This window comes from Neofelis nebulosa, chromosome 5, assembly GCF_028018385.1.
Source record: "Neofelis nebulosa isolate mNeoNeb1 chromosome 5, mNeoNeb1.pri, whole genome shotgun sequence".
Lineage (NCBI taxonomy): Eukaryota > Metazoa > Chordata > Mammalia > Carnivora > Felidae > Neofelis > Neofelis nebulosa.
The window spans coordinates 95,246,920-95,319,008 of record NC_080786.1 but is presented as its reverse complement, the minus strand read 5'-3'; the positions used below and the strand labels follow the sequence as shown (position 1 = coordinate 95,319,008).

General features: G+C 38.7%; 1 long non-coding RNA gene across 1 annotated transcript; it reads left to right on the top strand.

The window, feature by feature from the left end:
* The first annotated feature begins 39,779 nt into the window (after positions 1–39,779).
* LOC131512514 (uncharacterized) lies at positions 39,780–65,668 on the top strand. The gene is made up of 3 exons (XR_009262162.1): positions 39,780–39,933; positions 44,218–44,321; positions 65,521–65,668. It is a non-coding gene; the product is annotated as an uncharacterized LOC131512514 (long non-coding RNA).
* Positions 65,669–72,089: the final 6,421 nt, after the last annotated feature.

Sequence of the window (72,089 nt, the reverse complement as noted above, 5' to 3'; positions counted from 1 at the left end):
GTTACGCAGTGAAATTTATTCTAGGGAGAAGCTGGGACATGGTGTTTTTGGCTACTTACTCTGCACTGAGCCTAAGCACAAAGCCATAAGGGGTGCTACCACACTCATTTAAAATCTGCTCTGTTTGCTATAATCCTGTGAGACTCATGAATGCAAGCCCTACTGGCTTACAGAGCTGGATGACTTGAGGTCCCATCCCTCAGGTAATAGACTTAAAAGTTGGGGTCCCAGACATGTGGTCTGAACCTTTTGCTCCTCAGGAATAAGGTTCTAAATTATTTGACACTGTGCCAGTGGTGGGGTTTATGACAAAAGTAGGTCTCAGAGGGAATTTCTCTCCGAGGAAATTGCTTCATGTGTAGCTCTATATACTTAGCATCCTGTTACCATCTTGGCCTGGAGTCTCCCTTGGGTGGGTAAGTGTCAACTGTATCTTACCTAATGCCTTCCAAAGTTCTTCAACAGGATTAAGCACCAGTGATCCACAGTGTAATTACAGTAGTTTGAAAATGTGTCCTCCGTTGGCCAAATTTCTCTCCCTGTTTTACCATTTCCCTGTTGGCTTTCTCTCCCTCTTCAAACTACACTGCTTCCACTTCTGTTCTTATTTCAGGTTATACTTTCAAACAAACCCAAATCAAGACACCAGCTCTTATCTGACCACATAATCAAAGACTCTATTTGTGTTGGTAACTAGGACTAGACTCTGTCCACAGTATTTCTCTCCCAGTTTGCACTTTCTGCATCTCTTGCCTGGGCTATTCCAAAGGCCTCCTGTGCATGTCTCCATTTCTAATCCTGCCTACCTCAATTCCATCCTCTACATAAAAGGATTTTATTCTTCTACTATTTTTTAAAATTCATTTATTTATTTAGAGCACAAGAGTGAGAATGAGAGCCAGACAGAGCAAGAGTGAGGAGCACAGAGAGGGAGAGAGAGAATCCCAAGCAGTCTCCAAGCTGTCAGCATACAGCCCAATGTGAGGCTCCATCTCACAAAGCCTAAGATCATAACCTGAGCAGAAATCAAGAGTCAGATGCTTAACTGACTGTGCAACCCAGGCATCCAGAAAGAGTGAGATCCTTAAAATGCAGATCTTTCTGTGTCACCTCCTTGACTGACATCTTTCAGTGTCTCCCATCACTTACAAGGCAAGCTCAAGCTTCTGGTCATGGAACATGAGATCTACCGTGATCAGGTACCACCTACGTTTTTAGCCTCATCTCTCCTACCTCTCAGGTTATATTCCTCTAAGACTAATTGAACTGTGTTCTCACTCTGTCACCCAGTCCTATCTATCTAGATAAAGTGCTCATCTCTGTTCTATTTTACCTAGAAAACTTCCTTTCTTCTTCTTAATCTCAGCCTACCACCCTTCACATCTCAGCTTAGTATGTTCTCATCCAAAAAATATCTCTTAACCTTCTAACACAAGGCAAATGTCCACATGCTTTCATATTATTACCTACCTCTATTTATTTCCACAGACTATAATTTTATATTTATGCCTAGATTATTGCAATCGCCTCCATATAAATCTCCATGCCTTGATTATCTCCCTTTGAATCCAAATGACACATTTCTACTGATGCTAATTTTCTAAAAGAAAGTTAATAGAAAGCCCCAGCCAAACTGCCTATCTAAGCCCATCTCTAATCAGTCCATTCTCATCTTCTGTTCAAGTCAGAACAAATTAAATTACTTTCTTCACTCAATGCCATGGTGCAATGACTTTTTATGCTTCTAGGCCTTTGTACATGTTTCTGACTGTAGTGGTTATACCCACCTAATAAGCCATCAAGTTTTATCTCAAACATCACTACTCTATGGTACTTTCTCGAATATCTCCCCTCCCCACCTGTTAGTAATTCCTTCTACTGGATTCTCTTAGAACTTGGCAAATATTCCCTTCATAATACCACATGGCCTTGTAATTATTTGTAAGTGCCTTTAAGGGCTGTTCTTTCTCATCCTGGCTCAGTATCTGATATTTGGTAAATGTTCAAGACAGAATGGTTGAGAATGAATAAGTGAGTGGGTAAATTAATGGAATGGATAACTTATTTTTAACAAACATGACCACAGAAAAATAATTTTTCCCACAATGTGATTGAGTCTGAGAAGCATTCAAAATTTGGAAGTAAACTCGAAATCAAAAAACAGAAAAGAAGAAGCTGATGCCAGAAACAAAGAAATACAGAAAGAAACACAGAGCTGGGGAGAAAGGCATGTAAAACAGAGAAGGGGAGAGAGCAGGGAACAGAAAGAATACCACATGTAACACTGTCACCTACCTTTACTATCTTTACTTTCTAGATCTGAGGAGTCAGCTTCCTACAGTGATGTCATAATTTAGTCCCACACACCAGATCCTCATACTCAGCTTCAGCGCAGGATGCACATTATTGCAATTACTCAAGCACAGGAGAGTAAGCCTCATTTCCCCTTGGAAGTGTTTTTGTAACATCACACCTTCCCTACTGCAACAAAGGATTTAAACCACCAGTCATGAGATGCTGCACGTTGTGTTAAAGTACAGAAAGAGAAACGGGCAAAGGCATTAATGGAATTAAGACTCCAGGGTCGCAGGTGGAAGGAGTATTATTCAAAACAAAAATAATTATTTAATGGACCACAGTCCCTGCTGGTCACTGCAGTGGCCAGATGGATGGAAATGCATTATAGTCCCTCTTTTGGGTGGGGCTTGTTTAACAGAGATGTTCATGCTCTGAACATCTGTCTGCTATAAGCAAAAATATGTTCTGATTCCATTCGGTCTGAGAAGAGCTCTAACAGAGCTAGAAATTCAGTAAGACAAACCAATGATTTAGGCTTTGTAGCAAGGGGCATTGGGTTTAGGAACAGATCACTTAGGGGACAGACATAACGTAGAGATTTAACTCAAACACAGACTCTTGGATCAGATCTGAAGCCAAATGGCAGACAGCTGAGAGACTCTCTAGTATGCTAATAACTGGACAACAGTGAAATGGTCCTGTTACTCATTCTCACTCTATACCCCCAACTTTTCACTTCACTCTTCTTTCAATGAGAAATCCAAAGTATTTCACCACAGTTAAGCACTGGAGGTAACTACCACCTCTCTGGCAAGTTCTGAGGTTCTCTTCTCTCACAGATTTTTCTGTTAAACTTAGGTCAACAGATGAGAGTCTTGGAAGACATAAGAAAATCTAGCAACTTTCATTAATCAAATTAGTAAGGACAACACTTCTCCATTCCCTCAAGTGACATGTTTTTGCTCCCACCTGATCTCCCTCCTCCTGCTGTCTTTCTATCCTCCTATCTTAAGGACAACAATTTCCTCAGAGCCAAACACATCATACCTTGGTAGCAGCCTGAACAAGGATGTTTTATAAAAGGCAACGTCTGAATATGACAAATGACATTAGCCCCATGTTTGGCAAGGTCATGGCCAAAGCCAATCTGATATTTACAGTATGCTTTATAAAACCACAAATACATTTCTAAATCCCATGGGATGCTATGTCACATGGAACATATGCAATTAATCTCCTACTGTGACTTTTCTCACCTTTCTCTTCAGGTAAGCCTCTCCCAGGTGTGTTTAAATAGCCACTGCTGAAGCTACCACCTATTAGCAATAGTGACCTGTGTGTGTTGCAGGGTTTGGGACCAGTATAATATCCGACTTGAAAGCAGTAGTGATATCAAGTAGTGAGTCTTGCACAAAGGCTCAAATTTAACAGGTCAAGTAGCAAAATATTTCCCCACTGGAATAAAACAGTCAGTGCTTGGAAGAGATGCTGGCTTTGGGGAACCAACTGCTGTCAGTTTTAAGCATGATAAAAATTTCCCTTAATTTAGCTCTAACATGACCATTTATTTCAAGACATGAATAAACTGAAGTTGAAGAAGTAGAAATTTCAAAACTGGAGACTGTGGATTTTAATCTCTACAATTACTTGAATCGAAACAGTGCTCACAAAATGATTTAAACAGCTAACTCAAGTTTATTGAAAAATATTAACAGCTAGATCTCATTCAGTTTATATCCGTATTTTATGTCGATGATTCCAAGTCTTACCCTTCCTCAGTGGCTAGGGCCCAAGCAAAGGCCCAGAGCCAGACACTTGAATGTTCCAAGTCTCCATGTCCAGCATCATGAAGACCACGTGGTGAGGGTTGACTGACATATCCCAACATCACAATGGCACTGAAAACTCTTAACCTTGGTCAGCTAGGCAAGTGCAGTTGTAAATCTCAGCCCCGGAACTTGTTTAACGCTCCCCAACTTCAATGTACATTAAGTTTGACATTTGTTGTTGATACCTCTCCATAAACATGTTCAGGGTTAAGCTCCCTTTTCATATGCTGGCTTTAAGTCACTTTTTGCCCAATACTCAAGAAAGCATTTCAATGAGTTAGAGCATCCTTATCCAAAATATTATTGAATGTAATGAGTATAAAATTTAACCATTTCCATGTTAGTATTTCATTATGAATAACAAGATACTTACAACAAAATTCCTAACTCACAATCAGACTTTAGAGTGTCAAGACCCTGTGGTTAATGCATGAGTTACCATGATAATCACGGTACATGCCTCCTATGCCAGACCCAGTGCTAAAGACCTTATTATATTTAATACTCATCATGAACAGGAACTATTAGATTACCTGACCAAGGTCACACGACTACTAAAGTTTTGCATCCAGAGCTTGAATCCAGTTTTGTCCTACCCCAATAACAATGCTGAACCACCGTCCTCATTTAAAATAACTCCCAGCCTCATTCTTTATCTCAAAACTTGGAGCATTCCCCAAGGGCAAGAGTATCAAGATCCTGCAAAAATGACTGCAACCTATCTCTGCAGCCTTATAATTTGAGACCCTTGTTTGTTTGTTTTTAAGGGTTTTTTTTTTAACGTTTATTTATTATTGAGAGACAGAGAGAGACAGAGCATGAGCAGGGGAGGGACAGAGAGGGGAGGAGACAGATTGTGAAGCAGGCTCCAGGCTCCGAGCCGTCAGCACAGAGCCTGATGCTGGGCTCAAACTCACAAACCGCGAGAATCGACCCCAGTCGAAGTTGGATGCTTAACCGCCTGAGCCACCCAGGAGCCCCTAATTTGAGACCCTTGTAATTTGAGACCCAGGTCACATCAACCCTCCCTAAATGGGTCTTTTCTGAAAATTCCCCAGATGTGACTGCTCTTCACTAGTGCAATGGTTATCAACCAGAGCAAGTCTGATCCTCAGGTAATACTTAGCAATCTTTAGAGACATTTTGGGTTGTCACAATTATGAGGATGCTACTGGCATCTACTGGGATATGGATGTTGCCAAGAGTACCAAAATGCACAAGAAGCCACCCACAATAAAGAATTATCTGTTTCAGATGTCAACAGTGAAAGATCGAGAAACTCTGGTGTGTATGATAATAGCTTTTGAAAACTCCTTATGAAATTTAACACTTTCTTCCTTGCATTACATAGTATGTTAAATATTCCCAGAGGTCAAAGACTAGGTCTTACACAATTTTGTATTCTACATCCCTTTCCTCACAACTTAATAGGTTACAAGCCATGGGGGAAGGGACTAAATGTTTAATGATCACTCTAACACTTGAATCTATAGGGCAAATCCTGAAATGTTTATTGAAATGTTTATGTGGAACAATGACGATTATAGAATTCCATAAATTTTGGAGGTGGAGAATACAGTAGAGAAATAACAATTTCCTTTTGAAGCTATGGATAATAAGAACCAGAGAAGTCAGGTGAATTGGTTAAGATCACAGAGCAAGTAGGACTTCTTGGTTATCAGACTGGATTATATCTTAAGTAAAAGCCATTTAAGGAGAAAAACATCAAAAATAAAAAGCATCTCTTAAAAACGTAAAAATTTATCTTTTCCCCAGGAGAGTAATGTCCTTCTCATGACATGTGTTAAGTGCATGAATTGTTTGTTTGTTTGTTTTTAATCATACATGCTATGCATCAGTGCTTCCTCTAATCATACTGACAGTGGCGATCAATGCCTTTTACGAAGATTTGTGGAAACCGCAAAGAGTCAAACATTGCTACTATGGAGATAAATGTCCTTGAAGGCTCTCAGCCTTAGCTCACCACTAAATGCCTCCTTGGAGGATGTTTTATTTTATCCCCATGTTATTACTGGAACAGGGCAATGGTTCAGTACTGACTCAGAGAAGTATCTATGGTGCTATGTCAGGACCTCAGTGCCTGACTCATGAAAGACAGCTCTATCCTGGACTTTTTCTTATCTCTTGGCCCAGTCCTGACAATTCATCAAATTCATTCATGAGATCTCTTAAGTGACACAAGGGAAGTCTTTAATTATTAAGCGCACATACACAAACTGAAATTTGATGCAGATTGTGATCACTGTAGAAATTCAGGTCTATGCCTTCGTCTGACCCAGTTCATCACTAGTTCACAACAGCTAACAAAATCACTTTTAAAAGTATTAAATCCTCACAATGTCATATGGATATGTGCACCAGCAAAAGAGACCAAAGGGCTTAAAGTGGTTCACTTGAAAAGGGATTGGCTGCTGTGGTGTCCTCAATAGCTTGTGCTCAGCTGAGAGAAACCAAGCAGAAGAGAATGCCACACTCATCAAGATTAAGGTAAGGTGCACTCTGTGCCAATGAATGCACATAGTCACAAATAATGGAGCAAGAAGAAACCTGCTTTTTTGCCACTATTATCCTGATCCTCCATATCTCTCATCATATAGTGTACCAGGGACCTCCTGAGTTTCATGAAGAGGCAGCCTTCTGTTTATTCCTCATTTATGAACAAAAAAAAGAGGACGTATTATATTATCTTGCTCAAGGGAGAACATTTCCTCTTCACCAAGTGACTAGTGATCTATGTGTCAGAGCACTGTATTGCACACCTGTTTTCACACCTTGTACTCATCAGAGAATCTTCTATTTAACCTCCTCCTCTCTCCCTCAAAATAAAATCCTCACATAAATATTAATGATTGTTCGACCCATGAGCAGAAAGGTATGACTATCTCTGCATTTCATAATGATTTTACTTCTCTCTTCCAAAAGCCACAATTAAATCCCAGAGGGAAAATTTCCTTTTGTGGATAAGGCAAATAGTGGTCTTTTCTTAATATATGCACAGATTCATAATGATATTACTATTATAAATAGCGACGATAATGAATAAATTTGCTACTACAAAATAAGTAGGTAGTCCAGATTTTATAATCCTATTAAATATCTCCGTATTTTATATGTTGCATATTATTTTTTCTTTATGAGATAACCTGAGTCACATGTGCACTTTTATGGCTTCCTAGAGATACAAGAAAATGGAGCTATAACTTTTCATTTTCTATCATGTGTGATGTGTATAAGAATATCACAAGTATTTAAATATTTTTGCTTTAGCCTTTGATCTGAAGAGTTGAAATTATGTTCCATATTTTTTTAAAAATCCATATTCCTCCACAGACATTAAGATAAAAAGAAATTAGCCACCAAAATCATGCACCAAAATAAAATTCTCCACAAACAGTATGCTTGTTTCATTAATACCTTTTGTCATTCATCCCTCCAAATAGAGGAGTCGAACAGCAAGTAATGTTACAAGACTGCAGAGCTAATATTGATATCATAATCTAAGGACAAGCAGTCAACTTTTTGAGAGTATTCAAAAGATGTGGGTGGACATCTCACTTTGGTAGAATTTCCCAAAAAACCTTTAATACTCTACAAACCTCCCTTACCAAAGCAGGAGACTATCAGAAAAGAGATGAAGACAAGAAGAAAACACTTTAACAAAACAGCATAAAGATGAAAATAATATGGTAAAGGAACACAACTGCATTGACACTTGACATTAAAATAAAATTTTAAAAAAAGGTATTTGCTGTGTCTCAAAGGCACTGAAGAATTCATCCCACTGTCTAATTGATTTTGTGACCGAACACGTAAGTTTGCCAACTATCAAGTTGTTTTATTATTGCATATATCGTCATATAGCATAAAGGAAGAGTGAATACATTTTTTAGCAGCCTCAATTTGATGAAAACTCATATTCTTAGTTATTCTAAAACTTGCTAAGTCAACAGAGAGTCAGGTAGGTTTTGGCCTTTTGCCACACATGATGAACAGTTCTTGGTGTTTTCTATGGCATGACGATGTGAACTATACCAGGGTAGCACTTAAAGGGAGCATGAAAATAACTGGCAGTTAGGGGATGCTCAAGGATAGAAAATCCTAAGCTCCTCAAGTGCTTCCACAGTCACATCTAAACTTCCTAGTTGGTGCTGTGAAAAGTTTATTCCAATGAATTTCAAAATTTACTGTTCATCAGAACCATCTGGTGGGCTTATTAAAACACAGATTGGTGGGCCCAACTACAAGAGTTTCTGACTTGTTAAGTCTAGAGTGGCCTGATAAGGTGCATTTCTTTTTTTTTTTTTTTTTTTTTTTTTTTTTTTTTTTTTAAATTTTTTTTTAACGTTTATTTATTTTTGAGACAGAGAGAGACAGAGCATGAACGAGGGGAGGGTCAGAGAGAGAGGGAGACACAGAATCGGAAACAGGCTCCAGGCTCTGAGTGGTCAGCACAGAGCCTGACGCGGGGCTTGAACTCACAGACCGCGAGATCATGACCTGAGCCGAAGTCGGAGGCTTAACCGACTGAGCCACCCAGGTGCCCCGATAAGGTGCATTTCTAAGGAGTTCTCAGGCGATGTCCATGGTTCTGGTTCAAATATTAAAGTTTGCAAATTACTACTTTATTCAGTTATGTACGGATTTCCAGGATAATTGCATCCTGGGTTCTATAATTAAACCCTATCTCTACATTTAAAGAAGTAATACCCCTAAAACCTGGGATTGAAAGTCAAATGTAATGAGTTAACTTCTCTCTGCTTGAGATCATTCATATTTATAAAACTATTTCAATTCATTGGTATGGATACCATCCACTGGATATGGTCTACTCTACAGCTATGAACTTCTGTTGAAGAATATTTAATTCCACTGACAAATTTAAAAAGTATGGGATATAGCCTCATTCTTTATGATGTCAGTTTCTTTTATATGTTAAAGAAATATTATGACCAGTGTGTAGAAAGAACAGATTATAGATTTGACATCATTTGCTATTTAATTTTAACAGTTTCACAAAGTCTATCTTCCATGATTATTTCATCCAAAAATTCATTCATTAAACATAAACTTATAAAATGCCTACTATGTACATGATACTGTCAGGCCCTTTGAGAGATATTTTTTAAAAAAAAGAGGAAGTAGTAGTACAAATCTCTAACAGAGAAAAATCTCTCTCTCTCTCTCTCTCTCACACACACACACACACACACACACACACACACACAAACACACACCAGCTTATAATGAGGAGAAAGATAAAACTATACAAGACAACTTGAAATCATAAAATAGAGGTATAATTAGAAGTGTTGTAGGGTAGTTTACCCTTTTTAGGAAAGCTTTGACTTTTTCATTTCACACAATAGTAAAATGGTCTACGTATCACCAATTGATTAGATACGTAACTCGTGAATTCTCTCTTTTCCTCTTGAGTGTTATCTCTTCAGCCTTCCTTTCTAATAAAATGAACCTAATTCCTTTGGCAGTGCACTCAACCAATGAATAATTAGATTTAGGTGGCAGACACTTTGCTAGGCAATAAGGACCAAAAATTGATCACATCATATGGCATCTCCTTAAAGTTACTTACAGTCTACTGGGAAAAATGGACAAAGACATTCAAACTATGGGGGGGGGGGGGGAGAGAAGTACCAACACCACAGAAGGGCCTTTAAGTCAGACATGGAAAGGTTGTCTGGATGCCCTAATGTCTGAGAAAAATCTTGAATTAAAAGTAGAAGCGACCAGAGATCATAGTTAGAGTTTTCTAGAAGATGGAACAACATGCCGAATGGCCTCAAATCATGGTAGAATATATTATGTTTATTAAGAAAATTTAAACTGTTCAGGAATGATTGGAGAAAAAAAGGGTATGAAAAAATAATGAAAATAATTAGCCCACCAGGAAGTCAGGCCCAAAAAGAGGGACTTTTCAAGTGATCATTAGGTTTCATACTAAGGCAACTGGAATGCACTGAAGTATTTTAAGAAAAGAATGGCAGGATTAGTTTTGTCTCAGCAGAAACAATCTGCCATTTCCTAAATTGGAACCATCATTTTAATTCTCTGAATATACCATACCTTCTTTGGGTGCCTACATGAAGCAAGCAAACTAAAAGCGATGAGAATAATTGAAAACTTAAACTAGTTATCCACATGATATGTTTTTACACAGTCAAATGTACAGATGTTCAATGGCCAGTCTTCAACTAATTGTATTTTTTTCCATTTCTCTTGAGGTGTTTTTGAAGCATAGCCTCCAATAAAGAATCCCAGGACAGGATACATTAGTCCAGCCAAGGCCTGGGTCATGTTGATTATTTCAAAAGGACAGTTCTCATTCATTTCTCACAATCACACATTTACTTTGTATCAGTCCAAAGGGGGGATATAAGCTGACTGGTGATCTCCTCATTATCCATTATAGCCCCTTATGGAATTTTCTACCCAAACTTCACAAAACTCTTACAGTCTGATACTTGATTTCCTCTGCAGGCCTATGTTCTTTGTTCTTTCGGCACATTATTCTACTAGTTTCTGACCACTACAGTATCTATCATTTGAGATTTTCACCCTTTGCTTCAGGATATAGCTCCTCCATGCCTTACTGTTCTGTTTTTTATATTCTCTTCATTTTCCGGCTGTTTTGCATCCTTCATTTTCTGTCTCTTATTTTTGCCAAATAAAATTCAATAAATAGATTTTCTTAATGTTTTGGGCTTTCTAATAAAAACGTGATAAAGGTATTTTGAGTACAAACCTTAAAAGTAAAGGAAAAAAGGAACCAAAATTGTCTGAACTTTAATGCCTTTTCCCTTTTTTGAAGAAAATTTAAAAATGAATACCTGGAATGTTCTATAATATCTTTGAAAGAGGCAATTTAATAAAAAATCAGAGTGCTTCTAGTTAATTTAATTCCCTCCAGACCCACATTCCTTCCAAATTGCACACTTCAAAACTACAGAGCCAAAGAACTTTAGATGCCCTCTGAGAATGCCTGAAGAGAAGGAGGGAAAGGTCCATGAGAGAAAATGAAAGTAAAAGCTAATTTATGGAGAGAAAAGGGAAAATGGTGAAAAGTTTCAATTAATCTGCAACTGATTTAACACTTAAGAACTTCTAAGAAAAAAAGCAATATTAGCATTCAATTATTTGTTTAGAAGCTATTGAAGGGAGCATATTGTATAGCTTATCAACCCTTTAGCCCACATGAAGGATGGACTGAAACTTGATACAAAGTGATTAGCTTGAAAAAATAAAGTATAATATACCATAGTGATACTCTAATTCCAAGTTTAAAGATGTAGAAGGAGAGGCACCTGAAAGTCTCAGTTGGTTAAATCTCCAGCTCTTGATTTTGGCTCAGGTCATGATCTGAGGGTTCATGGGTTCAAGCACCAAGTTGATGAACACTTGGGATTCTCTCTCTCCCTTTATCTCTGCCCCTTCCCCTCTACTCAAAACAAACAAACAAACAAACAAACAAACAAACAAACAAACAAACAATTTTAAAAACACACATATGGAGGTTCCTGGGTGGCTCAGTCAGTTGAGCATCTGACTCAGGTCATGATATCCTGGTTTGTGAGTTGAAGCCCCGCATTGGGCTCTGTGCTGACAACAACAGAACCTGGAGCCTGTCTTGGATTCTGTGTTTCCCTCTCTCTCTGCCTTACCCTGCTCATGCGCTCTTGCTCTCGCTCTCACTCTCTCAAAAACATTAAAATTTTTTTCTAAAAAAAAAAAAAAAAAAGATGTAGGAATAAAAATACGTAAGAGAGAAACAATTATGGATTGTAAGCTGAACAAAATTTTAGGTACTTGCATTGCCCAAAGTCATTGACAACTGGGTTTTGAAATGACTGAAGGGTCTAGAGTGACCCACTGCTTACCTCCAAAATAGGAGACCTTCCAGATCTTTGATGCTAAACAAAAGGGCATTTTCCATTCTGTACAGACACTGTAGTATTTAAACAAGTCTAACCTGGGTGTGGTTTCACAAAAACAACCAGAGTAATTAGAGAAATTACTTGTCAAAGTTATATTCTGTAAAACTGCCAGAGTAACTGTCATAGCAAACGATGAAGTGGATCCCTGTTAGGATGACATTACCCCTTATAAGTAAATGGGACATTATTCTAACAATAGTTGCTGTTGTCAGTTTTGGTTTTGATTGGGAAATCTTGTTCTGTGTATGTGAATGTGAAGGTGTTAAAGCCTTCTCTGCCTCCCTCTGATATTTTGTTTTTCACATATACTCAAGACTGAGCAAGGAGGAAAGAGGATAAATCTATCTCTGCAAATTTGTGTTAGTGTTGAGGGAAAGAATATGTATGTGTGTGTGCACCCCACAAACGCATTCACACACATAAATACATTCTCTGCCTGCTACAGTCTGCAGCTCCCCACTGCACTCATGACCTACCAGATGTAGGTACTGTGCAGTTCTGTGTACCTCAGAAAATCCATTTTCTGGCTTTGCTCTAGCTCCATCTCGTATCTCCATTTTTAAGACATCACTGTGGCTTTAAAATTTTGTGGAACACTTTTTCCTCTCCTGCTATATTAGGTTCACTGTTCTTCTATCCATCTTTGCTCTTAGTAGCAGTCTCCAGCCATATAAAGAGCCAGGCTTTGTTTTAAATGCTTTTCATATGCAATATTGTTTACCATAATTAAGTGATACAGATAGTATTTCCACTTTTCAGATGAGGAAGCAGAAGCTGAGGTACATAAAGTAGCTGCCCAAGTCCCATAACTAGATAGTAGTTAAGCCAGGACTTGAATTTAGGTCCCTGCCTCTAGAATCCCCATTTTCAACACCGTGCTAATAAACTTCCACTTTGCCTCAAGGGACAGAGAGGCTGCTAGCATCAGCACTGTGGCATCTTAGTGTTAATCCCTCTTATCACTGTTCAGAATTAAACTAAACCCAAACCCACATTCCCCTGTTGTTGACATGAAACAGCCACTATCTTTTTTTTTTTTTCTTTTCTGGCCTATCAATGGATATTTTATACTATCAAGTATTCACCATGCAAATTAGTAGAGAAGCAGAAGTCATGCTATTAGACCCTAGGGTTATCGTTCTGGAAAAAAAATGAGAAAAATATGCAAAGGAACATGAAATGCATTCTTTCTTCATATGCCTTTATGTAAGGACTTGGATGAATTTTAGACACGTATATTAAGATTTTAGGATTGAACACTTAGCTCAAGTTCTATTAAAACTTAAACCAAAAGGCTTCAACTTCACAAGATGAGGGCTAAAGAAAGTTAAAAGGACGTTTTGCTGAAGGCTGGTAGAAAGAACAATTCTAACTACAGCTGCTGGTGGTTCTTTTCAGGCTGACCTTCTTTTACCTCCTAGGGCATACATTAGCATGTCCAGAAAGTTGCATTAGCTCGGGTGCTCCCATCCCCATACAATATCTGAAAAATTTTCAAACTGTAGAATGCTTATCAAAAGGTGCACAGAGCTACCCCTGCTGCTATCAATTAAAATGTAATCAATGCAAACTACAAGGACAGCTTCTCCCCAAACTGAAAACGACATACTAAAGTCCTGTCTTCCAAATATCTCCATCACTCCTGATGACACTGACATCGTGCTCTTTCTTTGGGGTTTTCCACTTCATCCTTTTCCCATTTAATGCCAATCCACGACAGTCTCTAAGTTTCACCTCTCCCAACCTATGGCACACATCACAATGTGCTCCAATGGATAGGCCATGAGCTTTGGAGTCTGGTTCAAATGCCAGCCTCAGGTGGGCATTAAACCTCTCAGATTTTCAGTTTCCCAGTTATAAAATGGGCATCACAATAAAATCTCTGCAGGTTATCTTGAAGATTATAAATTCAATAATACATGAAATATATTGATTGCTTTATCTGGTGTGTCATAAGCTCTTAAATGGTAGCAAGCATTATTATCATAAGTGAAGTCCACCCGAGAGGAAATATTCAATTAATTCCAATCTTGCCATTATTAGAATGACTGGAAACACCTTCCATACAAAAGGCCTAGGCATGTACAATTCACTTTGGGTTCTTCTGTCTCTAATACTGGCTATCCTCTAGCCAAGTAATCTATTCTGTATACCACTACATATCATTTTAATCCAAGACTTACTACTTACAAACCCTGAGTGACTCAAGAACATCTGAGAACTTCCTCTGGCCTTTCAAATTAAATGTAAATTTCTGTTCTTCCTTAAATACTTATACCAAACCATTTTGTAATCTTTCCTGGACAATATATTGTAGGAAAGCCACGTTAACCCTACCATCCTGGGCATACTTTACCTATTGCACCTACAAGTTTGGGAGTTTTTCATTCTGCTTCACCCCACCCAGGAAAAAAAAAAAAAAGAACTCTGTTGTTTTACTGTCAGCTCATTTTTCTCCCCTTTCACAAGACCATGTTTCCTTTCCATGAAGGCTTCCAAACGAACACCATTCAATGCTGAGTTCTTCAATCTACATGCATTCAAAGTATTTGCTTTCAGTTTGCATTTTACTGGCATGTTGTACATTGCTTTGCTTGGGAAAATTTATTCAATATTTGCTTGTCCTTTATGCTAATAAGTTCTTTGAAGCAGGTAACAGACATTTTATATGCCATCTTTCCCAAAGTTAGTAAAGGTACCAGAATACCAGAATGAATATTCATAGACTATATTATTTAATAGCGTGACCAATATCAGAGCAAGAAAGTGCATGTGTGACTGTGTTTTCTTTCATCTAGGCATCATGCTATTCCTGTTTCCACCCCCTACTGGACAAGTCTGGAATTGAAGGGATTCTGATACCCTCTCTACTGCTCTTGCATAAATAAACCCTGGCACTGACTGCTTAGAACAGACAACTCATTCACTGGTGTTCAGAACCAACATCATAGTAGAGTTCCACTTTTTTCCCCTCTTTCATTCCTTTCTTTCTAAAAATGTTGCTATGGAAACTGCACTGTGTTTTCATTCTCTGTTTTCGTCACGCTTTTGCTCAAAGGCCAGGGAGAGAGAAAGACATTGATCAGAAATGCAATGAGACAGACTCTGGAGATGGCCATGGGGTAGTATGTATTCTCAGGACACTGGATCACAACTACTCTTTCAGCAAAGACAGGTCGATTTGACCATCCTTTAGGGGGATTTAATTAAAAACCAGTCTAGGCCAGCCTTTATGCAGTGTGGTGACAACATGGATCACCAGCATCCAATAGTGGCATGTCAAAGAAGGTAGGAATTACTCAGAAATAGCCCCACACATATTAAAGGTTTCTGCTGTTTGCTGCTGTCGAGCAAGAAATTCATTTGGTGCTCATCCTTTTAGCCAGGGAGATTTACTGACCATGGGTTGAATTCACTTTTCATGTTATGAGGTCAATGGGGGCCAGGAACGTTGCCCCCCCACCCCCGTCTGTAGTTTTCTCTGTGGCAGAGATTTACAGTGTCATCAACAGATTAAAGAAAGCACCAGAACTGAGGAAATTATAAACTGTACTTTCAAGGTACTCTCACTCTAGTTGCAGCAATGACAGCTGCTAATATTTCTGCTGTGAGATCCTTTTTCCACAGGATTTCACAGCTTTAGAGACACCATTTTATTTTTCTACATATTTTCATTTTCTCATATATTAGGGAAAGTAAAAGAGCTGTTGGTGCCTCAAGGTAAGCTACAAAGCTCCCTGTGAACACGTGACACAAGTCAGCGGTGGGTTTCTAGTTCCCAAATTGGAAAGTCCTCCTGTCCATTTGCCAGGCAATGTTTCCCAGGAGCGAACTGTGAGAGTTTTCAAGGGATCTGGAAACTGGGGGAACATGTTCTAAGAATATAGAACTTGATGACCATATGCAATTATCTCTCATCTACATTGTCCAGATCTTACCAGCTCACTTTGATTCTTAGCACCTGCCAGTTTGCATTGACCTCTATCTTCAATTCTTTCCTTTCTTCCACTTCCTCTACCACTTGTTTGAATTGAATCCCTCTATTCAATTAAGGTCTAAAGGTTTCAGATCCTGCAATCACACACTGTCCATTGCACCTCACTCTTTCCATATCCTACATGTGTAGACTTATACAAGTTATTAAACTTCTATAGGCTTTGATTTTCTCATTGATACAAGGGAATAGTATACTACTATATTTTTGTGAGGACTAAAAATGTATGTTCAAACACTGGCAGGGGCACCTAGGTGGTTCAGTCAGGTGAGTGTCTGACTCTAGATTTTGGCTCAGGTCATGATCCCAGGGTCATGGGCTTGAGCTCCACACGGGGTCTGCACTGAGCATGAAGCCTGCTTAGGATTCTTTCTCACTCTCCCTCTGCCCCTCTCCCCAGCTTTCTCTCTCTACAAAATAAAAAAATTAAAACAAAAACTGGAAACGTGTCACAAATTCAGTAAAGATTAACTTTTACTGAAATCATTTAGATCAATATATATCGCATTGGTCTCTCATCTCTTATTCCTTTCCTCTCTTTAGTCTGTGATCACATTGGTAAACATAATTTGTTCAAATTTCACTTACTATGCAAAATTTATTTAATATCACCAATATCTTGGCATACTAGTGCAAATGCCAGAGAAGTTGTAATTGTTCAGATTTACTCCAAGATTTTGTCCACTAGTCACCCAACTTCTTACCCTATTCCCTCTCACAGGTATACAGTATACTGCAGCCCCGTCCACATCTTGATAAAACTTTCAAGGGGGGCTGAAAAGTAAAAGAGTCAGTGACAGACCAAAAGTCAGGGGTGGAGCTTTTCATCTGGGAATCATCTGTGTAGGGCTGGTTGTGGAATTCCTGAGTTGACATTCCTGGAAGGCATAGATTTCCAAACGCTAAATTTTTCACAATGGCTGAAATACTATTTCTCAACTTACCTATGGTGGATCATTAAATATATAATTTTGAAGTGGCAGAGTGGGCAGGTAGTTTAGGGAAGGGGCAAGGAATAGAAAAGGACAGAAATTCAAGTTCTGATGATCTAAGTTCTTAATTGTGGTATGTTGTATCTCCAACACTTATAACACCTCCTCAAACATCTACCACTTAATCATTTGTAGTCTCACCCAATATGGAGTGTATTAACGTGTATGGTATATGAAGCATTATTGGTGTATGCAAGGGTTCCTGAATGATAATACAATGATTCAATTACAAATTTTCCCATTTAAAAATATAATGGACCATGCACTGTATCATAAGATGGGAACACAACAGAAAACAAGGAAGATGTGATACCTGCAGCATGGAATTTTTAGTGTACTAGAGGCACATGTAAGTAAGTAATAAACAAGCACAATGAGTGGTATGAAGGGTACAAGGTGTCATGGAGCACGAAGAAGAGGAATAAATTATGGTCTAGAGACGGGGGACATTTCCTGGTTAAAGTTATATCTAATTTAAGACCTAAATAATGAAGACTAATTGGGAGGTAAAGAGGAGAAGAGTTAGAAAAATAAGATGGGAATAATTTTGCAAGCAAAGAAACAGTACATACAAAATCATAGTAGCAAGATATACCAATGCATGAGGAAATGAAAGAAACTCAAGATGGCTTAAGTTATGGGGGTCAAGAGACATTATCTGAGGGTTTACTGGGTTTAGATCCTCTACAGACTTATATAGGTCATAGTAAGGATATAGAGATTTGGCCTGACAATTAGTGCTTTTAAGGACAGAAATAACCTGATCAAAATTTGAAAATATAGTAATCCAGGCAGAGAATAATGGTTGCTTGAATTAAGGCTACTATGGTTAGGATGGACTGAAGTGGATAGATGTAGGACATATTGAAGAGGTAAAGTTAACCAGACATGATGGTAGACTAGACTCCAAGTCACTATGCTTATGTTTCTCTGTAACCCTCACAGTGCCTGCCATGGTATTTTAAGTGCAGAAGGGACCTTATAAATATTTGTTGAATGAATGAATAAATGAAGCCTCTAAACTTCTCTCCCTAGAAGAAATATGAATTACATTCATGTTTCATTTATAAGGAATGTGATGAATGCTGAAAGCAAAAGCAAAGCCCTTTCAGCATCAGTCTTATTGAAGGAGCTAGTAAGTAGGAATTTCAGAACACTGCTGTGTGAGCCCCAGGGGAGCAGGACTGTGGTTGGAGGCCAAGAACTCAGGACTTCCATCAAGAAGAGAACTGTGCTAATACCAAGCAGTTGAGGAGGTAAAAGGGCAGCAGGAAATCTAATTCTAGAGGTTTTTTGTGTGTGTTTTTTTTTAACATAATGCAGACTCCTGGAAACAAGGCTGGCTTCTGAAATGCTACAACTGCTCATATCAGAAGATGGAATATGTCACGTAAATCCACATGTTGGTACAAAAATGTTGATTTGGGCTTTAAAGAAGGTGAGGGGATGGCTAGTTAACCCATGGTATTCTGAAAGGTTAACATTCTATCTTGACAGGCATAAGCATGTAATCAGCAGAATATTTCATCCCACTCTATACCCTCTTTCCTTCTTCCCACTTTTCTAGGTCACTCCCTCTCTAGCTCCTTCCTCTCCCCTTCTTCATTTTTTCCCCTCTCAATCTCTACTTCTCAGCTTCACTTCCCTCTTCCCCGACTCCTAACCTGGTGTCACTGTTAGAGTCAGGGAACAAGCCAGGGATCAATTTAAAACCTATCTAAATTGAGGTGGGGTTGAGATAAAGCATATTTGCCTTCAGTCCAAACCTCCTACTAACAATTTACACAATACACACACTCACAAAACCAACAGTAATTGGTAGCTGAACACAGAATATTTGATGGCTCTTCACCAATGTTCAATAATGAGAAAGGGTTAGAAAATGATACTACTTCTAGACATACCACGATGCACCCATCAAAATGCTATTTGTAAAGGGATTTAAAAAGATGGGAAATGCTTTTGTTATCATGTTAACATGGAAGAAAGTCAGAAAACAAAATTATATTTCAACATGATTTCAGCTAGGTAAAATATGCATTTAAATACTAGAAAGTCATACACTGATGTGTTAGCAGTGATTAACTTTGTACTAAGCTTTCATTTTCCTTATCATAAAGTTCTACATTTCCAATTTGTCTGAAATGAGTATGTGCTAATTCCATTTGGGGGAAAAGATTTCAAAAGAAAGGTACAAACAAGACATCATGTGGTGTGTATGTGTGTTAAGGGAAAGCATTTTATTTTTTTTTCATGTTTATTTTTTAGAAAGAGAGAGAGACAGAGCATGAGTAGGGGAGGAGCAGAGAGAGAGACACACACACATAATCTGAAGCATGTTCCAGGCTCTGAGCCATCAGCACAAAGGCCGATACAGGGCTTGAACTCACATACCCTGAAATTATGACCTGAGCTGAAGTTGGTTGCTTAACCAACTAAGTCACCCAGGCGCCCCAAGGTAAAGTATTTTAAGTGAGTTTGCTGAACTTGGTAATAAGATGTGGCTTTAAACAAGTTAAGAAATTTTTAGGTATTGAACAGAAGGTACACTGAAAAGAGTTAAACGCCCACTGGTTGGACCTAATGGTGACTTACATCAAAGGTGGTATGTTAAGCCCAGAATATGGAGTCTTGGAATCATGAGGCCAAATGATCACTGCTAAGAAAATTCTCCAGCCGTGTTTTTAATCTAGTTGATTCTATAATCCAATTCTATACTCAAATTTTGACTTTCTTAGATATTTGCAAATAATAGATCCAAAGGGAATAATATTCAAAATACATAAAGAACTTACACAACTCAACACCAAAAAAACAATCTGATTAAATAATGGGCAAAAGATATTTTACCAGAGAAGACATACAGATGGCCAACAGACACATAAGATGCTCAACATCACTAATCAACAGGGCAGTGCAGATCAATACCGCAATGAGGTATTACCTTACGCCTGTCAGAATGGCTAAAATCCAAAAGTTAGGAAAAGTGTTGAAGAAGATGTGGAGAAAAAGGAATCTTTGTGCACTCTTGGTGGGAACGCAAATTGATAGAGCTTCTGTGAAAAACCGTGTGGTGATTCCTCAAAACATTAAAAATGGAAATACTATAGTATTTCTATGATCCAATAATCACACTGAGTATTCGTCCAAAGAAATGGAAACACTAATTTGAAAAGATATATGCACTCCTATGATTACTGCAACATTACTTACAATAGCAAGATATGGAAGCTACCCAAGGGTCCATAAATAGGTGAATGAATGAAGCAGATGTGGTATGTATACACATATCTGTACACACACAATTGTGCAACTGTAAAAATGATGAGGTTTTGCTATTTTTAACAACACAGATGTACCTAGAGGGTATAATGCTAAGGGAAATAAGTGAGACTAAGACAAATACTGTATGATTTCACTCAAATGTAGAATCAAAAAAATTTTTAATTAAAAAAAAACACCAAACAAACGAATAAAGAAAATAAACTGAGGGTTTATGAGGGGTGGAAAGGAGGGGAAAGTGGGTGATGGGCATTGAGGAGGGCACCTGTAGGGATGAGGACTGGGTGTTATATGGAAACCAATTTGACAATAAATTTCATATATAAAAAAAGAAAAAGCACAATCTGACCTATAAATACAGAGAACATACTGATGGTTGTCAGAGAGAAGAGAGGTGGAGGGATGGGCAAAATGGGTACAGGGGAATAGGGGACACAGGCTTCCAGTTACAGAATGAATAAGTCACAGGAATAAATGTAGCCAATGGAGAATATGGCCAATGATACTATAATACTATAACAGTGTTAGATGGGGACATATGGTAGCTACACTTGTGGTGGATATAGCATAACTTATAGAGAAGTTGAAATACTGTGTTATACACACATTCATGTAACATTATATGTCAACTATATTCAAATAATATTTTTTATTTTAGAGAGAGCTAGAGAGTGAAGAAGGGGCAAAGGTAAAGAGAAAGAGAAAGAGAAAGAGAAAGAGAGAGAGAGAGAGAGAGAGAGAGAGAGAGAGAGAGAGAGAGAGAGAAAATATCAACCAGCCTCCATGCTCAGTGCAGAGGCCGACCCAGAGTTTGATCCCTCTACCCTGGGATCATGACCTGAGCTGAAATCAAGAGTTAGATGTTCAACCAACTGAGCCACCCAGGCACCCCAAATACTTTTTTTATTTTACTTCTTAGATCTTTTATAGGAAGTTAGAAAACTAATGGGAAAGTTTGGTGTCGGCTTATTTATGTATTTTTATTTATATATTTATCTCTACTCTGTTCATTTGTTTCATCTGTAAATAGCTCTGGCTCTGTCTAGGTTTTGTTGTTTTGTTTTAAATCTTTGGACTGTACCTAGTTGTGGTGTTGGTGTGCATATGCATGCCCCATTGTTTGTAATGATGAGTGTGTCCTTACCTCTCAGTCCAAACAAATTGAGGGATACAGTTTAACATACATTTTGAAATTAGACACACTTGAAGTCCCTGGTCTGCCAACCATCAAATATAAAACTTTTGGAAAATTAAGTAATTTCACTAAACTAAGATGTGGACAATGGTATTACTTATTTCATAAGGCTGTTGGGAATACCATGAAATCATATATGTAACAATCCAGCTGACATTAAAAGATTGCTTAATAAACACTCATGCTTATTTTGATTATCCGGGTACCTGCAGTGGACATTGGCCAAGATATGGTCAATGGTGGAAAACAGTAAATAACTCATGGTCATTGCTGTTTACTTCTTGATGACAAGAACAGGGGTATGCTTTAACTCTCTTTTCCTCAGGATTCCACGTATTGAGGAAACCTATAGACTTAAGTAAGCTCCATTGTTCCCCAGCATGCCTGAAGCCATCAACAGACAAGACTTGTAACATTAGACATGCTCTCTCCAATATGTGAAAAATTGAGATAGGTTATTGGCTCATGACAGCTGGGGTTCTGTTCTTCATAATGATCTCAACTGATTAAATGGAAAAAAAGAAAAGGTGAATCTTGTTAAAGTGTGGCTGCCATCTTCATGGGATTCTGACCTGATTGAATAATTACAGTGTAATGAGGAACATCTCTGCCACCTAAAATCTGTAAGAGGAAAATGGTTCTCCAAAGTTAAATGTCCTCTTCAGACCCAAGAATGGAGGCAAAGATCTTTCCAAATGATGCTAATAGTGTCACTCACTCTAGCGTATTAGTGCATTAATGTTCAATTTTTTCTGAGGGTAAAGTGGACAAGGTTTACATGAAAAGAAATGTTCCTGGAAATGCAATCTCAGGCACATTGATACTTGGCTAGAAATGATTTAGGGAGAGAAAAGCTTTCCTGTCATCTTTCGAATCATGCCATACATGAAATCACCCTCTCTCATCTAAAAGGCCAACTTAGATCATCCCAGACATCATGTAGAAAGGCAAGAAAGGATCATCAGCAGTGAAGTCTTAGAAAGTCTTCCAGCATGGAAGTAATTCGTGCTACAACACAGCTCTGCTCATCTGGACAAGCACAGAGAATGGATGGCAGCTGTATGGCAGATTGAGTATAGACAGGGTCAGAGGAAGGAAATGGTAGAGTGACATATTAAAACTCAACTTCAATAATGTCACATCTCCATGAAATGTTGAGAAGCCGCAGCAGCAACATACAGAATGGTTTGGTTTAAATCAATCCCAGAGAGAATGTGTCTTTTTCTATAAGCACAGCCTGCAACCCAAGCAAAGAGGGCAACAGTAACCGTGAAGATTGTCCATATAGGAGCTACAGTCACAAAGCAAAGAGAGGCCTACCCATGTATCATATGATAACAAAATAACAAGCCTATCTTTCTTGGCTGAGTTGCACAAAGAAGTACACACACACACACACACACACACACACCCAATAAACACATTTTTAAATACAAAGGGCTACAGAATAAACTTGGCAATCCTTTTTTACTTCTTAGGTCCCAGTGCATTTATAATCATGATCCTTTAAAACAGAGTTCACATTCCTCTCTCAGTTCATGGCATTTTTAAGGCTTTTCAACATTTCCTTTTTGTGTTTAATCCAGTGTACTATCCTAAGCAGCATCCGTGAACCTGCTCAAAGACATCCCAGTGGCATAGCCTGGGTATTCCAGGGATGAGTGAATCTGAAGGATGAGTATATCTTTTAGTGCCTGCTGTCTAGCAAAATGTCATGCCACTCAGTAACAGACAGATCTGGAGAATAAAATTGCCCTGAGTTAAGAATCTGTGAACTGATCTACTGGAGTTTTAACAAGCCAACAAATTCCTCCCACCAGAAAAACAAATAGTGTTCAAAGGTATCCTTAGAATTAATTTGCTGCATAAAAACTAAATCGAAGTAGATTTTTCCAGCATAATAAATATACCTTGTATATTTCAATAGTATTAAAAGTCCATAGTTTTTCCTGGGAAGTAAACGAAACTTATAGTTTCAAGCTTCCTATTTCATGATCTCATCATTAACATTACTGAGAGAAGGGTGGAAAGAAGTAGAGAAAAGCACAAAAATGAGAATGGTTTTATGAAGACAATACAATCTCATGTTCCCACCTATGTACACTGTAACACTTAATGGGATATCGTAACAAGTTTTCCCAAAGTCCAATGAAAGCAAATGCTGCAATGTCTTACTCACAGAATTAACTTGGCAAGAGTAGTGATAAGAGAAGTGGAGGCAGGAAGGCCTGAAGGGAAGAGCAGAGTTCCAGCTACTGAGGGTCAAGAGACATGGGTAGAGTAAGTGTTCAGTGACTATTTGAAATGCCTCCTCACCATCTGACCGTTCTTGGGGACAAATGCAGAGAATCAGTGACAGATAAAGGATGGGGTAGAGGTAAAGAAGTATAAAGATAAGCAAAATTCAAAATAAATAGAAGAGATAGAATTAAATGAAAATTCATAGAAACTATTTGAACGTTAAAAAAATATGGATGCCAAACCTTGGGTGAGCTTTTGGGCAGATCTATTATTCTAGCTTCCTTCGATATGGCCACAATACAACATCATAGAAATGGTGAAGTCAGCACCTATACACAGTCCTAGGTAAGCTGGGTTGTTTGGCACAACATGAAGGATAACAAAATCTAACGACCATCAAAATATCAATACCAAGTTCATCTTTCATTCATGAAATACTACCCAAGCACCCATCATGTTCCAGTTATTAATTCAGGCTCTAATGACATGGTAGTGAATAAGACAAGGAAGTCTCTGCCTCATGAAATACATCCCATTTAAAAACACAAATAATGCAAGTACTGTGTTAGGAAGTGATAACCACAAAGAAGGGGAAAAAAAAGTAGTAGGGTGAGACTACAGTGTGAGAGGGTGCTATGCTAGACAGGATGGCCACAAGACTTCTCTATGGAGGTCACTTTTGAACACAACTGAATGAAAGGAAGAATCAACCAGATGTAAGTGTTTAGTGGGGGAGCACTGCAGGCAGAGGAACAGCAAGGGCAAAAGTACTGATGCGGCTGCACACTTGGCATAGTCCCAAACCATCAAGGAGTCAAGGAGTCTGCAGAGCAGCGTGAGAGGGAGATGAGTGGTAGGAAGTTCACTCTGAGAGACAGCCAAGGGCAAGATCACGGAGGTTCTTCTTGGCCCTTCCAGGACATTTGATTCTTTTTTTTTTTTTTAAGTTTTAGTTTTTTTGTTTGTTTGTTTGTTTTTCTGACAGAGAGACAGAGCAAGCCTGAGCAGGGGAGGGGCAGAGAGAGATGGAAACACAGAATCCGAAGCAGGCTCCAGGCTCTGAGCTGTCAGCACAGAGCCTGACGCGGGGCTCGAACTCATGAACCGCGAGATCACGACCTGATCCAAAGTAAGACAATTAACCGACTGAGTCACCCAGGCCCCCCAATTCCACGACATTTGATTCTATTACAGATGTCACAGAAAGCAAGGAGAAGATCGAAGACTGTGATAGGATCTTATTAATATTGTGATGATCAGTGATATCCAGTTGACTTGAATAAATGCAAAAAGATTTTATCATTATTGTTCAAGGATCAGATCTTTATAGTACCTCTTAATTAATCACAACCCATTTTGTTTTAAATATATCTGAGGAAGCTGGTAACAACCTATGGGGCTATATCTTGGTATCATTAGCAGTTATAGCAGCTTAAGTACAAGCTCTGGGTGGGTTTTAGCAGACAGTAGGAGGTTCATTTAGTAGGAATTTATGTCGATGATGACAAAACCAGAGATAGCTTGAGGCAGATGAGGTTGCAGTGACACTGGGCAAATTATACAGTGTGTACATGGTACATGAAATGCCCAAGAGAATTCAGAATGACCAGCAATGAAGATGCCCTCTAAAAGTTAAACTATTAAAGGAGCAAAGATTACCATTAAGAGGCAAGATGGCTTCTGGATCACAGCAGCCTTCCTGTGAGAATTAATATATCCGAAGAAAGAAAACAATCTGAAGCAGAGATTGGTCAGCCATGGAACCACAGAAAACGCAAAGTCGCAGAAGCACATTCTGCGCCTGTCCAGGGAAGGGACATCTCAGCATTGTCAAGCTGCTCGGAATGTCTGTTCCTTCTGGCAGGTAGATGGAGATGGATGCATGCTGCCATTAGAGCCTGATGAGACTAAGCATTTGAAACAAGCATCCTGCTCACCAAGCAACCTTCTGTTAATGTGGCTCCCTATGCAGCTTGCCTACAGGGCAGGAATTCACTGGTCAGACTGATGCAAATGTCTGGTCCAGTTAACAGTAATATTTTTCACTGTAAATTAATACAGTGGCTTTCCAATTTATATGCTTCAGTCTTTTGTGAGTTGGTACAAGTGATCCCCCCTGAATAATCAGCTCTGGGCATTAACCAGACCAAATGCTGGGACCCGCGATGCTGAGGGCTGGACTCCAGCTGTGATGAATTCACCCTGGAAATGCTACCCTGCAAGGTCTCTTGGCAGCTGGCCTTCTCCTGGGACACACTGACCTTGCAGTACCTTACATTGAAATGTCGACATGTGCATTCCCACACTGGCTCTCCTGGGAACAGTCACTGCCGAGGCATATGTGCAGAGAGTTGTAAGACGTGATTAATTGAATATTGGAGAAATGTCTCTACTGGGGGGAAAAGAATTTTAATTATGTGTACTATAGACATACTCTTTAAATATGATAACAATAGCTAATACTTATTGATTTATTGAGCACTTCCTAAGTGCCAAACACTGTTCTAAGCATTTTAAATATTATTTAAGTACTATATTTATTCCAATTTTAGGGACAGGAGAAGCAGAAGAGTCATTGGCCCAGGGTCTTGTGATTGGTAAATGATGGGACACTCATCTGAACTCAGACCTATTATCCCCAAAGTTAAGAGAATGTGCTATGGAGTCAGACTTGTCCTGGTTGGGAACTTGGCACCATCATTTATTAGACTTTTAGACTTGGATTAAGAAAACAAACCTCCCAATCAGTTTTGTCAGATTTGCTGAAAACTGCTATTTGTCTTATTTGCTGAAAAGTGGTTCTCACAAAGAACCTTTCTTGTATGTGTACTTGTACATACAGGCTTTGTACGTTAATGTACTATAGTTATTACAACACACAGGGTTATAATAAAGTATAAATGAAATTATAAAAATAAAGTACTTAGCAATATAAAGTGCTTAGTGCTGCATGTTTCACATACTGAGCTCAAGAAAGGTGGCCTGCTAATGTAACAGAGTACTAAAAATATTTACTCTATAGGCGGTAAGACTTCCCACCCCGATGGGTGCTCCATATACCTTCTCATGAGTACCCTTCTCACTCTGGACATATACCTCTGCATTTTGTGATAGGAGTTATTTATAGGAGCCTCATTCCAAAAATTTTAGTCAAGTTTCTAGTATTTATATATGCATAGGTAAAACAAATAAATCAGATAAGACAAAAAAAGAGTAGGAAAAGAAAACACAAGGTGGTAGGCTATATTTTTCTCTATCTTGTTTGAATTAGGCAGCACATTGGTGCTAAAAACACCTAGAACCCCAAGTAAATGGGATAAGGTAGTAAGTTTTAAGTTCCACCTTGCCCAAATTAAAACATGCCTTATTTCCACAGTTCTGAGGACTGTGAATACCTACCCACATGGGTCCTCATCAAGGTGGTAGTTTGTACCACAGCAGCATCACCAAAAAATAAATCCCTTAAAACGCTTATAACAATAAACCTCAATAGTTTCAAAATAGCAACACTACCTTTCAAGAATCTAAACTGTCAGCTCGAGTGTGGGAATTCCCAATGGGCTTGCAACTGGACTGCCTGACCATCTTGTGTCCTCACCCACAGACTGTCCAAACTTCTAGGTCACCCGAAGCGTGTGATAGTGTCCTGTCCTTGTACAGATTTCCCTCTCATCAGCTTTTATTCCAAATATCCTACGCTTTTTTTCCATTTAATTTTGGGTTCTATTTCTCTGGCAATGTAGAGAAGAGGTCAGACTCATTCATCTGGAACCAGGAAAAAAATTTTCCACAAAACAGCAAGCTTACTATTCCAAATAGTAAATGGCTGGGAGAGAGCAAGTGCCTCTGGAACTTCAAAACCTGGCTTCAGACAATAAATCAAAAGCACTTAAGTTAGTAGCAAAGCACCTTGGGCTTTCATACCTGACTGGCAAAAAGTTGAAATAAAAAATAAAAAGGGTAGTGATGAAGAATAAAAATGGCATCCTCCCTTAAGAGAGCTGTAAAAACAGTTGGAGAGGGAGCTCAGTCGTGCTGACGGTCTGCTTACACATGCCATCCAGGCTTGGCCACGTAAGTAGCCACAAGGTACCTCCCTGGCTGTCCTGTCTCAAGTTGGCCTTTTTCTTCTTCCCTTTTGTCTGTCTCATCCCTTTGTTCAGCCTGGTATCAGGTCTACATTCGAGGGTTACATATACCCTAGCATTCGCTTTTGAAAACACTCAGCCTCAATATCCACCTCTTTATTTTTTCTTTTCCTGTCTTTAAAAGTATGTGCCTATTCCTACCACTGGAAAGACCATAAAGGCCAGGTCCAGACTGGCATGGAAAGGTCATTTTCATATATTGTGGGGTTTTTTTTTCTTTTTACACAATCCCGAGTGGGAAGTCCCATGGTTCTCCTAGAGAGAGTCTTTTTCCATGACATTTCCAGATTTAGCTTCACTAAAATAGCGGAAACCCTGACTTGGATATTTGAAAGCAGCATGTAGTCTTATAGGTCTGATTTTGATTGCACATCATATGCTCTGCTCGGCACTCAGCACGTGGCTGATAATCCTCCAGTCGTGGTCTCCTTCCCTTGGCAGGGGAAAGCTAACCGAACGACATGATGCTTTGCCTTCCCACAGCTTCCCCTCATCCTCTCCCCCGCTTCAGCCACCACACTCTATTCTTGGGAGAACGCATAGCAGCTGAGTTGTGGCTTTCACCTTGGCTGGACATCTACAGAGATAAGAGAAAGAATATCAACTGTCTGCTAAGTGAATGCATCACTCTTTATTCCTGGAGACAAAGTAGGTGAGAGTCACCACCCACTGGTGGCCAGAGATGATCGTCTGGCCTCCTTTGGATTCATGAACCCCTACAACTTCCTTCGACTCATAAGGTTATCACTTCACACAGACAGTGGAGAATGAGTCCTCAAGGGTCTGACTCAAAGTCCTCTCTCAAGAGCTCAGTGATTCTATGTTTAGGCTAGAAAGAAGCCTAGTGCAAGAATAGCAATGTTGAAGGTGATTATTTTTCCTCTGACAAACAAATTTATATTCTCTAGTGACTGGGAAATAATGTGGTTGTATAATTTTCCTAGCAGTAACGTAAAACAAATACTCTATTCTTTGTCTCCCCAGTGAAAAACACCTGCAGAGACGGAGTTGAAATGGCTTGCTCAAGGTCATGGAAATGTGCCAAATGTTTACATAAATAACAACAAAACAAAATAGTTTCCAGATGCCCAGTGTGGCACTGGATCACTTGGCAACCCTGATCTCAAACACAGTGTCCTCTATCAAAGCCTTGGTAGGAAGCAAGTGTCTTGAGATAGAGTTGGTACAGTGGTAGACCTGAAGTCCCGGCATTATGAACTCAGAGCTCTCAGGGTCTCCATCTGCCCCTGATTTAATGCGGACGGCAGTATCTCTCCCACTGACAGGAACAGCATTTCTTGTCGCTTTCTGTACTAAGCTATTTCTGCCATGACATATATCAGCGGGATGGGGATCCTGAGAATTTATTGGGAGTGTTAATAACTGCATGTGAGTAAGGTCCCGTCTCCTCATCCGCAGCCAGGGGAGCCCTGCTAAATGGGGCCGGTGTATATTCTCCTTTGGACAGGGAGCTCATATTTAACGAACCGCTTTGTCTTCTCGGACTGCCCTCTGAAAAATTATGTTTTTAGTAAATAAATATTTAACAGATTTTCTAGTGTCTGCATTTTCTATTAGTTTGGTTGGATTCAATAACCAGTACTCTGAAAACGACATATAAAAATTCTTTTGTAAAAAAAATAACATTTTTTAAAAAAAGCTCCTTTCTTCATTTTACATCCCAGTATTGTTTTATACTTATATTCACATCCCAGTGTTGTTTTAAATGTATAGATACCCACATTTTCTTGTTTAAAAACATTGTAAACAGATATGAAAGGATAGAAAGCACACAAATATTGTCTGTCAATATTAGGAAAGAATCCTAAGATCACCAGAATTCTTCATGTCCACTTAGTATTCTCATCTTTTGCTTCTCTTTCCCCAAAGCTAGTTTTCCAAAGTGTTAAGAAGACACAGCAAAATTGGATTTGCTCCATCTTATCCAAAATAAAATTGACTACAAGTAAATCTATTATGTATTAATTAAATATAAGTTGAGAGCATCCATCCACTTGGTCCCCAAACCATCAAATATATCAGATTTAAGTGCCTCTGGGTTTTGTTATAAGCATTTTCAGAAGAAGCCAACTGTGGTTAAAATTCACAACCTGTAGATACTCTTTACATCAGATATTGCAATTGCCTGGAGATATTATTTTTATGGGCATTCATTTATTTCCAATTTCCACAACATTCTGGGAAACTTCTCTATGAAAGGCAAAATGCAAAAATAAAAAACACAGCGCCAGGATATATTCTGATGTGTATAAATAGATCTCCATCGGTGACATTTATTTCCTGGCCCTTAACGTTTATAAATGATATGTTCTCCTTTGTCCTCTCATTTTTTTCTGTGTGTTTAATTATATTATTCCTGCAACACAGGTATAATTTCTTCTTTTTGGTATACTCTGTTTCTATGATTTCCTATTAACTAGGTGCAGCTAAGAAAAGTGAATCTATACCAAACATTACTAAACTGTCCTATTGTGGCTGAAAGGAAATGAGATAGGAAAAAAAAGAAAACATGAATTAAAGAGAAGCAAAATACCAACACAATTCTATTAAAAAAAAAAAAAACAGGTAGGAGGGGCGCCTGGGTGGCTTAGTCAGTTGAGTGTCCGACTTCAGCTCAGGTCATGATCTCGCGGTTAGTGAGTTCGAGCCCCGTGATGGGCTCTGTGGAGACAGCTCAGAGCCTGGAGCCTGCTTCAGATTCTGTGTCTCCTCCCTCTCTCTGCCCCTCCCCAACTCATGCTCTTTCTCTGTCTCTTTCTCGAAAATAAACATTAAAAAAGTCAAAAAACTAAATATAAAATAAAAATAAATAAAAACCAGGGAGCCTCATGTTAGCGTAGACTCAGAAGGGACTAATCTACAGATTTCCTTTTGCACGAGGAAATTGAGGGTTTGCCTCAGGACTCAGAAGGAGATGCACACCTGTACCTCAAACCAACAGGACAGTGTCATGTTCATGCTGCCAACTCAGAGCACCCGCACAAGGAAGCAGCCACTGTTTTCAGAGGAGGTTCTTATAAGTTCTGATTGCATGCTCTTGTGTTACATTTAAAATCTAAATTCATCTTCTATTTTCTCTTCCTACACCTAAAAGGTACCTAGTGGACTTCCCAAGACCCTGTCCCCCTCCTCCTCCTACCCTTTCTGCCACCTTGTATCTTCTTGTCTAACATATATATGGCAAACATGAGGAATATGAGGTGACAATTTCTAGAGAACAGATAGCTCATGCCTAATACAGTAGGCAAATAGGTTGTGAATTTTGAATAAACGTGAAAATTAAAAATTCAAGGGGACATGAGTCTAAAAATATAAAATTATTTATATCTTATCCAAACACAGTTTACTTAGACATAGAATCCAGAAGTCTCTGCTTCACAGACTAGGAGGACAATTAGAGATTCAGAGAATAGAAAACTGTCCACAGCACGCCAATCTCCCCTTGTCCAACACGTTTGTCTTATACTCTAAACACAATGTAGAAGCATAAAAAGGAGTGAATTTATATAAACCATTAGAAAGCAGTTTGAAACAGACCACACAGAGATCACAAAGCCATCATCTGCTGGTGTTGGAATGTCTGGGTGTGTGTGATGAATGCATTTGCAAATATTGCTGTGAAGTAATTTCCTTCCATTTCTGGAGTACTCCAGATAAATTAGATTTCCCTCTAATCACATCTGCTGTCTGTGTAGGAGAAAAGATAGTTTGTCTGCATAAGACACATAATATGTACTTGGAGGGTAGAGGGCAAAAAGGCTTAGTGGAGAGTTACCACATATAATCATAATGGGGCAGAGTACAAACAAATAAAAAGTCATAGGACATTTCTCAAGCAGCTCCTATGCAAAATGACATCCTGAATGTTGCTGTGAGAATATTACAGGGTGTGTGCACAATTCACCTGTTGGATGTAAAGGAGACCTTCCTCAAATGGGGCACCATGTTGAAAACTGGCTAACTTAGGTTGAATACTTTAAAGGAACAAATCTGATTTACCATGGTATTAACCCAATATATCCACACTGAAACCAGAAAACAAATGAAGCATTAAGATAGAAGAAAATTTAAACTGAAATGGGATTGATAAAGTAAGCACACATAGCCATAGCCTAAGAAACAGAGCTTGTCTGGACAGTTTAAAAAACTATCTAATCATAGAGAATGATAGAATTTAAAAAAGAGGTATTAAATACAGTGGCCCCTCATGGAGTCAAAAGTTCCTTAATGCAATGTGCTGATAGCAGGTGCTGTTAGTGAACTGCCCAAATCCACTTTAACTTGTACCATTTTGGAAAATGTCCACCATGTCCTGCTGCAAGCTTTTGTGACTTTCTAAGGGCTTTATGTGGCAGGCTAGAGTTACTGGGGAGTTAACATCAGGGAACAGCTCCCAGCTAATGACAGAACTTAGTTGGAAAACAAATACTCTCCTTGACTTTAGGGGGAATGACTCTGAGACTTGTTCCTCACAATGCCCCAACATTCCCAGTGGGGCTAAGCCACAGTGACACATCAACACCCTTTATTGGCTTCCCTCCACCCTGGTCATATTTCCATACTCCATTACCCCTTTTTCCTGAAATGATCTACCAAACAAATTACCTGAACTCTAATCTTAAGCCTGCTTCAAGAGAAACCTAACTAAAAGCAGGACCTGTTCAGAACTCTGCCAAAAATAGATGATTAAACTACAGAAAGGTCTAAGAATATCCAAAACAATGGTTATAAATCCCAAGCACCAAAGTTCATGCATTAAATTTACAATGAGAATGGCGAGAAATACTAGGGAAACTGAGGAAAATGACAGAAAAACTACCAAAAAAGATATGATAATGTATGAGGCATTTAGAACAGAGAAGATCAGGCTTAAGGAACCTAGTAAGATCTGAAGGCATCAGCATAGCATCTCAGAGTACAGTTCCTATCTGCAATGATAGCCTGAGTCCCTGATCATTAAAAAGGTGAATGGCAATTTATGTGCTTGAATACACAATACAGTTTCTAAAAACATACCTTAAAAATTATTAAAAATGTATAGGTTTATTTAAAAATTAAATTTCAATTGGAGCACCTGAGTGGCTCTGTCGGTTAAGCATCTGACTTCAGCTCAGGTAACGACCTTGAGGTTCATGAGATCGAGCCCCATGGCAGTCTCTGTGCTGACACCTTGGGAGTCTGGGGCCTGCTTTGGATTCTGTGTCTCCCTCTCTGCCCCTCCCTGCTTGTGCGCATGCTCTCTCTCTCTAAAATAAACATTTAAATAAAATTTTTAATTAAATTTCAATTACCTGCAAAACATATTAATGCAGAATATACCACTTTCCTATGACCAGAAAAAAAACTAGACTACATTTAATACAAGTGTGGTATAACTTAGTTAAGAGAGTTCAACAAATATAACTCATGCCAATGCTCCACCTATAGAGTTTTCACAGAGCTGGAAAACTGAGGCATAAAATAAAAATAGGAAGCATATTCATCTAATGTTTGAATTCAGTACATATTGAACTGATTTTTCATATTTAAAGAATCATACCATCCACTTCAGCATAAATCTGTGCTTACATTTTTGTTATTGTTGTTTTGGGTTATTTTTAAGAAAAAAAATTTTATTTGATTATAATTGACATACAATATTAGTTTCAGATGTACAACAGTGATTCAATATCCTGTATACATTACAAAATAATCACCTCAATAGGTCTAGTTACCATCTGTCATTATACAAAAGTTATTACAATATTATTGACTATATTCCCTATGTTGTACATCACATCCCATGCCTTATTTAAAACAGGAAGTTTATACCTCTTAATCCCCTTCACCTATTTCTCTCGTCTCCCCCATCTCTCCTCCTGGTAACCACCAGTTTATTCTATTGGTCTGTTTCAGTTTTGTTTTCTTTGGTTTTTTAGATTCCACATGTAAGCCAAATTATACAGTTTTGTTTTTCTCTGACTTATTTCACTTAGCATGATACCCATTAGGTCCATCCATGTTGTCAGAAATGACAAGGTTTCTTTTTTAGGGCTTAGTAATATTCCATTGTATCTGTATACTACATCACCTTTATCCATCCATCTATTGATGGACAGTTCAGTTGCTTCCATACCTTGAATACTGTAAATAATGCTGCAATGAATGTATATATCTTTATGAATTAGTATTTTTGTTTTCCTTGAATTAAAAATCCAGAAGTAGAATTGCTGGATCATATGGTAATTCTCCTTTTAATTTTTTGAGGACCCTCCATACTGTTTTCCATAGTGCCTGCACCAATTTACATTCCTACCAATAGTGCATGATGGTTCCATTTTCTCCACATCCTTGCCAACACTTATTTCTTGTCTTTTTGATGTTAGTCATTCTGATAGATGTAAGATGATATTTCATTGTGGTTTTTATTTGCATTTCCTAGATGATTAGTGATGTTCAACATCTTTTCATGTGCCTGTTGAGTATCTATCTGTTTCAACTGGAGAAAGGTCTATTCAGATACCCACATTTTTAATATGATTTTTTTTGTTATTGAGTTGTAGGAATTCTTCATATAGTTTGGCTATCAACCCCTTACTGGATCTACCATTTGAAAGTACCTTCTCCCATTCAGAAGGTTGCCTTTTCATTTTGTTGGTTTCCTTCACTGTCCAAAAGCTTCTTAGTTTGATGTAATCCATTTGTTTATTTTTGCTTTTGTTGCTATTTCCTGAAGAGATTGGTCCAAAGCAAACAAAGCAAACAATAAACATTGCTAAGACCAATGTCAATGTGGTTACTGACCAGGTTTTCTTCTAGGAGTTTCATGGTTTCAGATCCTACATTGAAACCTATAATCCATTTTGAGTTTATTTTTGTATGTGGTGTAATAAAGTGGTTCAGTTTCATTCTTTTGTGTGTATCTAGTTTTCCCAACACTGTTGAATAAAGAGACTGTCTTTTCCCCAATGCATGTTTTGCTTCCTTAATCAGATTAATTGAATTTGTAAGTGTAGGTTTATTTCTGGAGTCTCTAGTCTGTTCCACTGATCTATGTATCTGTTTTTGTACAAATACCATACTGTTTTGATTACTACAGCTTTGCAGTATAGTTTGAAATTAGGGCATTTGCTACCTCCAGGTTTGTTCTTTCTCAAGATTTTGTTGGCTTCTCAGGGTCTTTTTTGGTTGTATACAACTTAGAATTATTTGTTCTGGTTATGCTTGTACCTTTTGTGTTATGTATTATGTACAACTAAACTGTATTCACATGTTAGCAGAATAACCATGAGAGTTGAGTACTCTGAAAGGGCCCAGGATATCTCCACTCTGATCAATAGTTGACACATTAACTTCTGCCACTAGCAGCCTAGATCTCCGTTTTAATCACTGTTGCATTTCATCTTGCCAGATGAAAATACACCTAAGAGGTGTATCACTTCTGGAAACTTAAGCCTTAATGTAAAACAAATAATACTGAATCCTTTGTTTAACATCAAAAGGAACCCAATTACAGAAATTAGGGCTCTAACAAAATGGTGATATGGTAATGGGAATTTTCATTAAAAAATTCTTGAAATTGGTTTCCTTATAAACACAGCCTAAGATCATACTAGTGTATACAATTCTGGCTAAAAATCCGAAGTATAGATGCAGAGAAACTTTTCATTAAAATAAAACACCAGATACTTAACCATAGAGGCTGAAAGTGTCTAACAAAGTGTTATCTGTTTATTTCTGTAACAAATCCTAGGATTCCTTTTTGATCTATGTATAGCTGTGTATCTTCATCTCCAATTTGCTCAACGTCTTTGCCCCATTTGCCACTCCTACTACCTATATTCTAGAAAATATTCTACACTGATTGACTTCCCCCAGTTCCTCAGAGCTTGTCCTACAACAGTTGACCTTATTCATTCTGTGACTATGACACAGGGAAAATCTCTGATGCCACAATACATGACTGGCCTACTCAGACAGATGGCCTGGAATTTTACCAATAACCAAGCACAGGAGAAAGCAAGAAAAAAAGAAAAAGACCAAAAGGGAAACCAGTCCATTAAAATCAAACGGTATATAGCAGTACTGAAATCAAGACGGAAAGTAAATCTCAGGTGTCCATCTTATTTGCATTTTTGCAGTGTTAACTTAGGCATTCCTGATGTAATTTACATTTTTCTGGATTAAAAAAAAATCCACTCAGTTCAATCATTTTGAAGTATTTATCTGTAACAAACCCTATGTCAGGCAAAAAGGATAGAGCGATAAACAGGTCACAATCTCCACCTCTAAAATGCAGAGGATCTCCTCATATAATATTGTAGAACCAGAAGCAAGTGGCCTGTCCCCCATGCTGAGAGAGGCAGTGTCACCTGAGTAATGGCAGCTCCTTTAGAGTTCACCCTGTGGCTTTCTCACTGCCATAGTAGTGATCCGAACTGCCAGTCAGTCAGAGTGTTTTCTGACTTGTTTCCACAAACTCTGACCTAAAAGACTAGAAATCCTGCCAATAACTCACTAAGTAGGAAAAAAAAAATGTAAGACCTGTCTGTGCTCCTTTTAATTAGCTTGGAAATCTGGCAACCAGAAACTCTGTGTTTGACACAGAAAAACAAAGTCTTACTTAAAATACTGTGGGATGCTATGAAACACTGACCAGTCCCCGGATGGGACGAGGGAGAAAGCTGGGACAAACTATAGCAAAAAGAGGATGAGCCTGTGGGTCCTCTTTAAATTCCTGTGTGCATCTTCCATCAACCTGCACTGATTTGCATGGAGGCCAAAGGCCCAAGAATGGGCAGGCTGACAGGCGTCCGAACCACTAATGCATCTTCTGGTAATCTCAGCAGTCCTTTCTTCAGGTGTGACAAACATCACTCCTCAGAGGCTCTGATGGGCTTCTAGGTTATGTTCTGCATGTGTGTCGAAGAGAATGACAGAAATTACAATAACACACCGTGTCAGCACACTTTCAGGACACTGGTATCTATTTAATTTTTATTAATCCACATTTCTCTCACTTGTCAAAGAAATGAATGGGTTAAATATTGCATAATGTCCCCTCTACAGGTTCAAACTCTTTATTCCCCTTTTCAATCTATTGACCCACCACCAGCCCTAAGACTGAAAGCCTTCATTAAAATCTCACACATGGCTGCAGAAAGGGGGCTTTTTCTCATACCCAGAATTCAAATTTTTTTTTTAACGTTTATTTATTTTTGAGACAGGGAGAAACAGAGCATGAACAGGGGAGGGGCAGAGAGAGAGGGAGACACAGAATCTGAAACAGGCTCCAGGCTCTGAGCTGTCAGCACAGAGCCCGACGCAGGGCTTGAACTCACGGACCGCGAGATCATGTCCTGAGCCGAAGTCGGACGCTTAACCGACTGAGCCAGCCAGGCACCCCTCTCATACCCAGAATTCAAAGACTCAGGAGGAAAGAGTATCAGGGTTTCTTTCCTAACCTTCAAACCTAGCCTTAAAATTATACATGACCAGCTACTGTGCTAGATGTGAATGAGAATATAAATAAATACATAATACCTCAGAGACAATGTTTTAAGTAGCAAGACAAAATAGAAATATTTACAAGAAGACTGATGCAAGATTCCAATACCAACTTACATAGGTGCTACACACGCACAGGGTATCAATAGTGTGGTTGTTCATTCATGGGGACAGTAAAGTAATTGAAGTTTTTAGGGCACTGACATTTGTTTTCAGGAAGAGATACACATAAATAGAGCAGTAATGAGGCAAAGGGCATTTTAGATGGTTGATTTCACTGAAGAAAATCCAAACAGGTTAGACTCCATTCGCAAAATTAGCTAGTATTTTCAATCTGTGTGTTGTGTTGTTGTTTGTTTGTTTTTTTAAATTTCTTAAAATCTCACCACTCTTCCCTAGAGGTTAGACTGATTACATAGTCCTCTCCACCAGAGCATCCAGGCAGAGCTGTCATGGACGCCTCCCTCCCACTCCACCTCCTCCACTTTGGAGAGAACTGCCTGTGTGTTCCCTGGGTGACAGAAAGGATGGCTGAGATGTCACCCATGACAGGCCTAAGTGGATAGTTTCGGACATCAGTCGCTAATACTGATTTCAGCGTCCCACAATTTGATTGCCTGGATGATTAATGGGATTCTCATGACAGTTTTGTAGCACATTTCTTCTTTTTTTCTTTCACTTTAATAAAAATGGGATTACCCATTGTTAGCATGCTGGGTCTGAAGAGGTAGTCAAGTTGACGACCAAAAAAAAACAAAAAAAAACAAAAAAAAAAAAACCCACAGGTGAAACATTTTGAAAAGGGGGAAGGCAGAAAAGCCTGAATCAGCTTCATTTTTTAAGGTGCCAAAGTATAGGGCTCTTCCACTGCTTTGTCTAAGGCCTTTAATTACCTGTCTGCATATGGATTCTGAATGGCTCTGTGCATCAGCCTTCTTTTCTACGAAATGAGGCTAATAATACAGATGTAGCCCAGAGCAAAGCTGTAAGGATTAATTAATAAACCATGATTGTTAAGCCCACTGCAAACACAAAGCATGGTATGAAGATACTTGGTTAGGAAGTAACAAAGTGAGGGCTCCAAGTACTGGGCAGGGATGCTGCAAGCTTAGAGTCCTAACCACTTCTCCTTTAGAGCACTCGGGTCAATGCAGCCTTCTTTGTTCCTTCACCATGGGAATCTCTCCCAAAGCCCAGACCAGGAGTTCCTCCCCTCAGAGGCTCAATATGCTCACATGCTTCTCTATTCTTCCACCTGCACCTGCTGTTTCTCTGTATTTTGGTTCATCTCAGTTGCTAGCTTTTATTCCACCTTTCTTATATTGATATTCCTCTCCCAACGGTTTCAGAAGAGAAAATCTGCTTTCTACAGTAGGAAGAATTCTGCAATCATGCTCCTCACCTAGTCAGGTGACAGGACTTGAGGGGGTTTCTCTCCTACCTCCCTTGTGGCCTGTGTATGTATGTGTGGTCTCTCGTTCACTCTCTCACTTACACACACACACACACACACACACACACACACACACACACGAGCCTGTGGTGAGATTACAAAGATTAACGGGGTAATAATCTGAGAGACGAGAGAATACCTTCCCTGGGAAGTCATTAATTTGACTCAATCACAAATTCAATCCAATTAAAACAAGTATTTATCATGCAGGTTTTTCCGAAAAGCAGCCACAGTGCAGTACAAGGCAATAAGCCAAGTCCCTTGTCTTCAAGAGAGATACGTACATAGTAACCCTAACATAAACAGAGCCATGGTGCTTTAAACAATATATAACCAAAAAGAATGAAAGATTTCAGGTTGATAAAAAGAAGGATGGGTAGATGGAAAGAACCCATCTTTCCATCTTTCACTCCTGTGAAAGGAGTGAAAAATATAGGTCTACAGAGAAACTGGTCTGTTACCATCAGGATACTAAATGCTTCCATATTAAGTTATCCATTTTAAAATTTCTCTATGGGGTAATATTTTTCCAGATGCTAAAACTGGCAATCAGGCAGGTAATTTTCCCAAGTTGTCACTGTCAGTGGTACAACATGAAGTGAAGACCACAGTCACAATATAAAATCTGGGAGTTCTAAACACTCTACTCCTTGCAATTATGTAAGAAATGCCACATTACATAAATAGCCACATACAGTATAAATCTTTGAGTGGATTGAGGTGAATACCTTTAGATTAAGTACATTAACTTCATATATGTAGTTGTGTGGTCACAATGGTTACTTGGAAACATGTTGTAAGAATAGTGTGACATGAATCAGAGTCATAATACATATCAGAACGAGTAGTTTAGTATGGCAGCATCCACAAACCAACAATAAAGGCAAATGGCAAAGTCTCAGTGAAAAACCTTGACCTGTCACTGAAAGCCATTGTCAACATCTAAATGTCAGAACACAACTTTTAAAAGGATTTGAAACTAGAATGCATTAGGAGAATCAGTACAACATAGACAATTTATAAGGTAGGACTCAAAGGTAAAGACAACCTGTTATAAGATATAAGGTCAAGATGTTTGTTTTTAAAGTATTGTTTAGTTAGCTTAATTTTCCATTAAATGTCAAATCATCAGCCTACTATCTATTTTATAGCAGACAGGGCATCTGAGGTTCTTACCAGCTGTGATTTTCCCTAAGGGTTTAATGGGTTTGTATATTTGTACAAAGTAATATTATCATTATCATAAATGTTTTCTAATTATTTCTTGGTATTAATGAAAGCATGTTGTATTATTGATGGATTAAGTACAATATTTATAAAACAGTGATAGGATTAAAGGGAAATAAATATGTATATCTTTCTGCATGTGTAAACAATAAATATTAATTCCCATCATCAATTTTGTGCAAAGTGACTTAGTACATACTAATAACTTACTAAAGACTTTGGTTAACTATTGTGTATTTGGAGTATAGCTATAGTGTTTGCTTATCTGTAAGGTGAAGGACTAGGGTCAATCAGGTAGGGCCTGAGGCCTGCAGGAAGGACAAGGATCCAGAAAATGGGCCCAAGAATGCTGAATTTTCAGGAAATAAGCAAGATGTACCTAATAAGCTTTAAGATGAAAGGAACATAAACTTTTATCAAGAACAAAAATAAAGACGGGTGCCTGGGTGACTCAGTTGGTAAAGCGTCTGACTCAATCTTAGCTCTTGATCTCGGGTCATGAGTTCAAGCCACACACTGGGCTCCTCACTGGGCATGAAGCCTACTTTAAACAACAACAACAACAACAACAACAACAACAACAACAACAACAAACTTCTATCAAAAATAAAAGGAAAAAAAAAAAGAAGCCTCATGGGGGGTCATAAATCCACACAGTAAACACTTGTGTACACACTTATACATAATTTATATTGCAGTGGCTCTCTAGCAACATTCTTTTGATTTTTGATGGGTGTAGGTTTTTTTCTCTGTCCCATTTGTTGTGTAAGCTCCCTGAAGACAGCAATAAAGCATCCACGTGACAAAGTGTAAAACAACCACGATTTGAAGATAGAAGAATGTGGCTTGGAATTTGGACTCTCCAACTCTGCTGAGAGGTATTGGGAGACAGTAATGGTGTGTGTCATTAGCTCATTGTCTTGCCATCATTTTCAATAACTAGGTCAATCTTTTACTGCAACCCAGGACTTGGTTTTGATATAAATGCAAAGCAATTTCTCCTCCCAAACTGAAAAGTATAATACATTTTAAGGCTATGATATGAACCATTCAAGAAACATGTGTCTGCTGATGAGATTTTAAAGAAATTACATCAGTCAACTGATGGAAGTCACTTAAGCAAATAGATTCATAAGACACAACTGAAGTGATGATACAGTTTTAAATCGCAATACTATTTTCAGTCGGCATAGAAAGTTTTTTCTTTGGATTAATGTATTTTAAGTTGAGGGATAACAAGTTGTGAATTGAGAAAATAGGAAAGCTCTCATCTTTCCATTCTAGTCTATGAATAAATAGGAGTGTGAGTAGCATAAACTTCTGAATTTCTCATTTGATTAACTTCATCAATTTGATTTCTATTTTAAATAAGGCTGTTTCTAACATACTATCCCCTTTTCCTAAGGGCAAAATTATTGTCAATAACACTCATGGTTCATTATCCTAGTCCTAATAGATTTGTCAAGAACAGAATAACATCAGATAAGGAAAAATAATTTACAGAATTAAATTGGGGAAGTCTTAGCCTCAGTATCACGGTTGATTTTTACCAGAAAGTAATCCAAATAGTGTGGACTTTTCAGAAGTTTGCCAGGGTGACAGGTGGCTGTGTAATGAAATGCACAGATGTTATGAGTACAGGAGGCATCTCTGGGTCACCCCCACAAGTCTGAGCCCTCACCTCAGGCCTCCCTAATGTTCAAGCAGCCTTTTCAAACCATCACATATCCCAGAGGATCCAGAATGCCCGTGATCTCAAGTTTGCTAAAGCATCTGTTGTTACTATATTGCACCAGAGCTAGCTTAATGAAAACTGATATGTTGCCAGAACAACATGACAATAAATACTGTTTCTTAACGTAAATGATTTGTTAAAGCCTGTCAGAGCAAGAAATGACCACACAGTGTATTTTTGTAATCACTTATGCTTTTTGCTGTTTCTAGGAAATATAGTTCAGGTTAGTGTCCTATTTCTCTTAAGTAATTTTAGGCCCTGTACATGTTTCCAATCTAATTCAGTCCACAGAACTTACTTCTAATCAGCTTATTTGTGTTCCATAGTGCCTTTATTCTCCATTTGAGTGACTAAGCACACAGAATTCCTGCTTAACAGGTACCCAGGCAACAGGAGTGATGAAAACAGGCACAAATCAAATTCAAGAGGCAGAAAATAGAGCAATCTGGGCTGCAGAAGATAGTCAGATAATCTGTGTGCAAGTTGCTTTTGAAAACTTTACTCAACACCAGACTCAACCTATAAATTTAATCATGATTGGTCAAATTTAGAGAAAAATAGTTAGACTTTACCATCTAGAGGCTGGGTCCTGTATTCCCCAAATTTAAGGAAATCTTAGCCACCTGAGAGTCCATGTTAGCTTCACAGGGATCAATATTAGGAAAGGAATAGGATCATAAAAATAAATTACTATAAAGATCTCTAAATAGATCTGCAAATATATTATTGTATTAAAACAACACACTGAAAAAAATGCCCATACAGCTGCTGTAGAACAGTGGTTCTCTGAGTGTAGTCCTCTAACTGGTACCATCAGCATCACCTGGAACTTGTTAGAAGTGAAAATTCTTGGACTCCACCTCATGCTTATTTAATCTAAAGCACAAGGGATGGAGCCCAGTAAACCATGCTTGAATGAGGAACATCACAGAGGAAAGCATGTCCCTAAATTCTATTCAGAGGCACATTTATCCCAGACTATTTTCACATAGTAATCAATCAAACCTAAGGTTCACTGGAAAATTAAACTATAATGTTCTCGTCCTTGATCATATTTGATTAAAATAATAGTTATTTTCTCCACTACAATATTTAAACATTTTATTGACATTAATATTTAGAAAAGCAAAGATTTGGAGTCAGTGGTTTAATTGTGATTACAATGGTAGCAAAATATTTTTCTGAAGTTTATTTATCTATTTTGAGAGACAGAGAGAGAAAGAGAGCGTGAGCAAGCAAGCAGGAGCAAGGGAGGAGCAGAGAGGGAGGAAGAGCGAATCCTAAGCAGGCTCTGCACTGTCAGCACAGAGACAGATACAGGGCTCGAGCTCACAAACTGTGAGATCACGACCTGAGCTGAAATCCAGAGTTGGTCGTTTAACCAACTGAGCCACCCAGGCACACTGGTAGCAACATATTTTAAATAGCAAGCATATAAGGCAGGAGCTTTAATGTTTCTATGTAGCTAAGCCAAAACCACCATATCTTTGTTTTTACATGTATATCCAGTTTTATATCAAAGAACAGAATAAAAATTACAATGTCAAGATTTTGCAATAACAGATTAACTATCCAGGAATATTGAGGGTCTGGTGTGACTTGATAATAAAATAGGGTGTCATTGTTTTTATAAGTTTCCAGTGGAGTTGAGGTGGAAAGCTACAAGGCAGAATAATGTTCTCACTTCTCTTGGGTGTTTTAATTCTTCAGAGCTGCTGAAAACTAGCGTAGAGGCCTCCTGACACTTGCACATTTCCTCCCATCTTTCTCTTCTAATTGCCCTTGGCCAAATGAATAACCACTGGGGCATAAAAAGGAGTCCCACCCTCTCCAAGAATGAATGATTTCCAAATCATAGATAACTGTATTCTGAATTTCACAGTGCTGGAGCAGAAAATTGCAGAAGGTGGAAAGTGCAGGATGAAAAGGGTTCATTCAGAAGCTGACAGCTGGTAAAGAGCAGAGATGAGACAATCAGGAACAAGCTACTCAGATTTGGGAGTAAAGGGTGTAGAGAAATAGGCAAGCAATATCAAGGTAGTCAGGGTTGGTGAGGTCAGGAGCCAAGAGAAATGAAAACTGGGAAGGACAAGCACTGATAAAGGAGGGAGAAACTAATGCCACTTCCTTTAAATTCCACTCTAAGTATATTCTCAAGATTCTAAGTTTAGGTCACTTATAAGATTCTGGTAAGTTAATGAATTTATACTGTAATTCATGTATTAACCTTTATGATTCATGGTACTACCTGGTATGAAGCATTTGGCTACTTTATACCTTTTAGAATACTGGTGTTTACCTGGAACTCATTTTAGCTAGATCACGTGTCTTCCTCCTCCTATCCAGGATGCAAATGAAAGAGGTCAGCTCATAACTTTGGGCCTGAAGGGAAAGCCACACTGGTTTGCTGTGGACAAGATTATGAGTTGCCATACCGAAGAATCTTAATGGTATGGTCTCTTCTTCCTTCCCCTACACATCCTGGATAACCTGGAAGGAGTCCAGGCCATCAGGGCTGGCTCTGCTTAGCCCTCTGTCAAAACAGTACAGTCTTGTGATAAGCAATAGATCAGCTATCCAATGGGCAATCTCATCTAGTTATCTTGATGACCACAACAAGGACGCATTTAGTTCTTTTAGTTACTAAGATCACAAAATCAGATTACTCGTTCTAGAAGTGATAGATTCTGTGATTCCCTAAATCAACTTAATAACAAATATGGGGGAAAGGACAACACAAAACTTACCATTTTAACTATTTTTAAGTATAACATTCAATCAAATATGGCGTGCGCGCGTGTGTGTGTGTGTGTGTATATATATGCATATATATATATATATAGGTATTTATCATATATTATATATTATATATATTAAGTGTATTTTAAGTGTATTTATATATACATATATATTTTAAGTATACCATTCAATTAAATATGATGAGTGTGTGTGTATATATATACACACATATATACACATATATAAACCATATGTGTATACCATATGTATTTTTATATATATGTATACCATATATATTTTTTATACATATAACTAAACCAAATAGTTGCAGCAATGTAACCCTAATCAGATTGAAGGCAGCCTCAGATATGACCCTTTACGGGACCAGATCCAGAAAGAAAACTCCAGAGATGATAAGCACTTTGCCCAAAGGTCTCACAAACACTAGACCCAAGGCTCCTCAATCTCAGGCCAATCCTCCTTCCTTTTTAACCAACCTGAGTCAGGATAACACAAAAATTAAGCTATATGGCAATTATCTGATAAATTTGATGGATGTGTGAGAACAAACAGGGATAATTATGGCCAGAAAATCCAATTTAGGTCCTCAATTACCTAGACTGTCTACATTGACCAAATAAATTGGATAATGGCCAAAAATGCACTCTACATTGTGTTGTACACCCGGAGCCTAAGAAGCATTTCATTGTGCTTTTGTGATTAATAGGAAGACCCACACCACTGAGAGAACTATAAAGTACAAATCTAAATGGATGCCTCTTACATCAATGAAACATATTTGAAAGTTATCCCAAATCTTTTATTTATTGGTAAGTGGAGTGAAAATGCTATAGGAACTAAACATAAACACATTATAGAATTTCTCTGAGGTAATCACACTGCTTCTGTCCAGGTCTTTTGTTTCATCAAACATATTATTCCTCCAAATGAGTCAACTATAATTAGGCCAAAGTTGTAAAATGAAAAGAGGACAAAGCCCTCATACTAAAAGCCTTATTCTTGACTTCATTCTAAAAATGATGTAGGTCTCAGTTGTAAACTTAAAATAAACATCAGACTTAGGATGTTTGGTAATGAATGGAAAGCATTAAAGGAAAGGGGCTTTCAGGCAATCCTTGCAAAAACTTTCCTACAAGATTTCATGTGTTGTTTTTTTTAATGTTTATTTATTTTTGAGAGAGAGACACAGAGTGTGAGCAGGGGAGGGACAGAGACAGAGAGGGAGACACAGAATCTGAAATAGGCTCCAGGCTCTGAGCTGTCAACACAGAGCCCAACGCAGGGCTCAGACTCACAAACCATGAGATCATGACCTGAGCCAAAGTCAACACTCAATTGATGGAGCCACCCAGGTGCCCAAGACTTCATGTTTTAAAGTAAAAATTATGCTACTCAAATTTAGAGTGGTTTTCCCATGCAGTTTTAACAAGAATAGTGTATTTCAAAATTAAGGTGTTTCTGTTTTTAAAAATAATTAGATTCAGAATGTCTTATGCCAGTATCAGGATCAGAAATGACTATGTGTCATGATTAAAGGCTGAGAAGATGGGCCCAGGGTAAGATTAATTAAAAAGCAAGACACAGCATGGTATAAAGGAGAGCCTATTGTAAGGGGAATCAAAAATTGGATTCTAACTCCCTATCTAGCTATTTGAGTCACCTTCTCTCTGGACTTCAGTTCCCTTATCTCTAAATGAGAAGGTTGACTGGATCAGTTTCCTGCTCCACCTCTGACTTTAAGCCAGGGATCAGCAAACTAAGGATGATAAGCAAAACGTATTCCCCCACTGGCTTTTGTAAATAGTTTAATTGGAACACAGCCACACTCAATCATTTACATATTGTCTTGTGGCAGCTTTCATGCTTCAAAAGCAGAGCTGGATAATTGCAACAGAATCTGTATGGCCCACAAAGCCTAAAAGACTTACTCTCTAGCCCTTTACATAAAAAGTTGGCTGACCCTTGCTCTAAGCCATTGACCAGTTTCTGACAAAAGAGAACACCTTGGCATCACTGCTTAACCAAAGTCTAGCTTTTAATGGATTCTAACAATTTCATAGGACACTCATAGATTTTCACTAATCCTGTGCCCAATGCCATGCCAAGTAACAGTTCTTGAGGGATGATACTTCACTGTCCTTTTTCAGTCATTCTGGTCATTGATGTTCTGGTCCTTCACTATAACTTCAATAATAAGCGATGGCAATTAGTAGGGGCACCATCTGGAGGTTTTGCTGATCATTGATAGGGCTGGTGAAGATGGCTTCAGTTTATTCAAAATGGTCCAGTTCCCCAGTTTCAGGGTCAAGCAAAATCCCTTCTCTGTCTCAGAAAGGAGGGCGAGCCAAGAGATTGATACTAGATGAGGAAAAGACGAAAAGCTGTTGAAAGTCTGTAAAACTGAAAAAGAGAATTGAAGACAGGAGCCGTGGAGCTCATGTATCTTTCATCTTTTTGAGAAGCACAATTGATGTTGAAGCTAAAAATCTATACCCAAATTAGTAGGTACAGGATTGCCTCAGACTGAAATTACATAAATGCCTTAAAACTCAAGTGATGCAAGGGAAGGAAACTCATATATGCTCCTTATTATCCAATATTCCTCCTCACCAAACCTCACTATTAATGTGAAGACCTCTCAGAGCAAGAGAGACCTCTAGGGCAACCTTATCTGTATGCTATACTTCTCTGTCATCCAAGGACTCTGCTAGCTATTCACGCACACAGCCATTTCAGAGTTTGCTTCCTCAATGATCTTTCTATGCGCCAAGATACTAAGACCCTGGGAATACTTCCCCTGCAAAACTCAAGCAGTTGGCATAGATATTCAAGAGCGAAATCTCCACTAAATTGTTACTTGTACAATTTTTTTTTTAAGAAACTCAATAGAAGCTGCATACCATCTTAAAACATACCCCCATTTCTGGTGCTCTCAAAGCCAACATAAAAAACAAATGGGGTCAAAAATGTCTCCCTTTAAATTAGTATTCAGCTCACTTAGAACTGTATGCAGCTATATTAAAGAATATCTGTTGTTATCTTTTGAGTCATCACTAGTAACCTGGTGCAAATATATTATCTCATTTAATCCTCAAAATATCTTTGTCGAAGTCAGAATCATTAATTCCACTTGACAGAAAAGGAAACTAAAGGCTGAATGAGTTAAGGGACTGGTCAACTGTCACACAACTATTAAACGATATAATAGGTGGTTGAGTCTGAATCCAGTCTATATTCTTTCCTCAAATCCACACTGTCTTCCACTGATGATTTCTTCTGTCCAAAAAGGTTTACTCTAGTTCCTGAGCTGTAATGCTAACTGGGGACAAAGGTACGGAGCACCTCGGCCTCACCATTCAGCAATCATTCATACTCAATAAGATCCAGAAGGCAATATCCCAAGGCCCTAACCCCAGTACTCTTTGCCCGCTGCTTGCTTTTGCCCAGGAGCTAGGTCTGGATGTCTGGCTCAGCTTTCTACTTAGTTCAGAGGTCTTCCATGCATCTCAGTTCATTCAGCTGAGTCTATATAACCTACTCAGCTCATGTTATTCATCATCTCCCCCATACTGAAAACAAGCCATGGGGCAAATATCAACGTCTCAGCCCTGATGAGGTGGAACCTGGCCATAACTAAGGAAGTGCTCGTAAGTGCAGAGATGACACCTACATGGATGAGATACTGGCAGGGCCTCCCCATCCATCAGGTTTCAAGCTGAGATGGCAGCACCTACATGAATCGTGTCCATGCTAAGGTTTAAATCTTGCATGTACATTAAGGACTTAGGGAGTACAAGACTTAGCAAGCAGACACCTCCCTGCCTTTACTTCATCTCCTCCTGGCCAAGCTGCTCACTTTCCCAGGAAGTTTCTCTCTGGTATCTAATCAAGGTCTAGATTGATCTGTCAAAACTAGGTGCTCTGTTCTAGTTCACTAGAACTAGGCTTGTGAGCTCAGTAACCCAGGAGATGTGGATAACTATGCCTTGGTGAAGGGACTTCTGCACACTTGGTCAAGGCAGGCAGCCACCCCAAACCCAGACTGCTGTGGGACTATAGGCCCAAGCTGCTGAATGCATCTGACTAGAAAGAGAATTGAGATTCAAGGGAAAGGAAGAACTGCTGAGTTTGGACCTTTAACAGATTGTGATTTTATATAAGCGCTCTGTTATTTGTCAAAGGGTCTGTTTTCTCTGGCTAAACTGAAATGGGATATGAAAAATCTTTGCTTAAAAATTTGCATGTTTCCTCTACAAAGCGTATTTCAATCCTTCATTCTAGGATGTTTCTTTATAACTTGGCATAATTTGCTACAGCTCATCATAAATGCTTCTAACATCCCACAAGAAGGACGCAAAGGAGATGCTGGAAATTGTGGAAGAGCTGTGGGGTGATTCTCCTTTCCTTCCCACCAGACTAAGTCTCTTTCCTAGGTCTTTAAAGTAGATACAGCAACAGTAAATAAAAAAATAATAATAATAGGAAAAGATCACCTATTGTTGGCTGTCAACTCCACCTGCTCATATTAGAAGACAGTTCTAAGTTTGGATCATAAATTGTAAATCCCTGTAGTATAAACTCTTAAATGAATTAAGAAACTTCCAAACATGTGGAAAGCATGAATCTATTCCCTTAAATATTAATAAAACTGAATTTTTCAATCATGATCCTTCAAATATATTAATTTTCTTCTGAACATATTAATTCTTTCACTCTGCATTAGAGCCATTTGTAAACACAGTATCTCACTTATTAGACTGTTGGGTACTTGAGTATAGAATCCATGTCAGATATAGTACCTATATCTGCAGTGTTTGATACATAATAGGTTCTAAAGGGGGGGGGGGAAATTATGAGTGCTCATGATATTTGTATTTAGCCTTTCATGGTAGAGCTGTCATTTAGGGAATGGCTGTCCATCCAGGTACTACATTCTCAAATATATCCTGAATCAACTTTTATTGTGTTAAGCCATTGACATAGATGTGTCTATTTGCTATTTCATCTAAAGTAACACTAATACAGTGAACACACAATTAATTAACTGGCTAATACCTGAATATTAATATCAGATATTTAAAATTTCTGATTATTCAAATAAAAGAATGGTGACAGAATCAGATTTATCATGAAGCCAATAAGGCTTAAATTTCAGGGTCCTTCACTAGCACAGCACTGTTCCAAGATCCTGGGGAAATCCCTGCCAATATGTTCAGTTTTTATAAGTATTTCAAAAGAAAGTTTTTGGTATTTTTTTTTTAGGAAAAGACCCTGAAATTATAAAGGCCTCAGGGTCCACAAAAACAGACTTCAGCTCTGGCTCAAGATAAAAGAACATGGTGGTATACAATGCACAAAGTATGAAATTTGTACTTGTAATGCACAAAGTATGAAATTTGTACTTGTAATGCACAGAAAGTCGATCTCTTCCACTGAAGTTGACTCTTTTATTAATAACAATGTCACATAATTTAAAGTAGACTGCAATTTATTGTCACATTTTCTCTCATTAGTTTTTCTATGATGCCTTATGCAGACAGAATTGCCTCATTAATAACTTTGACCAATTGCTTTTGCAAGATGTTGATTATTTTTTCCCTTTGCATTTGACAAAGCTTAGAAATAGGGCAAAATGTCTTTCTTATTATAGTGTTAAGTTAGTTTTAATAATTAGTCAACTATGGATGTTTTAAACATTTCCAATAAATTCATCTTTGGGCGTAGATAGACACTGCATCATACCCAACTTAAAACACACACACACACACACACACATGCACGCACGCACACACGGTTATGAAATGCTCAAAAAAGGGAAAAAGTAATCAAACAATGTTTAATTTAATTCAGCTTTCACATATTTAATATTTTGGTGATTGAGATTATAATCAGAAGGGAGAAATGGTTTAGAAATGGAACAACTCATGCCTGTGGGTAGGAGTTTGAGTTTTGAAGGTGAGCACATACAATGGAATATTTTGCCTGAATCTTTGGTTCTAAACATTTGTGTTTGCTGTATTAAGAAAAGTTTTTCCTAGCAAATTTCTTGAATTTGTTATTATTCAATTTGATTTGCTTCTTCCTTTATCTCTGCCTAAACTTCTTTCAGACAATCTACAAGGAGAAAGAAAAAAACCATATTTTGCTTCTTTTTGACACAGGCTTTAGTCATTTGTTACCATATTATTGCATATTCACTTCTGATATCAGAATAAAAAATTAGATTACTATTTAGGAACAAAATTAATCTTGGAATTTTTAAAAGCAGAATTCTTATTACAGGAAATTCAGGACAGCAAAACAAAAACAAATCAAGGAACTAAAGATTAATTCATGGTTGTTTCTAAGACAACATTCATGCAAGTATTTAAATGCACATAGTAAAAATTGAAGATGGCTCTATGGTTTCTGAAATGAAAGAGTTCCCATAAAAACCAGGAAGCATTCATAGATGTATTCAGAGTACACATTTTAAAGACGGTTTTTTTCAGGAATTGCACAGTAGTGTTGTACTATCCATACATAAGCAACATGGGCAGCAGCTGTAACTTGTTTTCATCCCAAAGAACTCGTTTTAACAGCTGAACATTAAAACATTGAACTTGGCACTGAGGAATCCACGCTTACTTTTATTTCCAAGAAATTTCAAGTAAGCTATTACAGAATAAATAATTTGGATCTCTACATTGTGCATCTATGAGTGAAGGTTTTTAATGCTCATACCCATAAAGTACATTTTTATTATGAGTCCAGCACCATTATCTAAATAACAGAAAATATTTCCCCTAAATCTAATTTTGACTCCCTTTCTTTTAGCATAGGCTGTTTGATCATTCAATAATTAACTTTCATCTCAAAGGTGTCTCTTCTTTAATTCTTTACAAGAATACTAAGATACCCTAATTTCACTGGCAGCTTTCAGTTACGTAAACCATTGGATTAAGACCTTAAATGCAATTTGATATTTTCCCTAACTACTTATGAACAGAAGCCAATTGGTGACCATGAACTGTAACATTTACAAGTGCCGCTAGCCTTTTACTGCCCATAGACTCCCCATATCCCTGTAGCCCAGAGATATATCAATTGAAACAGCCAGACAGCGGTCAAGATTGCTTCATAGGCCCCCTGTCTGTAGCACACATTTGTTCTGCGTTCATGAATTTGATGTATAGCTGTGGAATCAAAGACGCACATTCATCATAGAAGAAGCCAGTGTTTTATCTAGGAGCTCTAAGTTTGCTGATAAGTACAAAGAAAAGAACAGCACCCGAGAGAAGAAGGGAAAGAAGAAAGATGGCGAGCTAGCAGTGGGTAAAACTGAACAAAGGATTATGGACTACTACACAGGAGCAATTCATCCAGAATCTGGACTACAACTGTGTTATCTTTCATTATCAAACCTCTCTTTCCCCTCCTTAGAGGCCTACTGCATGACCTTACAGATAGTAGGTAATCAATATTCACCACCACTAGGTCACACCAACCACCTGTGTCCTTCTCACTTGGGGAATGTGGTGAGAAGAAGGAATGGGTATAAGTGGTCCACATAGGAGAGGCTCTTCCTCTCCACACTGATCTGATTATCTTTCTTGGTGCCCTATCTTCCCTTGGTCCAGACTTTAGTATTTAGCTCAGGCCCATTGAAGTGTCTAGAAAAATTTATTTCCTTTACAGCCCCTGAACAAAACCAGTATTCATTTTCCAAGATGGAATCACAAGAGAAATATGAAAGCTAACTGCACGTAGTATAAATAAACATGGTATGGGAACATGAGAGCAGAACACAACGGCCTGACACAGACGAGAGAGACAATCCAGCATAACAAATAGTAAGTTGTGCTTTGCCCGTGGCATTTTCTGGCTCCATCAATAATTATATAATACAACAGTCACTGATTTCTCAGCCCTGGATCAATCATGGGTTTCACATCCCCTCCAGAGCTGGTTGTTGACCAAGGTGCTTGCTCAGACCCCCACCCCATCCATGGCAAAAATCAATTCTTGCCTAACTGCTTGTGTGCTTGGAATGCGAGCGTCGGAGCAATGTTGAGTTTAATAGCAACTGCAGAATTCACAATGATTTCATATCTGGCTACATAAGCCCGTTCAACTCAACAAGTAGTTTCAAAGGAAAGTCCTCAGCCCAAAAGATAGAATACAATAGAACCTCATAAACATAGCAGCAACCTCAAGTACGTAGCACACTCATAGGCCCAGAGCACACTGTGGCTAGACGCCAGAAGTTTTATCTGTCCCATGATTAGCCTATCTCATATATTCTATCAGATGAGCTTGTAATGTAGCATTCTACATACTTAGCACAACAGGATGGTAGTGCCACAGTAGTATCTGGGACGCATCGTCTGACTTCTGGTCCCAAAATATCCCACCACATCCCATAGGACATCAAAAGTCAATTGCACCACATGATAAAATGTATTTCTCAAAATGTAAAGAAGCTCCATTTCTTTATGCCTACTAATGTATTTTTAAGCTCGGGTATACATGAAGAGCAACGCTAGTTGTGTATACTCAACGTCGAAAAGAGAGATGTAGTAATCATTTTAATCTCATCAAGACAGATGGTCCAACTTGATAATAGAGATGCCAAAGTAGATTTTCAAAATTCAATTACTCGCTTTGGTTGTCTGCCTTGATTTGGTTAACTAGACAATAGCCCTAACTCGTCAAGTCCTAAAATGGTAGCTTATGAATGAGAGGGAAATTGTGAAATGGTTCATTTTAGCTCTTATTCACACTTCTCTGCAGGGCATCCTGGCATGAAGATGTTAGAGAAACGCATCATACACATTAAGAACCTTCATTTTTCAGTTAAAAAACAAATAAATAAAACCGAAAGAGAATGCGGGGGTAATCCAGGGTCATGAGCAGCCTCAGCATCTCATGGCACAGGGTCTGTATGCTATTCATGGTCCAAGACCTTCTGCTAAGCTGACAAATGTATTCGTGGGTTCTAGAACCACACCACCAAATTACCCATTCCTGCCCCCTCCCTCCCATTTTTCAAAAGATTTCCCCTTTGTACTTATGAAAATAACTTAAAGAATAAGCCTGATAAATGTATTCACAATATGGGGTTTTCAGGGCAATATCTTCTGATCTTTTCTCCCCTCTCCAACCTCCCCGTCCCCCAAACACTTTCTACCTATAGGTTTATCCTCAACCAGTTAATAGCAACTCCCTTCTTTGAATTCCTCAGACTAAAATCTTTGGACTTCTATTTGACTTCTTCCTTGCCTTAACGGCACATGTAATCCATCATGAAATACTGCCAGCTCTACCTTCAGCAGACATCTGGAACCTGACCATCTCTCCCTACTTTCACTCTGGTCCAAGTTACCATCATAACCTACCCCTATCATTGCAACAGTTTCCTCACTATGATTACGGAGGAGGGTGTCAGTGCCCCTACTTTTGCCACTCTCATCCTCCCCCCGCAGGTCATTCTCACCATCACAGCCAAAATTATTCCTTTAAAGCCCCCAAAATGAATATGCCACTTTTCTGCTTAGAACTTTCCAACATCTCTGCCTCTCACTAGAAAAACTAAACCCTGACAAGGTCTCTAAGACCCTACACAACCCACTTCTCTAACTTCATCTCCTCTTCACTCCCTTGCCCACTCTGCACCCACCACACTGGCTTCTTATATGTCCCCTGAATGCTCCAGGCATGCCCTGGCCTCAGCATTTTTGTAATATCTTTCTCTTCTCTCTGGACCACTTTTTGCTCAGATATATCCATGGTTTTCCTTTATCTCCTTCAAGACTCTGCCTAAATGGGGGGGCCTGGGTGGCTCAGTCGGCTAGGAGTCCAACTCTTGACTTTGGCCCAGGTCACGAACTCATGATGCATGGGGTGGAGACCTGTGCATTGGGTTCCATGTTGACAGTGCAGAGCCTGTTTGGGATTCTCTCTCTCCCTCTCTCTCTGCCCTCCCCAAATTAAATAAACTTAAGGAAAAAAAGACCCTGCCCAAATGTCACCTTCCCTAATCATTTGCATTTCTATACACCAATAATGAAATAGAAAGATATCAAGGAATTGATCCCATTTACAATTGCACCAAGAACCATTAAATACCTAGGAATAAACCTAACCAAAGAAGTAAAAGATCTGTACACTTAAAATTATACAAAAGTTATGAAAGAAATTGAAGAAGACACAAAGAAATAGAAAAAACATTTCATGCTTATGGATCGGAAGAACAAATATTGTTAAAATGTCAATAGTACCTAAAGCAATCTACACATTCAATGCAATCCCAATCAAAATAGCACCAGCATTCTTCTCAGAGGTAGAACAAACAATCCTAAAATTTGTAAGGAAGCACAAAAGACCCTGAATAGCCAAAGTGATGTTGAAAAAGAAAACCAAAGTGGGAGGCATCACAATCCCGGACTTTAGCCTGTATTACAAAGCTGTAATCATCAAGACGGTATGGTATTGACACAAAAACAGACACATAGACCAATGGGATAGAATAGAGAAACCAGAATTAGACCCATAAATATTTGGCCAACTAATTTGCGACAAAACAGGGAGGAGTATAGAATGGAAAAAAGTCTCTTTAGCAAATGGTGCTGGGAGAACTGGCGAAACATGCAGAAGAATGAACCTGGACCACTTTCTTACACCATACACAAAAATAGACTCAAAATGGAACAAAGACCTAAATGTGAGACAGGAAACCATCAAAATCCTCGAGGAGAAAGTAGGCAACAACCTCTTTGACCTTGGCAGCAGCAGTTTCTTACTTGACAGGTCTCCAAAGTCAAGGGAAACAAAAGCAAAAATGAACTACTGGGACCTCATCAAGATAAAAAGCTTCTGCACAGCAAAGAAAACAATCATCAATACTAAAAGGCAACTGACAGAATGGGAAAAGATATTTGCAAATGACATATTGGGATAAAGGGTTAGTATCCAAAATCTGTAAAGAAGTTACCAAACTCAACACCCCAAAGACAAATAATCTGGTGAAGAAATGGGCAGAAAACACGAATAGACAGTTTTCCAAAGAAGACATCCAGATGGCTGACAGACACATGAAAAGGTGCTCAACATCACTCCTCACCAGGAAAATACAAATCAAAACCACATTGAGATACCACCTCACACTGGTCAGAGTGGCTACAATTAACAACTCAGGAAATAACAGATGTTGACAAGGAGTTGGAGAAAGAGGAACCCTCTTGTACTATCGGTGGGAATGCAAACTGGCACAGCCACTCTGGAAAACAGTGTGGAAGTTCCTCAAAAAATTAAAAATAGAATTACCCTACGACTCAGAAATAGCACTACTAGGAACTTATCCAAAGGATACAGGAATGCTGATTTATAGGGGCACATATACCCCAATGTTTATAGCAGCCCTATCAACAGTAGCCAAATTATGGAAAGAGTCCAAATGTCCATCAACTGATGAATGGATAAAGAAGATATGGGGTGTGTGTGTGTGTGTGTGTGTGTGTGTGTGTGTGTGTGTTGGAATACTACTTGGTGATGAAAAAGAATGAAATCTTGCCATTTGCAACAACATGGATGGAACTGGAGGGTATTATGCTAAGTGAAATAAGTCAGTCAGAAAAAGATATTATATGTTTTCACTCATATGTGGAATTTGAGAAACTTAACAGAAGACCATGGGGAAAGGGAAGGAAACAAATAGTTACAGAGAGGGAGGCAAACCTTAAGAGACTTTTAAATACAGAGAACAAACTGATGATGGTTGGGGGTGAGGAGCGGGGAAACTGGGTGATGGGCACTGAGGAGAGAACTTGTTGGGACGAGCACTGGGTGTTGTATGTAAGTGATGAATCACAGAAATCTACTCCGGAAGCCAAGAGTACACTGTATACAGTGTATGTTAGCTAGGTTGCCAATCAATTATATAAAACAATGAAAAATAGCCAGCTAGAGACAAGAGAGGAGAGAGGAGAGAGGAGAGAGGAGAGAGGAGAGAGGAGAGAGGAGAGAGGAGAGAGGAGAGAGGAGAGAGGAGAGAGGAGAGAGGAGAGAGGAGAGAGGAGGAGGAGGAGGAGGAGGAGGAGGAGGAGGAGGAGGAGGAGGAGAGAGGAGGAGGAGGAGGAGAGAGGAGGAGGAGAGAGGAGGAGGAGGAGGAGAGAGGAGGAGGAGGAGGAGAGAGGAGGAGGAGGAGGAGAGAGGAGGAGGAGGAGGAGAGAGGAGGAGGAGGAGGAGAGAGGAGGAGGAGGAGGAGAGAGGAGGAGGAGGAGGAGAGAGGAGGAGAGAGGAGGAGGAGGAGAGAGGAGGAGGAGGAGAGAGGAGGAGGAGGAGAGAGGAGGAGGAGGAGAGAGGAGGAGGAGGAGAGAGGAGGAGAGAGGAGGAGGAGGAGAGAGGAGGAGGAGAGAGGAGGAGAGAGGAGAAGAGAGGAGAAGAGAGGAGAAGAGAGGAGAAGAGAGGAGAAGAGAGGAGAAGAGAGAAAAGAAAAAAGGAAACAAACTGAAACTTCCTGGGTGCCTGGGTGGCTCAGTCAGTTGAACGTCAGAATCTTGATTTCTGCTCAGGTCATGATCTCACAGTATGTGAATTTGAGCGCATATTGGGCTCTGTGCTGACAGTGCAGAGCCTGCTTAGGATTCTCACTCTCCCTCTCTCTTCCCAACCCCTTCTCTCTTGAAATAAATAAATTGTTAAAAATTTAAAAAATATATATGAAACTTCCCCTCACCCCAGTCCAGCATTTCCTAGTTTTTTTCAACACAGTTAACTTCTAATGTACAGTAGAACATATTTTTCTATGGTGTACATTCTGTTTTCTCTGATCAGGATGTGAGTTCTAAGAAGTAGTGAGCAGGGGTGTAAGAGAGGTTTGCTTTGTTCACTGCTACAAACCCAGTACCTAGTATAGTGGTACATAGCAAGCATTCAATTCATATTGGTTTGTTAATGAATAAGATAAATATCAGGTTCCAGGGCAGGGAGAAGAAGGGGACAACTTGGGGCAAATAAAGCCTTTTTTGTGTCCTGTTCATCATCCTCAGAGGCACATTCTTTCTGACAGTGCAGAAGGTTGATTCAAGCTACACAAGTGTTCTAGATAATCTGGCTTCTGTCTTAAATAGATGTTGGAGATGACTGTACACTAAATAATGTTCATAGGCAGGAAAATTTTGAGGAATGGCCACACTGCTGTTTTCCCTGCACTTGTTAGAAATCTATCAATTGCTTTTTACTATGTTGCTGCCATCCAGAAAGCTTGAGTCAGGAGTCAAGTGGTTCCCTTCTGCTCTAGAGACAAGAGTTGGCAAAAGTCAGGGAATGAAAGACTGGTGAAATGAGGATAAAGTCTGAAAGCCTCACTGAGAGAGAGGATACCTAATACTGTGGGTTTCTGCCTTCTCTTCATGAGTCCCTCCAAGTCTGAGGCTTCTACTTCCCTCCCTTCTCTCCTTGCTTGCTGTCCCTGTGATTAGGAGAGGGTGGGAAGTACATGATATGAATTCAACAGTACATTATACCCGGAATTAGGACAGGATGACACAACTTCAGGGCTTTACCAAAGGGTCCAGGCAAATCTAAAGTTTTTAAAAAAATCCAAGTCTGTGTATAAAATTCAAAGAATTCATGATACAAGTACAGCATCTGAGCCATAGTCTTCTACAGCTGGGCTGATAACACAGTCCAAAGAGCAAGGACCAATCACCATAGTTGGTCAACTAGGCAAAGAACAAATGATGAATGTGACCTTCATACTACAGATGCCTGGCCAAGAGGGCTCCTTTTTGAAATATACTCTCAGCCTGTTTGCACAAAAGCAGACTGCTAAAACAACTCTAGCTTTTCATTTTCTACTTCAGGCATTTTTTTCAGAACAACATCAACAAAAGGAGCCCCAGTAGGAAGAAGCTATGTTCAGTCAACAAAAGTGCTTAGATTTCCGTGTACTCTTTACTTGCTTCCTCAGAGAAAGAGAGTGCATGCCATATCTGATCCAAGCAACTCCCTACAAACTTTAATGACAATGCCAAGAAAACCTCTCATGTGTTATAAAGGAACTGTGAGGATGCCTGGCTGGCTCAGTCAGTGGGGCAGGCGACTTTTGATGTTGGGGTTGTGAGTTTTAGCCACACATTGGGTGTAGAGATTATTTCAAAATAAAATCTTTATAAAATAAAAGTTTTTTTAAAAAAAGGAACTGTTTCCTGGGGAGAGGCTGATGTGAACCAAGGACCTTTTATCCCAGAAAATCCACAAATGATGTCCTTGTCAAGGAACTTGATACATAATAAATAGAAATACTAATATACATCAATACACCTTCTTAATCAGTTGATATATGTAATTCAAAACAATTTTGGCCATTAGGGGATCTCTAGGTCACTGACAAGGCAAAGAAAGCAGTAAGCTGAATAAAGTAATCAAGCATAGCAACTTTTGTCTCATTGTTAGTCATCCTCACAAGATAAAGAGACCATCTCAAAGTTAAATAGAAGGGCCATTATTTTATTTTGGTAGTTTCCCAGGCCACTAGCCATAACCTACAGTTTCAAAGTACTCCCTCTTTTAGAGACTACAGTGCTCAAGCAGATAGGCAAGTCTACCCTCATTCCTAGATTTACCCTGAGAGTTTCCATGAAAACTAGGGGGCTAGGCAATTTCTTTTCAGGGTCTTTGGGAGGGCACTTCCTTGTGCACCTTCTGGGTTGAACAATGTGCTCTAAGTTCCAGAGACAACAATCCTGCCTTTGCCACTTGGTTTAAGTTTGGACAGGTTTTTCACCCCAAATGTTAGAAAATCTTGACTCTAGCTTGAACAGGACAGTATGGTGAAATCAATTTTCCACCTTTGAGATGAATGAAAGATTCATCTTGAGATGAATGAAAGATTATCTGTCACTATCTAGAAGAGTCTAGAATTGCACAGTTATGTTCAAATCTACCCCCCACCCCTAAGGCCCAGAGAATGTCCCATGTTCAAGAAGTGGCTTTGGCAAACAATTAGAACTCGTCAACGTTACCTGTTCTGACGTTCATCCAGTTTCCCTTTATACTTTGATATTTGAAAATGTTCATCACATTTCCTTCATTTTATGTATCATAATTGTAATTACATTAACTCCATTTGTTCACAGCTTTATCCAAGGCACTTAGAAAATGCCTGACAATACCCCTGATAAAAATAACCAATGGATAGATGAATGGAGAAATGGAAAGCAGAGGCAGCTTCATTCATTCTCTTATTCCCAGTGATAACTGGTTTATCATTTTAGGAACTTTAATAAAATAAAAAGTTGCTGATCCCAGTTCTAAAGCAGGATTACTGTCACCTAAGTCCTTAAGTGTGGAGATAAAAGTTTTTTTCCTCTGTCTGTGCTACTCCTTCTCTGGTTACACAGGTCACACCTAGATTTATGGGTGTAATTATAAAGGCATGTGTCACTATGTGCTGGGAATGCTTACAATAAGCCTCTGATGTTCACACACAGGAGATTCCAGTATTTTCTACTCAAATCATTTGGGCGGCATGATGGAATGCACTATGGTGTTCTTTTGAAACCATGGATTTAAATGCCAAGTTGGTCTTGGTGGGGGTTATAACTTAGTATTTATGAGCCCAATTTCTAAGGCATCACTGCAGGGTAATGGGGCAGATCAACTGAGATCTTTAAGGAAAAGTTTATAAAATGTCCAATAATTAAGCAAGTATCATCAGCAAGCCATAACAGGATCTTGCCCTCTGCATAAACACAGGGGAGATGGCAACAGCTAGGGTGTGGGTTTTATTTTCCCCATGTGTAACTGAGTACCTATGCTATCCCTTTTGAGTAGCCTCAAAATCAGATAATTTCTGGAGGCAAAAAGTCATTCAAGAAGAAGGCTCAAGAAAACCAATTAAACCTAGGAACTATGAATGTCTCAGGTTCATATTGCTGCAGGAGAGGATCAAAGAGGAGGAGAGATGGACTTGGGTTGCAGGCTGTTTGTAGCACCTACACATGGATCTAGACACTCTACCACCATGCACTCCTACCTTGATAATCTGGCCTCATAATCAGATAAATCACCGCTTCACCACCAATAAGAGGAGGTAGGTCTTGGCCAAAAAAAAAAAAAAAAAAAATGCAAAGCCCCACAAACCACACATGTACAAAATTTAAGCAAATGATACAATGTTATTTGAAATGCTTATGAGAGGAATCATTCAGGGGCCACTGGCTTAAAAATGATACTGTTTTATACCAGTTTAGTTGGGGAAGAGCTGAATTATCTTCCCTTCCAAAGCAGAATAGTCTGTGAAGTAAGACACAACAAAAATTGAATCCTGGCTCCACCACTTATTGATTGGGTAATGTTGGGCAAATCCCATAACTAATCTAAACTGAATTTCTTCATGTGAAGTAACACAGGAAACAATCATGCTTATTTTGCTGTGCCATGTGAGAAATAAACAGGAAAAGTCCCTACTACATTGAAGGCATTCAATACAGAAATGCAGTTACATTTATTTCTATTCTATATTGTGAAGCTTGACCTGACAGCATGCAGTCGAACAATTTATCAGTTTGTATTTACTGTTTAAATGATGTTCATTTAGGGAATCCTTTTTCTAATAGTGGAGGTTTGCCTTTGCACCCTGGGCTCTCAGAAACTGACCTAGTAGCCCAGCAAAAGCATGCTAACCTTGATGATCAGATGCCTCCATGAGAAGCCATGACGTTTGGCGCCTGGAAGGCCTCAGAATCATTTATGGTACCCTTCATTCATAGAAAAGGTGCCCTATGCTACCTTTATTTAAGTCTATTTATTTTGAGCGAGCGAGAGAGAGAGTGCGAGCGAGCGTGAGAGCGCAAGTGCACATACGCATGCACTCACCCACTAGTTGGGGAGGGGCAAAGAAGGAAACAGAGAAACCCAAGCAGGATCTGGGTTGTCAACATATAGCCTGATGTGGGGCTTGATCCCACAAACCATGGGATTATGACCTTAGCCGAAATCAACAATCAGACCCTTAACCAACTGAGCCACCCAGATGCCCCAACCTATGCTACCTTTAAAAAGGGACACCTAGGGGGTGCCTGAGTGACTCAGTTGGTTAAGGGTCTGACTTTGGCTCAGGTCATGATCTTACCACTTGTCAGTTCAAGCCCTGCATCAGGGCTTACAGCTCAGAATCTGGAGCCTGCTTCAGATATTCTCTCTCTCTCTCTCTCTCTCTCTCTCTCTCTGCCCTTCCCCTGCTCGCTCTCTCTCTCTCTCTCTCAAAAATAAACAAACATTAAGCAAAAATTAAAAAGGGGCTCCTGGGTGACTCAGTCAGTTAAGTTCAGACTCTTGGTTTTGGCTGGAGTCATGATCTCAAGGTTCATGGGATAGAGCCCTGTCCGTGAGCCAAGCACAGAGCCTGCGTGGGATTTTCTCTTTCTGCCCCTCCCCTGCTCAATAGTGCACGCATTCTCCTTCCCTCTCAAAATAAATAATTTTTTTTAAAAAATGCTTAGCAGCCTCTTTCCTGGAAGAGTTTTTGGGGGAGAGGGGTTAATGAATTATGTATATTTAACAGCTAAGAGGAAAGTGTTACTTTAACAGTTTAACACTGGTACAAAACTACAAAATCAAACCTAAAATAATGTGTAATAACACAGTGTTTAGTTACCCCAATAAAGTTTGACCTAGAGTTCATATTTTTCTTCATACTTTTTTGTTTATATAAATATTAGCCCAAGATTAGACAAATGTGATTACCTTTTACAAAATCTGCAAAGGGAGAGGAGGTTCAAAGAAAATTTGACACAAAGGAAGAACCAAAATGGGGTGCCTAGGTGGCTCAGTGGGTTAAGCATCAAACTCTTGATTTCATCTCAAGTCATGATCTCACAGTCTGTGAGTTCAAGCCCTGCATGAGGATGCTTGGGATTCTGTCTTTCTGTCTCTCTCTCAAAAAAGAAATAAACAATAAATTTTAAAAACTAAGAAACAAAATACAGTAGTGAAAAAGCTGAGAGAGCAAAGCATTGGCACAGATAACCATTGTTATGTATCAGCTATACTTATGCTTACAAATACACATGTGTCCATATACTTATATCTAGTATTTTATATATGGAAGTCATAAATAGCCTAAATTATTTAGTATAATAATATACTAAAGTCATTAGTACATTTAATAACAGTCATATTGAATATGTCCTATGTTAATATTACATTGTTAAACTATAATATTTTAAATACAATTAACAACTTTTGAACTCACAACACTTCAAATTAAAAAGGTGTGGTTGTCCTTTCTTGTCCCACTGTTCATCCCTTCTTTCTCCTTATTCTATTAATGTCTGAAGAATGCATTTCTCAGACATTTATAAAAGCCATCTGATAGCTGCACTTGTTTCTAAACATGCTGCTTCACACCTTCCACAGGACAGGTTACTGATTATTTTTGGTTTTAGATGCCATCTGTTATAGCTTCTGCTGGGCCAAAGATCCTGTTTATGTCAACAAATTACTTAATTAAGCAAACGAGGTGACAATGATGAGTTTTTGAAAATGATGTGGATGTTCGTGAAAATGATGTAATTCAATATAATGTTTTATTTGAAACAAGAGCTGAGGTGGGGAGGAGTGTAGTGGGAGAAGGGATACAGATAAGAGGGTGTCAGCAAGGCCCCCCAGAGAATGGGGGAGTGATCGAGTTCACAGGATGAGGGACTGCCTTCAGGTCAAAGGACTTACACACACCCCTTCATCAGACCACAGAGGAAAGAAGGTCTTTCATAGAGTAAAGAGAAGGCTAATGCAGGTCTCCCTGTGCACTAAATACAGTATTGCCTATTGTGTGACAGGCCACAGAGAAAAAAAATGTATCTCAAGGTCTCCGTGCAGCTGCAGAGTGGTTTCTAAAAGTCCGTGTTCACTTGACACTGAACTTGACTTCAGAAAACTCTGCCTCACTCCCAGGATACTGTCTTTCATTTAATTCATGGCTCCATGATGCCCTTGCATACTTAATAAGGACAAGATTCCAAATTAGAGCATTCCTCACATATCCCTTTAAACCACTTTTGTAAAATTATACCCAGAAAATATGATTTTGTCTCAACTGACAAAATTTGCTAATTCTGGAAGCTTTTAAAATAATGCTTCTTGTTTGTAAATTCACAGCTTTCTTGGATTTTCTATAATTCTAATAATATGCAGAGATAGACTTAAACCACTGGTATTATAAATACCACTGGATTTATTATAATTCTGATAATATTGAAGGGATAGATTTAAACCACTGTTACTATCAGGTGGTAAGCCCAGCTATTCACAAAAATCATGCCTCCTATATATGGCAAGACTACACTTGGTTCAAAACAGGCTTCTAAATATTACTTCTTCAAAAAGTCCACTGTGTTAAATAATGCTTCATTTAGCCAAATGATTCTGTTATAAACACATTTATGGCAATAATATTAATTATAATAATACTTGTAGCTCCATAAAAATCGCCATTGCACCATTTGCCTGAGCAACCCCAGGGAGGAATATCTCATGGGCATCAATACCAAGTAAACACAAAAACAAAGTGTTAATATCCTGACTTATGAAGAGTGAGACTTCCCTCATTGGAAAGTTTAATAAAAATATGTTGGTTGTATATAAAGTTTATAATGAAAAAGAATGAAATGGTTGGGCCATTATAATTAGAAAGACTAATTTTAATACACTGGGGGAAAACATGGAATAAATACTTATGCTGCCATTCTACTGGGTTAAACTCCTAATGTCTGGAATTCCTAACAACCACCACGAAGCCAGTAGCCTTAGAAGACAGGAGGGAAAGGAATTTAGTGACCATCATGGACTCCACTCCACCCTAATCACCTTCCTTATTATTCCAGAAGCAAATTCTGAGACTCTAATATGTAGGATGATCACACATCTTAGTTTGTCTTGGACAGTTCTAGTTTTTATCTATGGCCCAGTGTAATTATTGATAAAGTTCCCTTTTGTTCTCAGAAGCGCCTCAGCTTGACCGATAAATGATATGGTCAACCCTACCAGGAAGCCATCAGACAAATGACTGAACTCCCTTCAGAGTATTCTGACACTAAAAGGAATGGATCACTTTGTTATCTGTTGCTGTCATTGCTATTATTTAATACCAAGAGAACAGCATTGGGTCGTTGCAGATGAGAATCAATAAAAAGCAATGCTATACGCCTTCAGGAGGTGAACAGAATCTCATTGTGGGGAGAGGATTTCACAAGTGAGCAGCATTTTATGTTCATGAAGACACAGTTGATTGTCCAGACTCCATAGCAATACTGTGGCTCTGGTTTAGTATTTAACTAGTAAGTGCCTACAGAATCCATAGGGCAATGAGAGTCTCCTGCCTCTGCACTGACTCCTTGTACTTCCACAACATGTAGGAATTGTTATTCTTCAATTGTTCAATCGGCAAACTTTTATTAGAAATCGATTATGTTTTAGCCTCCTGTTTATCCCTATAGAATATACAAGAAGCTATGGTACTTGCCTTTAAACAGTTCATGTTTTAAATGATGATTCAAGACCAAAACCACATGATAACTAAGAGTAAAACTAGGTGGCTCCAACTCTTACAAGTAAATTTAGAGTGACAGAATATTGAGAGAAGGGCTACTGAAGAACAAAGGTGTGAACATAGGCCAAAAGGATGCAGAGAGCTCCTGAAGATGAAGAGGACAAGTATAATGGTGGGAAAGAATATGTGTGCAGAGGGGCAGTGGCTTAGAGTAGGCTTGTTTTGAAAGTTGAATAGATATTGCGGAGCCATATTCCAGATCATTTAGAAATTTTGAGTAGGAGTGTTTAGACTTGATGTAATATATCATAGCAATGTTAAACTTATCTAATGTTCACCATCTCCATTTTCCTCAGGTTTTTCTACACTGCAGTTCGAGACCATGCTGGCACAAGCAAAGGTACCAGATAGGAAAAATATCCAGCCTCTTTTTATTTTCAGTCCTAAAACACAGCTACAGTGAACAAATACATGTGGCCCAATAAAGTGTGCATTGATTTATAATTAAAATATTTCAGAAGATTGCTTTCACTTCTTTGAATACACCAAAGTAAGATGTGTCCTCAGTCTGGGCTCAAATCTCTCACTTCTTCTTCTCTTACTTTCCAAGGTCAAGTATTAAGGTGACAACTTCAAGATCAGGTGCTTACACCCTTTCAAATATGCAAAGGCTATCATTCTATTCTATGTCTTAACCTTCATCGAGGTCGCTTTCATCAAGACTCACTTGTTCCATGAAGGTACTTCCAAGTAAACCTCCCTGCTTCCCCTCACCAAAATCACTCCACTAAGATATCTGTCAATCCTTCCTCCCCAGATCGTTGAATACATCGTGTTTTCTGGATCGCAGTAATTAATTGACAACAGGCATATTTTAGTCATGTGAATCTGTCTTCTCTTTCCTCTTTTAGACTGTGATCACTACAAGGGCAGAAAACCGTCTTCTATTTTCTTGCACTGCCATCATTATGTATTATTATTTAGCATTTAATGAGAAACAGTAGTTTATTGTAGAATATGAATCAGTTTCTCACAGCTGAAAGCAGATAATGGCCACAAAAAATAGAAGCATTAGTACTAGCCAAAGGGATTACAAATAATAAGAAAAACTAAGTATATGTAAAATTTTGAAGCAAAAAGACAGTAAAAGAAAATACACTCTAAATAAATGGGGCAGACTTGAAATCAATGACTGCTCAACAATGGCTAAAACAGTGAATTCATTTTTCTAGTAGTAAACCAAAGCACAGTGGACAATTAGGAAGTAACGAAGACAGTACTAAAATAGCTATTGATGAAAGGCTGGTATGAAAACCCTTGGAACGACTAAACATTTACAAATAAGGACCCCCCTGCTAGAATTACTGAACACAGCACAATGGGACAAACTAGGGGGAATTGGGTAGGTTTTTGAAAGTGAAATTTGAGGGCTAAGAGAAAGCATAATGTTACAACATTTTCCAAACAGAATTACTGAGCTAGTCTACCAAAGAAATAGTGGTGAGTGCCAGCCCTGTGCAAAATAAGTCATCTGAAATTGTTTCTCGGATGCCTAATAACATCTCTCCATGGTCATCCTTTGTCCACTGCCCCTTTGACCTGACCCAACACACGGACCACCGCTTTTTAGCTGTCCCAGCTGACAAGGCTACCAAAAGTAAGTATCCCTGCAGGCTCCCGCACCCCCACCCAGACTGTCTTCTGCTAAGACAATAGCTAGCTAGGTATGCTGTTAAACTAATCCTTGAAGATTAATTCAGTTGATGACTACAACATGTCAGGCACTGGGGAGGATGCACAGCTACATACAATAGGAGCACAGCCCCTCAGCATTCAGCAGCTGGATAAAGACACGTGTTCACACTTAGCACAGTCCCCTGAGAAACTGGTTTCAACTCCTCTGTCATATTCAAGGTATTTGCTCCAGATTACTGACCTTCCCCAAATGGCCACTTTTATATAGTCTCGACTAGGGAGACTTTTTTTTTTTAAGCTAGATGGTTAGGCTCACATCTCAGGTTACACCTATGGTTTCTTTGCTTTTCACAAACCTCCCTAAGTGCTCCACTGCTTGTGTCCTTGCATTACACTTCACTGTTGTTATTTTTATCATCTGTATTGATATTATGATCCTGAGTAAAAGAGTCATGACAGCTATAGAACTTTCAGGGGTATACTTTGATTTTTGTTTGTTGGTTGGTTTTCATTTTTTTTTTTAACGTTTATTCATTTTTGAGAGACAAAGAGAGACAGAGCATGAGCGGGAAAGGGGCAGAGAGAGAGGGAGACACAGAATCTGAAGCAGGCTCCAGGCTCTGAGCTGTCAGCACAGAGCCTGACACAGGGCTCGAACTCACAAACTCTGAGATCATGACCTGAGCCGAAGTCAGACGGACGCTCAACTGACTGAGCCACCCAGGCGCCCCTCAGGGGTATACTTTGTAAACAACACCAGGTTTTGTGACAACGGCTTGTCACGACAGGATTTTTCTAGCAAAAAGTCCAAGCTTATTCACAAGTGACCCAAACAAGTCTGAATATGAGGCATGCCAAATGGCAACATGAATGCCTAAGAAGAAAGCTAGGCATGACAAAGTTAGAAAAACAGCTAAAATTGAAAGTTTTAAGTGGGAAAACTATTTCATTAGTGTAACAGGTATAGATCTCTTTTAGAATTGGAAACCACATCATCAGGGTGTTTGAAGACTTTTTTTTTTTTTTTTGTGAGAGGTAACTGTCCTTTGAATTTGTGAAATTTCATTTGCAAAGTAAAAGAGAAGATTTTTTAGAAAAACAAAATGCATAGTTATTCCGTACTTCAAAGCATATGATATATATGTGTTCTCTTTCAAATGACAACTTCAATCTATGAGGCAATCAACCAACCAAAGGTTTTACTACATTTCAGCACTATGAACAAGATAGGTAGAAAAAATTAGAAATCACGGTCCCTTCCCTCCAGTAATTTATAATATATCAACAAACTTTTACCATGGCAAACCAATGCACAAATAATCCACTGCAAAATTATATGAACTATACATACAATTAATAGATGTATAGAAATAGATAAGCACAATTCCATCAACATATCAGTTTTTTTTCTAAGAAATGGTCAGTTGGACAAATGAACTAATGAATAAATGAACAGATTATGATGACTGGGTTGTCTTGAGGGATGGATAGACTCTAATGAACTAGAGCTAATGGAGGAGTATATTCACTGTGCATGAATTTATCAGAGCTGGGGCCACAGGCAGGAAAGGGAATGGGAGAGGAAGGTTGTACTTTTTTTTTCTTTTAATTTTTTTTGACATTTATTTTTTAGACAGAGAGAGAGCGCGAGCAGCAGAGGGGCAGAGAGAGAGGGAGACATAGAATCTGAAGCAGGCTCCAAGCTCTGAGCTGTCATCACAGAGCCCGATGCGGGGCTCGAACACACAAACCATGAGATCATGACCTGAGCTGAAGTTGGACGTTTAACCAATTGAGCCACCCAGGCACATCATGGGAGGTTGTACTTTCAAGTGGCCAACACTAATAGAAACAAGCATAAATGGAGAGAAAGGTCAGAGGGCGTGAAGCACACACATACATTTCTTATCATTATTTCTTTACTCCTTAGAAAAGAAACCCTGAGTACAAATTTATGTTATATAGTAAGAATTAAAGTATTCCAGGGTAACAGTTTGCTGAACTTAAGAGCTTAAGGATAGGAGTACCCACTACAACACAGAAAAAATAATAGGACTATGATAGACAATCTCAGTCCTATTTTTTTTTTTGATGTTTTTTTGTTTTTAATTTTTTTTTAAGCGAGTGAATGAGTAAGCGGGGGCCAGGGGCAGAGGGCAGAGACAGAGAGAGAATCCCAAGCAGGATCAGTGCAGTCAGTGCAGAGCCCAACATGGAGCTTGAACCCAGGACCTGAGTTCATGACCTGAACCAAAACCAAAAGTCAGATGCGTAACTGACTAAGCCACCCAGTGTTTTGTTTCATACTAATTTTTACTCGTTTACCTTTATTTTTTTAATTTATTTTTTATATTTGAGAGAGAGAGTTCAAGCACGGGAGGGACAGAGGGAGACAATATTAATGTGAGGCTCAATCCAATGAACTCTGAGAAAAGGACCCAGGCTGAAATCAAGAGTCACTCAACCAAGTGAACCCCCTAAGTGCCCTCATTCACCTTTCTTATCCCCCAGTCTTTCCCTTCATTCTTTTTCCCTCCTTTTACTCTCTTTTACGCTCATCAGCTTTTATCTCTTTGGGTTATTTCTGGGTTCACCTTCAAGTTTGTTTTTGAACTCCATATTCTTAACCACCATCTACTCTATCTGCTGAGATTTTCCATTCTCATTCTTTTCTGATCTACAGACCCTTCACCCATTTATGGCCAAAATGCATAACTTCAAGAGTTCCACTATGCAACAGTCACGCATAATGCTAACTAGGAAACAGGCAGATGTTCCACCATTTTAGGGTGCCCAGAGTTGTAGCCTTCTTGTTTCTTTGCTTCTGCCAGTATAATGTAGTCCTAAAGTGGTATTTGACCTACATATTGTTGGTGACGGCCTAGAAGATACCCAGATACTCATGACTTTCCAAGGCCACATACTAGAGGAAGGAAGAAAGGAAGGGAGGGGAGGGAGGAAAAGGAAGTGAAAAGAGAGAAAGAGAAAAATAGAGAAAAGAGGGAAAAGAGAGAGAAAGAAAGACAGACAGACATGGAAAGAGATACTTTACTTCCTGGTATGTGTGTATCTTCATTACTCTCATCCATGGTTTATATAACAACCCATTATCCATCCACTCAGAACCTGTTTACATTTCCAAGCTTTCTACTCTTGGATGTAACAAGTTTCTCCAATTCACGTATTGGTAAGTAAAGCCTTGTGATGCTATAGAAAAGGAACAGAACTTGGAGTCAAAAAACCCATGCTTCAATCTTGACCTTCCATTATATTACCAACTCAGGAAAGCCATTCAAATTACCTTAGCCTCTGAGTCCTCATCTATAAAACAAGAAAAAAATGTATACACTTCTACCTCATACATAATTGCAATAGCAAATAAGTTAAAGGAAAATTCTTAGAACATTCAAAAAATTGTATGAACACCTTTGCGCTTCTTTTAAGTTTTGATAGTTGCTACCTAATTTGTAGTCTATCATCACTGGCTTTTTAAAGTATTTTAAAGACTTTTGTCTCTATTTGCGTTTTGAGATGCAATGGCCAGACTTCAATACCCAGAAGACAGTTTGATACATACTCAGAACACCATCAGAATTATTTGACAAATGAACTAAATATCCCATATTATGATACATCATTTAATTCAAGATTCATGTTTGTGTTTTTATTTTCAATTCCCTTCTTGATTAGTCAATATACTCAAGGATTACTTCAAACAACGGTCTATAAAAATGTCTATCTTTTATAGGACTAACAGATAACTAGATTTATTTTTCGATAGGCATGGCTTTAATTATTTTTTTCCTAAGTGAATTACCTTTCATTGCCCACATTGAATATCATCTAGCACTTTTCTGCCCACTCATGCAGGCTGGCAAGTTTTCCCTGCAGTTTATCTCCATCTGCTTGGCATTTCACTACCTGGAAGAGCTTAGTGTCATCTGCAAACTTGGATAATTCACCATGCATTCCCTCTTCCAAATCATTTATGAAAATGTTAAATAAGACAGGTTCCAGGGCCAATCCCTAAGAAACCAAACTGTTTTTCACTTCTCCATTCGGAAGAACTCTCATTTATCTCTAGATTTTTTTTCTTTCATCTTGTTAAAATAAGCTTTGTACAATCACTATATAATGATATATGTATATGATTCTTATGGGTTCTAAAGCTACTTGAGGTTTGGGGATACAAAATTATCCAAAATGTGTTTTTTCCATAAAAATCTTAAGGGACAGCCAACTTGAATACCAATGAGGAAGCTGAGCAGATAGGACTCAGGACCCTTCGGACTCAACTTGCAAAAACAAAACAAAACAAAAAAAATCTTTGTTTTTATGTACTTTATATGGCAAGACACCAATTTGTGAGCAAAAAGAAAAATCATTAAAAAGAAAAAATATATATACATGTATATAGCTTTAAAAAACCACTAGTTCAGAGGAAAAGCTTTAGAGTCAGGATCCCAAGATTTGTCTTTGCCCTGTATTCCTCTATGTGACACCACTGTATTCTTAGATGAGTGACCTAACCTTACTGATATTCTTGTTCAGCTATAGAGCAGGAAAAATAGCCTCTAACTTGTCTCTCTTGCATACACTGTGGGGATGAAGTGCTATTGTGTATTTTGAAGTAGATTACAGCATTCATAAGGAAGGAAGGTTTTATAAATGGACACAGTAGAAGGTGCAAGGATAACAGCACTATTAGAGGTAGTGTAGTTAAAATATTCAAAGGGTGTGAGCTGGAAAGGGAAAATAGAAACATCAGGAGGCAGCTAATATAGAGGTACTTTGTCTATAAGATTAAATAGAGAAAATGGGAGCGAAAGAGACAAAAGGACAGTACAGTCAGAGTAGAATACTGGAGATTAATATTTCTGAGCAAGGGACCTAGGAGTGGGTGGCTGTATTGAAGTTGAGGTCAAGGATGTAGGATTGAGGAAACCCAAGTCTTATAAACTAGTATATTGTAAATATTGTTCAAAAATACACGTATCTCCTCAATAGAGGTGGAAAAGAAAACAGTGAGTTTGGTCCCAAGGTCTTCATGACAGCCATCATGACAGCCATGGATGGGGGACAGCCATCATGACAGCCATGGATGGCGGACAGCCATCATGACAGCCATGGATGGGGGGCAGCCATCATGACAGCCATGGATGGGGGGCAGCCATCATGACAGCCATGGATGGGGGGCAGCCATCATGACAGCCATGGATGGGGGGCAGCC